Source organism: Lycium barbarum, chromosome 8 (assembly GCF_019175385.1).
Source record: "Lycium barbarum isolate Lr01 chromosome 8, ASM1917538v2, whole genome shotgun sequence".
NCBI classification, from domain to species: domain Eukaryota; kingdom Viridiplantae; phylum Streptophyta; class Magnoliopsida; order Solanales; family Solanaceae; genus Lycium; species Lycium barbarum.
The window spans coordinates 109,954,782-110,026,870 of NC_083344.1; the positions used below are offsets into that span (position 1 = coordinate 109,954,782).

The 72,089-nt window shown below is 35.6% G+C and overlaps 2 protein-coding genes and 1 pseudogene across 2 annotated transcripts; 2 read left to right on the forward strand and 1 right to left on the reverse strand.

Moving 5' to 3' along the window:
- Window positions 1–2,215, forward strand: part of LOC132606665 (uncharacterized) — a 2,651-nt pseudogene extending 436 nt beyond the window's left edge.
- A 40,024-nt stretch (window positions 2,216–42,239) lies between these two features.
- Window positions 42,240–49,436, reverse strand: LOC132606666 (lysine histidine transporter-like 8). The gene is made up of 5 exons (XM_060320261.1): window positions 49,048–49,436; window positions 44,874–45,007; window positions 43,428–43,867; window positions 43,196–43,327; window positions 42,240–42,883 (listed from the first exon to the last, which is right to left on the reverse strand). The coding sequence occupies exons 1-5, from the start codon at window positions 49,305–49,307 to the stop codon at window positions 42,401–42,403; spliced, it is 1,449 nt and encodes a 482-aa protein (XP_060176244.1). The 5' UTR covers window positions 49,308–49,436; the 3' UTR covers window positions 42,240–42,400.
- On the forward strand, window positions 45,027–49,041 carry LOC132606667 (small ribosomal subunit protein eS24z-like). Its single transcript, XM_060320262.1, has one exon. The coding sequence runs from the start codon at window positions 48,307–48,309 to the stop codon at window positions 48,589–48,591; it is 285 nt and encodes a 94-aa protein (XP_060176245.1). The 5' UTR covers window positions 45,027–48,306; the 3' UTR covers window positions 48,592–49,041.
- Window positions 49,437–72,089: the final 22,653 nt, after the last annotated feature.

The window sequence follows — 72,089 nt, forward strand, 5'->3', positions numbered from 1 at the left end:
ATGTTCGAGTTGAGTTGAATTTGGGCAGACTCAAAATGAGCATACTTAATAAATGGACGGGTTGACGTAGCTTGGGCTAAAATGAATTGGGTTGAAATGCATTAGAATGCAGGTCATAACTCAACCCGCCCTTTTGATTGTTTTATTTGATTTTTTTATAATTTTTTAGTGGGAAAAAGGTCAAAAATACCCCTCTACTTTGAAAAAAGGGCTAAAAATATCCTCCGAACTTATTTTGGGTCAAAAATATCCCTCTCATCCTTAAAGTTTTCAAATCTACCCCTGTCTTGACGGAAATTATCCCCCAAAATAACCCAATTTTTTTTTAAACCCGTTTCATCATTTAAACCTGACACAACTAAATAATAATGCATAAGATCCTCTTATTCCCTCAAACTTCAAACCTACATATTGGGGGTATTTTTGACCCAAAATAAATTCAGAGGATATTTTTAGCCTTTTTCCAAAGTAGAGGGTTATTTTTGACCCTTTTCCCTTTTTTAGTAATAGCTTCGTCACGAAGTTTTAGAAATTTAGAAAACTTTTTAATCTTGTGGTCCTAAATTAAAATATGTATAATGTAGTAAAATGACATTTGAGTTTTGTGGTTATAAACTTGCTACGTAATATGTTTGAATTGTAAACTTTCTAATTATTTTTTTTTGGGACATTCCAAAAACGAAAGTAAGGCATTTAAATTGGGACAGAGGGGGATTTATTCCCTAGTCAAATTTATATAGAATAGATTTTTCTGTTTTGAGTTAAAGTAGGTTACATACTACTATTATAAACAGGGAAGCTGCTAGCTACTTTTTATTTATTTATTTATTTATAACAAAAGAGATATTGTGGAGAATGGTAGAGGCCATTCAAGGATTTACGAGTTTATAAATAAAATATTTTCCTTCAGTTAAATAACTAACTGAGAATTCAATGAACTGTAGAGGAGCTCAACAGAGGAAGCTCGAGCTAACAGTTTGAGAAAATGGAGAATAGAGTAATTGGAGAAGAAGAAGAAGTAGTAAAGGAACAACAAGATATTTTCATACCTGAATTGGAATGAATGTAATACAAGGCTTATAGCAATCGACTAATTTTACAGTTACTATGAATGAATCAGTTATTATTCCTAACTGACTAACAGAATGGCCAAGTGGGACTAACTAATCCTAACTAACTCTTGCTGACGTGGGATCGACTACTAAAAATTCTGGAACTATGTGTATCAGGTAACGGAGGTGGAGCTAAGGCGGAGGAAGGAGGAGGAGCAAGCAGCGTTGGTAAAGAAGCCGGAGGAGGAGAAGCGAAGACAAAGCCGTATGGCGGTAGAGGATGAGCATGAAAAATTGGTGCTTGTGACGAATACGAATCGTGATGATTCAATTGTGGCTAGTACTGTGGAGGCTGCTATTGCTTCATTGGTTGTTTCTGATAATTTGCCTGTTGATAAGCATCCTGAGAAGAGACTCAAGGCATCATTTAAGGTGTTCTTCAATAAATTTGCGGAATTTAGGTCTAATGATTATTGAGGACTCTGCAGAATGCTAACTGAAGTTTATGTTGTGCCGAATCCTGCCCAAAAGAAAAACTATCCTTTTGTTTTGCATATGATGGGCTCGAATGTCGGATATGCCGGAATGGTCATAGAGGATTCATATAATGGGTTCCGATTTGTTTAGGATTGAGGCATATTATTTGTTGATATTGATTGAATGATTGTTTTACTAGAGGCTCAATATAGTAGTTTCCAAGTAGGAGTTCGACTCTTAGTTTTTGGAGATTATCTACTTAAAAGATCAACTTGCTATACTGTTTGCGCTTTGTACTAGCATATGTTAATAACGTAGCACACTTACGTTTTCGTTTGGTGATTGTTGTGGTAATTGTAGGCTTTTGAGGAAGCTGAGCTACGTAGGCTGAAGGAGGAGAAGCCAGGTTTGACACACTCAGTACAAGGACTTGATTTGGAAGCCATGGAAGAAATCTCCAGATAATCCTCTTAACCAGGTGCTTTGTGTTTAATGAAGTCTGACTAAATGGATAAGAGATGTGGTCTTTAATGTTGGAAAGTCTTTCTATTACTTCTATACGTCTAGAATCCTAAATGGTGTTTAAGCTCAATGTCCTTCATATGTCTCGTGAGTACATGAGTTGAGTAATGTTTCTGTAATGAACAACTCTTAATGAATTATGTGATCCCATATTTTGCTTGCTAGATTACACGTTCAGGAGTTCGGTGAATGTTAATATTGGGGAAAGAAATCACGCGCTGTAGGATTTTAGTTAAATGAGCTTTACTGCTTTTTCCGATGCAACATCACTATGCATGCTCGTTTCTCTCATTCCTTTTTTGTTGGTTGTTAATTGTGTTTAGGTTCTCTATACTTTGTATGTGCTTGCCTATCCTTCTTTGTGTTTGTCTTCGTAGGTTGTGGCTGTCTGAAGGCCTATAATATATTCAGGAAGAAGCCCTATTTGTGCCCGTCATAGAAGTGTTTTTATTAGTTGTTGCTTCGATGACTATTTCTTTGTAAAGATGATTTTTGCAAGTAGGAAGGAATTTAACATAATGTTAATTTAACATAATGTTCCGACCTTTCTTACAATTCTGATGTAAAATTTAATGTTTGACGGTGAATGTAAAAGGATCTTGTATCTGGTAAAAGTCATTATATGGAAAAGTCTCTGGTAGGTCATTCTGATCTACAGCTGAAATTTAGACGAGGCATTTTAAGAATACATTTCTAAAGGTAGGTCATTGTAAATTTTTTAATTTTATTTTTGATAATGATCAGTGTAACTTCTTAAATGTGTTTAAAGAAACAAGAAACCTTGAATTTAGGCATTTTACTATCTTTGTGAGAAGGTGGGGACACTGTAAGTTAACTTTCTTCTTTGTCAGGAGTGTTCAAACTTTGTCAGTCTTTATTGATACTCAATTTAGCTTTTCTTCCTTGTTGAAGAGGTTGCGGTGGGGCTTAATAAAGCCATGCTAGGTGAATGTGGTTGGAAGCCTATTAGGTTCTTGTAAGTTGTAACTACTGTTACTGTACAATTTTGGATCATTAATATAGGCTGGGAAAATGGTAAATTTTTGGTCTTCAAGTTTTGCGAGCACTTCTCGATGCAGCTTTGGGTCTGTCCTATATTTTCCTTACTAACTTGCTTGTTTCATTTCTTATTTTTTTCACAAGAGGCTTGTAAGGAAAAAATATCTTTTATAAGTACAGTTCAACTCTTTGATTTAGAGTGATTCCTCTGAATAGATCTACTCAAAGTTTCTAAGAAAGCTTATAGATGTAATAGTTTGTTGCAAAAACTTTTGTGTAATTAAAGGTCGGTTGGAGGCCTAGGTATCTGTAACACCTTTCCTAGAAGGTGGTTATGATCTTAGCTGCTCTACTTGTTAAAAAAAAAAAAAGATCTTACGAGCTCTTTAGGTGTATTGATTTGTTGTTTATTAATGGTAATTTGGCAGTGTTATTGGTTACCAAAAAGAAGAAAAAGGTTATAAAAAATATTCGCAGTGTTACCGGAAAAAAAAAACTCTTTGATTTATCCTCGCCATAGTTGATTCATGTAGATACTCCAAATATGCATATATAACGATTATGTTTCCTCTTTCCAGTTTATCATTGCACAAAAATATACAATGTCCATGTCACTCCAATTTCATAGTTTTTCAAATATGTTTTCTAGGTTAATTGGAGTTATGCTTTACATTATCTTGTCTTGATACATAGTGCTCATTATTTTGTTCCATAGATGACTAGGAGAAAATGCTTATAATTGATTCATGTTTCTAGTTATTCACCTCATGAATGTGCCATTTGAGAAGAATAAGATTTGGCAAGTTTCCAGTGGAAGCGGTTAATCTCTTTCCCTTTAGTTTTTCTCTTAATTGACTAATTGAATTAGTGGAGTTAAAACAAACTTTAGAAGTTCAGGGGGGTAATTCTTCAGACAGTAGTTAGCCTGAAGGGCTCATTGACTCAGAAGTTTGAGGGTTGTGGTGCCCCTAAACCCACTTTTGGTTTTCTAAAATGTTGGGAGATGGAAATGTCTTTATGCTGGTTGATATCTTGCTGGATGTTTGAAAACCTGTAGGGAACTGTGTAGGGGTTTTCAAAGAAGACTCAAACAGAGCACTTTCTTCTTTTAACACGTTGGCTTCTTTTTTCCCTCGTTTGGCTGCCTTTGTCTTTACAAGATGCACTTGTAAGGTTTAGAATTACTTGTAGGGATGCTGCAAGAGCTTTGCTAAAGTATGAATATTTTGTGATCATGGTCAGGGCTGCAAGCAATTTATTTATGATTATGTAAGAAGTGGGAGCTGTGGATCCATTAATTGACTAATGAGTTGGATTTTTCTTAAGTTCAACTTCCTTTTGTTTCAACTTCATGCAGATTGCATCTTCTTTTTGTTAACTATGGTCGCTAACTTGATTGTAATTTTGAGTGCAGATCGCAGACAAACAATAAGATCGTTTCCTGTATAGGTCTGCTAGTGTGTGCTTGAGGAGTATGTTGGTGGCACATCATCTGACCTGGGTTGACGTTAAAGTCTTCTGGCGATAGACATTAGAAATGTGCTTGAGCATGATTTATTTGGTTGAAGTGATGGCACTTCTTTAAATTAGATCACTTAAAAACATCCCTTTGACCCTGTATTCTTGTTAACTGTCTACGCCACAGGACCCATGATTTGCTTCTTCTAAAACAAAAGTAAATATTTTATGCAACAAGTTTGCTACCCTTTTGAGGTGCCAAAGGGATGAAGGAGAAAAAGTGGTCAAATAAAAGTGTGCGTGTTAAGACTTGAGAAGTTGAGATAAATGCCAGTTTAGTCTCCGCAATCGTTTGGTCTGATCGCTGTGTCTTCCCATCCCATCTCTTAATCTCTATCCATTTCATATTGGCATGACGTTCTGTGACACAGTTAACTTGACTGGAGGAAATTCAGCAAGTTATACCGTATACTGGCTGTGTACATTGCCGTATATGACCTCGTAGTTGCGAGATACCTTGACGGTGACAGAGGAGCTTTAAGGTACTTTTGTAATGTATGGCGGCTGGAATAATATTTACAGTACATAATAAGCTAATATAATTGCCACTTTGTAATGAGGTCGAAAATGAAATATAGAAGCAGGGATGTGCAGCCTATGTAGAGCACCTTCAAAATCCTGTGGTCTCATCATTGCAAGGAGGGAACACATCAAACACAAGCAAGAATAAGCCTAAGTTTTTGATACGCGACTGAGAAAATGAAGTGTCTCCTAACATTGCTGTTGCGAAACACAACTATTTAGTGTTTACGTGCTCTTTGTGTTTGTATGGTGCTTAACTGCTTATGTTAAACTTGGACATGAGAATACAAATGTTTAAAATTGAATTCGCAACAAAAATGATACCGATTCAGTAAGTTAACTATTTTATCTCTATTAGAATATGGCTTTTGTATTTCCTACGACAATTGTTCACTGAGGCCTAAAGAAGTTAGCCTCCAATACATTAACCACGAGATTCCATACTGCACCAGCAACTTGTACAACACTGATAAATGTGCCCAAACAGCCAAGAAACGTGCTAAGACACCACATGAAGCTGCTTGAACGGGGTTTCTTGATAGCAATCCACATGAGGCAAGGCTAAAGTGACAGTGACGGAGTCGGGAATTTGGCGAAGGATGTTCAAATTTTCTTCTCAATTGTGTTAAGTGTGTGCAAAACTAAATATACATTCATAATAGCTAACATGTAATCTCTGTAGACCACATAGTTTTCCGGCGAAGGGTGTGCACCGGACCACCATTCGACTAGGGTGGCTCCGCCCATGGGGTAATCCAGAGCCAATGGCAGTGCTATGCCACCCACAAAGGCAGCCAAACTTCCCAAGAACGGGAATGCCACCGATATAAAATATGTCCATCCGCCAAAGAAGAGCTTGATACATGATTGGAGTCACCTTGGGCACGCCTTGTGCTGCCTGCTTACATATGTTCTTTCCCAAGTGGCGTAGAGTTGGAACCTGCATAAGCAATGGATCACCACCAATCCACCATCATGTATATTGTGCCTATTAACCACTTTGGCGTGCTCTCTTGGTAGTACTTGCCAATTGCAGCTATAATTCCATTCGCAGGCATCTGCAAACCATTATAATACTTTTTATCATCAGAAAAATATTACTACTCCCCTTCAACAAAATTCTGATTGATTGGATAACCATACTTAGTATTAATGTAAAAAATATAAAAAAGAAAAACATTAAAATGGTTTACCAGATTTCCATAGGCCCAATACCGCCCAATAGCTAGGGAAAATCAACACATGGCGATCAAAGAGTATGATGATATGACTCCTCTCCACATACTAGTGTGTGTGGGTTGTTTTGGATGTGCACGTAAAGTTCCCTGCATGAATTTCAATGAATAAAGTTTCAGACACATGGACATGCATTTGAGCGTCGCAATAATAAAGCGAAAGACTTAATAAAACCTCTATTTTCAAAACAACATTTTGACCTCTGAAAGCAATGGCAATGATAGCAAGACCATTGTAGCACGAAATCGAGTCATGGTTGAAGTTGTATTATCAAATAACCTTTTTTTTTTCCTCATCTTTTTTCTAACTAATGTTGTGTGATTTTGGAAAATGCAACATATTTTTGGGCATCATGAATAACACATTATGTATGGACCTCATACTCCATTGTTTGTGAATGACATATAGTTGAAAACAAAATAAATAAAGAAACAAAAAATGGGAACTTAAAACATATAGTCCAACACAATACATTGCATCCATGTTACCATGTTTTTCAATTTACACACATAATCAATATTTTTCCTCAACATGCACGCGACCAAGAATGGTGAAGCGAATCAATTCTGAATTCGCTCCTTGTGATACCGCTCAACATATTTAATATACAAATACTAAAATTATACGTGTACCTTTAATTTGGACTCTTTCTAGATAAAATACGTTATACATCGAAGACCTTATATCCTTATCTCAATATATGGAACAAACGTACCAGGCTAGCGTTAGTTACAAGACTTGATTATCAACGATTGTTAAATTAATTAAGAGCACTAAAACTACAGTTTATCATATTAAAAACGCATTTTTGCTTTTTCTTATTTTCATAGTCTAGCATGGTTTAATTATTACATCTACACAGTGACATAAGGCTAAGCGACGCATTCAATATGACATAAGAGAACAGAAAACGTTCGAATCTAAATTAACTATGGACAATAAATTGACATTGACAAATATTATAGAAAGTTAATCTATAAAGTTGATAAATATATATAGTGCTATTCGTTTCCTTTTTTACTTGTCTCTTTTATTTTTGCATGCCCCCTAAGAAAATATTAATTAAAATGATAATTTAATTTAATTATTCTTATTTATTCTTGATCACAATTTATTATTATTTCTTACTTTTACTATCAATCTCTTTCCACAGTAATTAGAATAAAGATAAAATTGACACAAAAAATCATCCTCATTTTTTTTAAAGCAAAAAATCTTTTGAAATACGGTTAAACCTTTTTATAACGAAATTGTTATAGAGAACATGTTATGTTATAACATAACATGAAAGATCGATCCCACAGAAAATATGACTTTATAGTGTAACTAGTGAATTTATCCGCACTTCGTGAGGTCATAAAAGACTCATCATTAGAATTATAATTAAACTTTTTAACACTCAAAATTTAAAAGTAATCACGAAGTATATTTTGTGAAATTTAAAATCTTCTTTATTTTTTCTTTCATAAGGTAAACTATGCACAAAAGTTTATAAATTCTTTCATAAGGTAAACTATGAACATAAGTTTATAAATTCAATTATTTTTGCGAAACTTAAATATTCAAAATTAAATTAACAGAAAATATAAATAAAAGCATCGTCAACATTTTTAGTAAGAATAAAAATGACACAAACGGTAGCACAATAAACAAAAAGGCCCAAAAGATCTTAAAATATCTTTCGTGTTAACAACATAAAATTTTGAATTATCAATTGTTATCATTTGGCTTATGTTGTATTTAACTGATCCAAAAATAACACATGAATAACTAATCAATTACGAAATATATGTCACATTAATTAAAATGCAATTTACTTCTAATATATAATATTCGTTCAGAAAATATCCATTATCCTCTCAAGATACCTCATTGAAGTTTTTTGTGAAAGCCCCATTGAACCAATAATGAACAAATCGAATTCAATTCCATGACTAAAGAGATTTCACGGCAAAATAATACTCAAAGATTTAAAGGAAAAAATCAGCAGTGAAAATGTTCTTGTGAGACTGCACCTTTTCACCCTTCTCTCCCAGGCAATGAAGATATATAAAGCTCCAGAAATTCATTCTAATCCTATCAACATCTTAATTACTCTTTTACTTAATAAAAAAAAATCAAATTTCTGTACGAACTAACAAATTATAGAAAAACTTTCTCTAGCTGCAGTACTCTTTCGTTAAAAGGCTGGTTGATGGCTAACCTGTCGGTTAGTATATCGCCCAAAGCACCTCCAGTGTAACGATCCGTTAAAATCTAACTTCAAAAAAGCATAGATTATAATAAAAAAATGATGGAAAAATAGTTTCTTATCTTTGCGCTGTAATTATCAGAACTTCTCAATCGTTTGAGATTAAACTCCTTTCTTGACATTCACAGAGATTGCGTTGAATTTTGCAGGTTTATGCAATGCATCAGTAAGAAAAAAATTTGCATAGATATAGCTTAACATGTGAAAATATGAAGGAAACTATTTTATTTATAAATTTTATGAATCTCTAAATGCTCTCTACAATCTCCAAAACATCTATCGTTTTCTCTTGTTATGAAAATAGCTAGCAGCATTCTATTTATAATAGTATAAAACTTACTTTAACTCAAAACAGGAAAACCTATTCCTATATTAATTTGATTATAAATCCTAACTAGACATGGATTAAAATATCAAATCTTAACCAACTTTGGTTTCCTACAATTTTGAATTATTATTTTCAACATTTTCCCGTAATTCAAAATTGTATATCTAATTGTTGATCCGCTTGTCACAATCTTCAAATTGCCGAGGCACTTGTTTCCAACCCATCAATTGTTGAAGCACTTTTTCTTCAACCGTCAGATACCATCTACCAATTTGTTGAAGTACTTTCTCTTCAGCCGTCACAATTGTTGGAGCACTTTCTCTCCAACCTTCACAATCATTAGAGCACTTTCTCTCCAACATTCCATTATTGAAGTACTTTCTCTTCAAACTTCAATTTTTGAAGCAGATCTTCAACATTCCAATTTGTTGATGCACTTTCTCACCAACCTTCAATTGTTGAAGCACTTTCTCTTCAGCCTTCACAATCATTGGAACACTTTCTCTCCAACATTCCAATTTGTTGATGCTTCTCACCAACCTGCAATTATTGAAGCACTTTCTCTTCAACCTTCAACCGTTGGGGTACTTTCTCTCCAACAATTCCAATTTGTTGATGTTTCTCACCAACCTGTAATTATTGAAGCACTTTCTCTTCAACCTTCAACCGTTGGGGTACTTTCTCTCTAACATTCCAATTTTGTTGATGCACTTTCTCATCAATTTTCAATTGTTGAAGCACTTTCTCTTCAACCTTCACAATCGTTGGAGCATTTCTCTTCAACATTCCAATTTTGTTGGTGCAATTTCTCATCAATCTTCAATTGTTGAAGCACTTTCTCTTCAACCTTCACAATCGTTGGAGACTTTCTCTGCAACATTTTAATTTTGTTGATGCACTTTCTCATTAACCTGCCAATTTTTTTATTTTTTTGCCTTCTCTTTGACTTTTAGAGAAGATTTTCTTCCTCTTGTGCCATATGTGCTTGCACCTCTTTAAACTTACAATTTTTTTGTCAGTCCTTCTCAGCATGATTATTTTTCATGCATATTGTTGACACCCAATTTTGTCCCGCATCTCCTCCGAAATACCTATTTATACTTCTGGTATTTCGAGAAATTAAAAAAATATGCATTTAAGTTTTACTATAATTATTAGTCTTTTATTAACACCCACGTTTTATTTATTCTTCTGCAGTTTATTATTATCATTATTATTATTATTGTTATTATTATTATTATTATTCTTAAATTATTAATTGTCATTAATTATTATTTCTTGTTATTTCCATTATCATTATCATTATCATTATTATTATTATTAATTACTAATCATTATTATCAGCGTTATTTGTTATCAATTATTAATCATCATTATCATCGTTATTTTTATTATTAATTATTATCATTATTTTATCAATAATTGTTATTTATTATTATTATTATCATAATTATTATTTCTTATTATTATTATCATTATTATTTTATTATTACCCCATTATTGTTATTATTAATAATTTATTATCATTTTTTAATTATCAATGTTTGTTATTTACCATTATTATTATATTTATTATCACCATTATCATCAACATTATCATTATTACCATTATCATTGTTATTTAGCAGTATTACTACCGCTATTTATTTGCTACTATTATTTAGTATTATTGAAACTTGCATTTCTCGACATTTCTACTAACTTCCTCACACACATCGCATTTATTTAGCACATTTAAATGATAGCGTTTGTTATTAAATATTATTGCACGGTCATTTGCAACATCATATAATTTTTTACCCGGGTATTTTTATAATTACATATTTCGTATTAGGTGATATTCTGGCACCCTTAGTACATCGTTAATCAAAATGTGTCTCTTATTCAAATTTAGAAGCCAAACTATTATTTGCACTCAGTCCGTATTTTGACTTACCGGCCCCCAAATCAAAGTCCGATTAATTCCTAATATTTTTGGACTAGACCATATTTTATCTCAATTTTTTAGATCAATCCATGTTTAATTTACTAGTCCATTCTTTTAAATATCCAGTCTAAATTTGACCCGGTCCACAAATGGACCGGGTCCAATTCATTTTTTTCAGCAAATTAAGGGAAACCCTAAAAGGGTTTCCCCTTCATTTCCGCCTCTTTCTTTTCCTCTTCTTTTCTTTTCCCTTTTTCTCTCCTTCATTTCCGCCTCATCGCCTCCATTCCCATCTTCAGCCGCCCCCTTCCATCTCCCTCCTCTTTCTCTTTCTTTTCCCTCTTCTTTGTCATCTTCTCCATCTCTCACCCGCACGCCCCACGTTCCCCCCACTCTTCTGCACATCCACACTCCCTTGTCCCCTCATCTTCGCGCCTCTGTCACCCACTCATCCTTGTCTCATACGCTCCTCTCTCTCTTCTCTTAAACCAAAACAAAACCCTATAAATCTATGTAAATTGATTCTTGAAAGGGGGGATCTTTGGGATTTTGGGGGGATCCGACACTTTTTATATTTTCGTTATTATTCTAAATCTGGGTTTATTCGGATTCTGTTTTGTGAGAGTTTGATTCAGCCACCTTAATCCCTCTTGAAATATTCATATTGCTATCACTACATCGGAAAACACTCATTTGAAGTGTTAAATTATTCATCTTTTATAAATTCGGCTTTCACTTTGGAGTCGAGGTAGATTCGAGATCTCGAGACCCACTTCACTGTACCCACAAAAGGTCAGTAAATCTCTCTTCATTATCTGTTTATTAGTAGCTTAAATACTTTCCTGCCTGTCTCATATGTTGAAGTGTTTTCATTGGTTCGATAGGTAGCTGTTGGTTTGGTTTAATATTTCATTAATATTAATAGATGACTGTGCCAGTTCCTGCTAGGATTCGGCTTGTATAGGTCTATATATGTTTAGCATATAAATTAATTGGTTATCTAAGCCTTAATGTGTGTTGATGTGTGTCTGTTTGAGTATCAGATGTAAAGGGATAATTTGTGGGAATGAATGTGACCATATTTGAACATCTCCTAGTTGACATTGAAACATTGTTTAGTTTCTTACCTTATTAGGAAAAGGGCATTTAGTTACAGAAACTGAAATCATAACAGTTCAAGTATTCTCGAATGATATTATTACTTAACTTTGTTTGAATACTAGTGTATACATGATAATTTAACTGTGCCCCATCTTAAAAGATGTGTTAGCCTACCAGTTAGAGCCTGAGGCCCTAAGATTAAAATGAGAGCCAACAAATGAAAATTTGTGCTGTTTTCTTAATGATCAACTGAATAAAATGAACTAGGAATTGGTAACAGGCTTTGTACACCTGGTATTTAGGTCAAACCTCTGGTAGTTCTAGACAGTGTATACATTAAACATGAGTTTGTAGGTTGAGATTCCCTTCAAGGATGTTCCCTCCCCATTCAATCATCTAAGAATATGAATGAAATGACTGAGTTAAATGTGAAGTTGGAAAGATTAATAATGGAACAATAATGCTGGTAAAAGTCTGCCCTCTTCAATGTATTGTCTTACAAAGATACTATAAAACTTATACATAGGATATACAGGTATGTGCAATGCTGAATATATTTTGGTGTATGTTGCCTTGTATACAGGGTATGTGAAAATTTGTTCATTAAAACTCCACTTATATTCTGTCAGCCTAAAACAGCTTCTCCTATATGGATCTAGATCCATTTTTATTTATATTATTGCATTCTGGTTTTGTTTGCTCTGATGAATCTGTTGAAATTCTGAGGTTTGATGTTTCAAGTATTTAGTGTCGATTTCGTGTTTCAATCGTCTGTTCAAAGCTGTAAGTTTCTGATTCTTGTTGTTGGTAACACATTCAAATGTCTATGCTTAATTTGGGTGGTCTGATGTTTGGACTTATTTATGAAGTTGTTCAGTGCTTTTCTTGGACTAATCCTATAGGTTTGAGAATTAAGATTTAAAAAAGAGCTGCGAAATCTCATATTAAAATGAGATTTGCAAATGATTTATGCACAGTGTGATGTCCTGTAATTCCCCTCTTCATCTCTGTTTCACCGCTTATGTGCAAGCATGAACTATTTTTTTTTCTTTCCAGTTAAAAAATGATCTTCTATGTGTGTTTCCTGTCCATATTAAGATACACATTAGTACTTTTTTTTTGTTCTTTTACTTGTCTAAAGAATACTTATAACTTATGGAAAATGTGTTGTATGTAGCGTGTCGTTAACATTTTTACGAGAAAACTACTTCACCGTTATGTATAATGTAGACTATTCTGCTGAATCTGTATAACAAAAGATATCATGCCCTTTAGGATTCTCAAGCAATGTGTTATTTGAACAAAATGATATCCCCTTTTTTATTCTCTGTCTCATGAATGAACTTGGGATATTTATATGAAAATCTTCTAAATGGTTAGCCTCCAGTATATGCTTGATATTCTGATATCATGTTTTAACCCTAGTTGTGTGCTTGATATTCTGTTCTTTTGGATATTCGACTCGATGGAGAGGACATTGTATTCAAATTATTTGAGAGTTTTCATTGATCAATTGGTTGTGTGCTGTAATGCCACATATATGAATGTGCTTATTTCGTTTATAATTGAATTGTATGCTAATCTTCATCTTTTCCTCTTTCTCGCATGTATCCTCTTCGGGAGCGAAATGGGGTCTTTGTAAAGGACTCTCATCGCCGCAAGCAGTCTCGCGCCGAGACTCAATATCCGTAGCCGCTAGAATCAGGACCACATATAGCCTTCACTGGTTCCTCACACCCGGACAGAAATGAAGAGGGCGAGGATAGAGCATTCTGTCACAATCCCCTTTTGTTGCTTATCATGTGAATGTCATGTTTGCCTGTTCATTATGAACGTTTGTCTGTCATTGGTAGTTCTTTTTTTTTTAATGCTTGGGGTATTTGTCTTCTGTTTGATCGTTTGGGCCAAGACTAGCAAAAAAAAAAAGTCACTTAACCTTATCATAGTGTGGAAACAAACCAATTCCATCTTTAGTTCTAAAGGAGCTGTATTTGAAACAATCGTAGGGTATCTAGAATTTAATTCCCTTTATGTTTTAAAATTAACGTTATTTGTGAGGGACTAGAAAGATTATCATACCCAATGAAGAAAGAAGTTTTATCAACAAGAAGCTAAAACCTCACAAGACATTTTAGTCCTTGCTTTTCACTTTTAAACGCCAATTCCCACTTTTCCTAGTTTGACTACCTATAGGTTAATACATAATTTTTACAATTTACACTCAGCCTAATTAAATTTTAGTCCGGTCGGTTAACCATTGTTAATGGGTCTTAAAGGATGCCTAATACCTTCCCTTTAGACTAATTGAACCCTTACCTAGAATCTTAAGTTTCGCAGATTTTAACAGAGTTAACTTTAGACACAACTTTAATGAACTTTAGGTGTCCTAATTCACCGTAAATAATTAGGTGGCGACTCCTTAAATTAAACAAAACAAAAAAACATAGGAATCTCCAATACGTCATACTCTAAATTTTAACTCTCCGGGGTAAAAATGGGGTGTGACAGCTTGGCGACTCCGCTGGGGAATCACTTAGGTTCTAACCATAACGGATTTATATTTAATTAGGATTTGTGTGCTAACTTTATTTTCTTAAACTATTTTCACGTGTTATAACTGTTTATCTGCTATTAATTGTTTGTTTGATATAAACTGTTTATGTGTTACTGCTTTGATAAACTGTCATTCCGTTCAAATTTCTTTCACTCCTGGAAAACTCACACATATTCACACACTTAAAACGGCTTCGCGGTTCGCGCCCGTTCACTATTAAATTACCTTTTAGTTGGATCGATCTTGTGGATTTAGTCGATCGGCGGTGCAGTCGACGGCCACAGACTTTCCACTCCCAAGTTGTCCGCTTGGGAGAACCTTGTGTCATAGGAAGCCAACTCTTAGTCAGCCTAAGATAGAGCTAAACCAACACCCTTTATTAAGAGCATACATTTCATGACCTAGGAGGTTTAATACCCTTGGTGTATTAAATCCATTAGATGACTTTACCCAAACGTCCAAGCGGGTTCACGACCCCGAGTGATACCAATCATACTTTATATGCATGTTTGAAGGATAACTGTGCCTAAATATTGACTATTCGCTCTAATTAATTAAACTTTAGGAAAGGAGGGAATGAATAACATTTCTATGACAGGTATGCATTTGCATTGGAGTACAACAAATGACGAAGATCAATGACATCACAAAAGCGGGGCTGAGATTTAGACATAGGAAATTGTATTCACTTAATTTAGATTAGGAAACACTTTATGTTGTATTCATTTGACATGTAATAAACGTTACATTACTTTTGTACTTTATTGTTGGGGAAATAGAATTTGTTTAAATAATCAAAGCAACGGGATGACATATTATGGCACATTTTATCCTTTAAACAACGTTAGGCCCACCTCTGGCGCAAAGAGGTCACATGCATATTAGGACGTGCTAGTTGTTTTGATATAATCGTTTACATTTGTTTGATAACTTATTTGACTCTACTTGATAAATTATTCGCTACATGCCTTACTCGACTTTACGTGACCATGACTTTACCTAGATATGTTCATGAGATTAACATCGTTTATACTGTATGTCTATTTTATATTATTCCCGAACAGAGAGTTGATTCGTGTTGACGCTCGATGGCCGACCATCCTTACATCACGAGGTCAAAGACGTCATCGTTACCTGAACGTAGTTGGGCTGTCCAAGGAAATGAAATTACTATGTCTGATCCGGCCGCATCTGTTCCAACTGGTGTAGAAAACCTCGTGATCGCTAGCAATCCGCCTGAAACTTCCGAACATGGAACTGCTATTCAACGGGATGAACATATCGCCCGCCTGACTCAAGAAATTGAGAATCTACGTGGAGAACTAAATCGGGTTAGGGACTTGACCAATTTATCCATCACACTCCAAAATTCACCTTCTGAACCTAGCAATACTGCACCAGAACCACCTCGTTTCCCATCACTCGAATCCCCAGTTCCTGAGCATTTTCCTCCCCAAAACAATGCACCTACTAACAACAACTTACCTCCGATCACCCCCGCAAATCCACCAAATCCATCATCCGCCTATACTCTTCCACAAAATCAACCACCCACCTACGCTACCTATGCTACTCATAATCCACCACCCGTCAACCCCCCAAGTCAATCGCCAGTTCGCACTCCCTATGCTCCTTTACCCACCAACACCAATCCACTACCCACAACCATTCATCTAAACCCACCAAATCAACCACCTATAAACACTACTTATAACACACCACCACCGGTCCAGAACACCCCCATCGCCCAAACTTATCCAACCCAGCATATACACGGGGCACACTTTGCCACCCCTAATGCACAATATGTTCCTCCAGTATACGCCACAGAAACACAAGCCTTTACCAATCCAGTAACGGTCAGGTTCCAACCCGAAGTAGATCAGTACGAAGAAATGGAAAAGGATGCAAAGGCAGGGGCAGATAACATGTTGCTAAAAGAGATCCACAGTCTCAAAGAAGCAATGAGAAACCTTCAAGTTGCTAGGGGAACTAAGAGTGTAGAATATGAAGATCTCTGTGTCCAACCTGACGTCGATTTACCCGTAGGCTACAAACCGCCAAAATTTGATACATTCAATGGAACAGGCGACCCTCATACACACTTAAGGGCTTATTGTGACAAACTGGTTGGAGTGGGTAGAGACCAGAGCATAAGGATGAAGCTCTTCATAAGAAGCTTATCTGGCGAAGCACTTACTTGGTATACACAACAGGATGTCCGTAAATGGCGTGGTTGGAGTGACATGGCGCAAGACTTTATGGACAGGTTCAGTTTTAACACCGATATCACACCAGATAGAGTTTACATGACTAAGTTAACCAGGAAGTCAACTGAGACGTTCCGCGAATATGCGTTACGTTGGAGGTCAGAAGCAGCCAGGGTTCAACCTCCGATGAATGATAGGGAAATGACTGCTACCTTCATTGAATGCCAGGCTGGCATATTTTACGAGAAAATGATAGGTATGATGGGACAAAAATTCACAGAAGTTGTTCGAATGGGAGAAGCACTGGAAGAAGGAATCAAATCGGGGAAAATTCAGGATCTTATTGCTTTACAAGCAATGAACAAAGCTATACAATCTGGTTCTATCAACGGGATTAAAAAGAAGAAGGAAGATGTCGCTGCAGTCATGAACGCTCAAGGACATGAGCCGAGCCAAGCCATTCCATACTTTAACCACCCACAACAAACTTTCCACCCTTACCACTACCCTGAACCCTACCAAGCTCCACTACCTCCTTACCCCGTTTACAACACCCAAGCAAACTACTACCAACCCCGAGCACCTCCGCATCAAAACCCACGCCCGTATCAACCCAACCAAGCTCCAACTTACCAAAATCGACCACATACTATACCTAGAGCTCGTCCAAACCCTGACACCAAAAACACCCGCAATTACACTCAGATCGCTGAACCCTTGGCTCAATTGTTCGAAAGAATGAAAGCAGCAGGCATAATACAACCGATTGAAGGAAAAATTCCCGAGCCTATCCCAAAATGGTTTGATGGTTCCAAAAGCTGCGCATACCACTCTGGAGTTGTTGGGCACGCCACTGAAGATTGCTATGGGCTTAAAAACAAAATCGAAGCCCTGATTAAGGAAAGAGTAATTCAGCTCGCTGAAGCTAAGCCCAATGTGGTCAACAATCCTTTGCCTGCTCACGGAAATACCAAGATTTAGAGGAGTCCAGTGCGGAAAGAGTCAGATCAACAACTTTGTCGCTCTCGTGGGAACAATCCAATACAACTACTCGCAACACCAAGGCACTGACAATATGGGGCGCCGAACCAGGAAAGACTCTGAAGAATTGGACTTGTACTCCGTCCTCGATCCGTCGGGAGCCTTGGTAGCATGAACATGTAGTGAACTTGTTTTCTTTTATTGATGCTTGAACCGTACTCAAAATTTTGTTTGTTTTGCTTCACCTTGTGGAAGCTTGAATTGCAAAACTATGAATGCATTTCTGATTTTTCTTAATCATCTATTTTCTACTTTATTTATCAAAACTGTCAACTCTACGATTGTGACATGAAATGTACGAATAGACAACACACATTCCGAGAGAGTAACAAAGAAACTAGGGGGACAAGACAAGATTCCACTCACAAGAATTGAAATAGCCGATAGGTGATAACATAAGCCTAAAAGCTAGCAATTCAAGAAGAAATCAAAGTACGACATTAGGTTAGACAACCTAGTTTGCAACCTTTTACCATTTATATACGAACTACGCTGACCTGATTCCCATGGGTGATACGTAGGCAGCCCACATAGGGTTCGGTTGCATTTAGAACAAAAGTCCAAAATATCTTATGCATACGAACTACGTTCTGACCTGATTCTCATGGTGAGATACGTAGGCAGCCCACATAGGGTTCGGTTGCGCTATAACAGAAAATTAAAAAAAAAATCCTTACACAAAGACTATCAACATACAGACCCGTCACCCCTAGATAAAATCCAACAAACCCTTTACCCTAGATATAACAGAACTACGCTGACCTGATTCCCATGGCGGGATACGTAGGCAATCCAGATCGGGTTCGGTCCCTTATTAGAAAATTTTAAACCATTCTTATATACCTTACGAACTACGTTCTGACCTGATTCCCTTGGAGGGATACGTAGGCAACCTATATAAGGTTCGGTCACACCACAACATAAGTTTAGCATACCCTTTCTGAACCCAAAACTGGGGCATATTTTGGAAAATATAGACGAAAGAACGGTTGGACATCGACAATATGGAGGCCACCAGACATGAAGTTATTATAGACCAATTACTTTAGAAGTGTCACAATCCGAAGTTGGCAGAATATTTTACAACTTACATATATGTACATTTACATATATATATCTTTCCTTACATATATACGTTTACATATACATATTTCACAACTTATATACGTATAGTTATATTTCCTTATACATATACTTACATACCTACCTTTCAAATGAAATACTTTCTTTCAATTATTTCACCACTGTTCATCGACCGAGGCTTGAACGGAGATCACAAGATCCAAACAAACAAGACAAATGGAGCGCCAACAACGTCAAGCTTCGAGTCAACACGAATCAACTTCCCCCTCCCAAACTAAGAATTTTTCTTTGAGTGCAGGAACCTAAAATCGCGAGATCAAAAGTCAAGTCTATCAATCAAGGCCAAAAGCATCATTTGGCTCATTATGGCCTCCCTCAAAAGCCAAACGGCTTTATTTCTAACTTTATCTTTAATTTTATTTTTATCACAATAACTTTATGACTTTATTAATAAATATACCTATTTTGCAGGTTGTCGAGATTGAAGACGAATTAAATCAAGATTACGTGTCATTAGTTTGGCCTGTCACGATACCGTCAACATCATCAGCCAAACGGCTATGCTATCACTTTACTCCATACTTTGTCAGTTATTTATTATTTACTTTACCTACTTTAACCACTTTACCCTGAACTTTACAGGAATCAACATTAATCTCCGCAGACAACCGGAGGCATCATTTGGCTATTCAGCCTCTTCCGCATTAGCTAAACGGCTACACCATCACTTTACTTTACCAATTACTTTATCATTTACTTTACCGACTTTAACGACTTTATCCTGAACTCTGCAGGGATTATCATTAAGTCTCCGAAGACAACCGGGGGAATCATTCGGCTATACAGCCTCATATGCATAAGCCAGACGGCTACACTCTTACTTTACCCCTACTTTATCCATTACTTCATCATTTACTTTACCAACTTTAACGGCTTTATCCTGAACTTTGCAGGGATTAGCATCAAGTCTCCGAAGACAACCGGGGGCATCATTCGGCTATACAGCCTCACATGCATAAGCCAGACGGCTACACTATGACTTTACCCTCTATTTTATCATTTATTCTACCAACTTTAACAACTTTACCCTGAACTTTACAGGAATTATCATTGAGTCCCCGAAGACAACCGGAGACACAACATCAAGTCCCCGAAGACAACCGGAGACATAGCATCAAGTCCCCGAAGACAACCGGGGGCGTCATTCGGCTATACAGCCTCATATGCATAAGCCAGACGGCTACACTATGACTTTACTCTCTACTTTATCATTCACTTTACCAACTTTAACGACTTTACCCTGAACTTTACAGGAATTATCATTGGAGCCTCCGAAGACAACCGGAGACATCATCCACTTTACAACTTTATCCTGGACTCTACGGGAATCATCATCAAATCTCTGAAGACAACCAGAGACATCGCATGGCCACACGGCCTCATACGCATAAGCCAGACGGCTACACTTTGACTTTACTCTCTACTTTATCATTCACTTTACCAACTTTAACGACTTTACCCTGAACTTTACAGGGATTATCATTGGAGCCTCCGAAGACAACCGGAGACATCATCCACTTTACAACTTTATCCTGGACTTTACGGGAATCATCATCAAATCTCTGAAGACAACCAGAGACATCGCATGGCCACACAGCCTCATACGCATAAGCCAGACGGCTACACTTTGACTTTACTCTCTACTTTATCATTTACTTTACCAACTTTAACAATTTTACCCTGAACTTTACAGGAATTATCATTGAGCCTCCGAAGACAACCGGAGACATCGTTTGGCTATACAACCTCATCAGCATATCATTGAGTCCCGACAACCATCGGAGACATCACCCGGCTACACGGCCTCACTTGCATAAGCCAAACGGCTACACACTTATTTTTCTCCTTACTTCATTCCTTTATTTCATCATCTACCTTACCGCTTTAATGAATTTACCTTAAAATTCGCAGATATCATTTATCATCGAGTCCCGGAAGACAGCCGGAGACCTTATCACTATCATCTTCAAATGCAACTAGAGATATTATCACATCCTCAACATACGCATCACGCATTCATTCAAGTCCATGAAGACAACCAGAGACAACATTGGCCACACGGCTTCATTTTCATTCCCACACTCATATTTATTATCATTTTACACTCTTTATAATTTTACACTCTCAACGTTATTACTAATTTTGACATGAATTTCAGTTTTGGCAGAAAATACAACCTGCAGGGACGCAACACAACGTGGAACTTTATCTTACGCAGTGAACTGGGGAAAATTTGCTGAAGAGGAATACCAAACTCACAAGCAAAGGTCACGGATCTACTCTCGAACTCGATTCCGCCTATGTCCACAAACACGTGATACGTAGGTTAAATTCTCTTTCACATCCTCCGCTAAAACTCTACTCAATCTACTCTTTTCACAATCTCATATTCCTTTCTACACCCCCAGTGTCTCCATAACTCAACACTGGGGCATCTTTGAAGAATTCACATCGTGCCTAGTAGAGTCCTACTTGAAAGTGTGTTGCGCGCCACATTCATAATTAGGAGGCTATAAGCGTATGTTCCATTCTTGAACGTTCGCGTCACTTGTCTACAACCCCCTGCAAGATTGTGAATCCACAAAAACTTTCGAACTACACATGACCTGATTCTCGTGCAACCCGAGATATGTAGGCAACTCGAAACTGAGATTCGGCCATAATTTTCCATAATTCCTTCGGCCCTCATAACATTTCCCATCAATTTTCCTAAATCATACTTTCTTACAAACTCATACTCGTCAGTCCAAACAAAATTGGCTACTACGTCAACTTCTTCGCCCGAAGATTCTTACATCACCTCCGGTCGAAGAGGGGCATCTGTTGACACCCAATTTTGTCCCGCATCTCCTCCGAAATACCTATTTATACTTCTGGTATTTCGAGAAATTAAAAAAATATGCATTTAAGTTTTACTATAATTATTAGTCTTTTATTAACACCCACGTTTTATTTATTCTTCTGCAGTTTATTATTATCATTATTATTATTATTGTTATTATTATTATTATTATTCTTAAATTATTAATTGTCATTAATTATTATTTCTTGTTATTTCCATTATCATTATCATTATCATTATTATTATTAATTACTAATCATTATTATCAGCGTTATTTGTTATCAATTATTAATCATCATTATCATCGTTATTTTTATTATTAATTATTATCATTATTTTATCAATAATTGTTATTTATTATTATTATTATCATAATTATTATTTCTTATTATTATTATCATTATTATTTTATTATTACCCCATTATTGTTATTATTATTAATTTATTATCATTTTTTAATTATCAATGTTTGTTATTTACCATTATTATTATATTTATTATCACCATTATCATCAACATTATCATTATTACCATTATCATTGTTATTTAGCAGTATTACTACCGCTATTTATTTGCTACTATTATTTAGTATTATTGAAACTTGCATTTCTCGACATTTCTACTAACTTCCTCACACACATCGCATTTATTTAGCACATTTAAATGATAGCGTTTGTTATTAAATATTATTGCACGGTCATTTGCAACATCATATAATTTTTTACCCGGGTATTTTTATAATTACATATTTCGTATTAGGTGATATTCTGGCACCCTTAGTACATCGTTAATCAAAATGTGTCTCTTATTCAAATTTAGAAGCCAAACTATTATTTGCACTCAGTCCGTATTTTGACTTACCGGCCCCCAAATCAAAGTCCGATTAATTCCTAATATTTTTGGACTAGACCATATTTTATCTCAATTTTTTAGATCAATCCATGTTTAATTTACTAGTCCATTCTTTTAAATATCCAGTCTAAATTTGACCCGGTCCACAAATGGACCGGGTCCAATTCATTTTTTTCAGCAAATTAAGGGAAACCCTAAAAGGGTTTCCCCTTCATTTCCGCCTCTTTCTTTTCCTCTTCTTTTCTTTTCCCTTTTTCTCTCCTTCATTTCCGCCTCATCGCCTCCATTCCCATCTTCAGCCGCCCCCTTCCATCTCCCTCCTCTTTCTCTTTCTTTTCCCTCTTCTTTGTCATCTTCTCCATCTCTCACCCGCACGCCCCACGTTCCCCCCACTCTTCTGCACATCCACACTCCCTTGTCCCCTCATCTCCGCGCCTCTGTCACCCACTCATCCTTGTCTCATACGCTCCTCTCTCTCTTCTCTTAAACCAAAACAAAACCCTATAAATCTATGTAAATTGATTCTTGAAAGGGGGGATCTTTGGGATTTTGGGGGGATCCGACACTTTTTATATTTTCGTTATTATTCTAAATCTGGGTTTATTCGGATTCTGTTTTGTGAGAGTTTGATTCAGCCACCTTAATCCCTCTTGAAATATTCATATTGCTATCACTACATCGGAAAACACTCATTTGAAGTGTTAAATTATTCATCTTTTATAAATTCGGCTTTCACTTTGGAGTCGAGGTAGATTCGAGATCTCGAGACCCACTTCACTGTACCCACAAAAGGTCAGTAAATCTCTCTTCATTATCTGTTTATTAGTAGCTTAAATACTTTCCTGCCTGTCTCATATGTTGAAGTGTTTTCATTGGTTCGATAGGTAGCTGTTGGTTTGGTTTAATATTTCATTAATATTAATAGATGACTGTGCCAGTTCCTGCTAGGATTCGGCTTGTATAGGTCTATATATGTTTAGCATATAAATTAATTGGTTATCTAAGCCTTAATGTGTGTTGATGTGTGTCTGTTTGAGTATCAGATGTAAAGGGATAATTTGTGGGAATGAATGTGACCATATTTGAACATCTCCTAGTTGACATTGAAACATTGTTTAGTTTCTTACCTTATTAGGAAAAGGGCATTTAGTTACAGAAACTGAAATCATAACAGTTCAAGTATTCTCGAATGATATTATTACTTAACTTTGTTTGAATACTAGTGTATACATGATAATTTAACTGTGCCCCATCTTAAAAGATGTGTTAGCCTACCAGTTAGAGCCTGAGGTCCTAAGATTAAAATGAGAGCCAACAAATGAAAATTTGTGCTGTTTTCTTAATGATCAACTGAATAAAATGAACTAGGAATTGGTAACAGGCTTTGTACACCTGGTATATAGGTCAAACCTCTGGTAGTTCTAGACAGTGTATACATTAAACATGAGTTTGTAGGTTGAGATTCCCTTCAAGGATGTTCCCTCCCCATTCAATCATCTAAGAATATGAATGAAATGACTGAGTTAAATGTGAAGTTGGAAAGATTAATAATGGAACAATAATGCTGGTAAAAGTCTGCCCTCTTCAATGTATTGTCTTACAAAGATACTATAAAACTTATACATAGGATATACAGGTATGTGCAATGCTGAATATATTTTGGTGTATGTTGCCTTGTATACAGGGTATGTGAAAATTTGTTCATTAAAACTCCACTTATATTCTGTCAGCCTAAAACAGCTTCTCCTATATGGATCTAGATCCATTTTTATTTATATTATTGCATTCTGGTTTTGTTTGCTCTGATGAATCTGTTGAAATTCTGAGGTTTGATGTTTCAAGTATTTAGTGTCGATTTCGTGTTTCAATCGTCTGTTCAAAGCTGTAAGTTTCTGATTCTTGTTGTTGGTAACACATTCAAATGTCTATGCTTAATTTGGGTGGTCTGATGTTTGGACTTATTTATGAAGTTGTTCAGTGCTTTTCTTGGACTAATCCTATAGGTTTGAGAATTAAGATTTAAAAAAGAGCTGCGAAATCTCATATTAAAATGAGATTTGCAAATGATTTATGCACAGTGTGATGTCCTGTAATTCCCCTCTTCATCTCTGTTTCACCGCTTATGTGCAAGCATGAACTATTTTTTTTTCTTTCCAGTTAAAAAATGATCTTCTATGTGTGTTTCCTGTCCATATTAAGATACACATTAGTACTTTTTTTTTGTTCTTTTACTTGTCTAAAGAATACTTATAACTTATGGAAAATGTGTTGTATGTAGCGTGTCGTTAACATTTTTACGAGAAAACTACTTCACCGTTATGTATAATGTAGACTATTCTGCTGAATCTGTATAACAAAAGATATCATGCCCTTTAGGATTCTCAAGCAATGTGTTATTTGAACAAAATGATATCCCCTTTTTTATTCTCTGTCTCATGAATGAACTTGGGATATTTATATGAAAATCTTCTAAATGGTTAGCCTCCAGTATATGCTTGATATTCTGATATCATGTTTTAACCCTAGTTGTGTGCTTGATATTCTGTTCTTTTGGATATTCGACTCGATGGAGAGGACATTGTATTCAAATTATTTGAGAGTTTTCATTGATCAATTGGTTGTGTGCTGTAATGCCACATATATGAATGTGCTTATTTCGTTTATAATTGAATTGTATGCTAATCTTCATCTTTTCCTCTTTCTCGCATGTATCCTCTTCGGGAGCGAAATGGGGTCTTTGTAAAGGACTCTCATCGCCGCAAGCAGTCTCGCGCCGAGACTCAATATCCGTAGCCGCTAGAATCAGGACCACATATAGCCTTCACTGGTTCCTCACACCCGGACAGAAATGAAGAGGGCGAGGATAGAGCATTCTGTCACAATCCCCTTTTGTTGCTTATCATGTGAATGTCATGTTTGCCTGTTCATTATGAACGTTTGTCTGTCATTGGTAGTTCTTTTTTTTTTAATGCTTGGGGTATTTGTCTTCTGTTTGATCGTTTGGGCCAAGACTAGCAAAAAAAAAAAGTCACTTAACCTTATCATAGTGTGGAAACAAACCAATTCCATCTTTAGTTCTAAAGGAGCTGTATTTGAAACAATCGTAGGGTATCTAGAATTTAATTCCCTTTATGTTTTAAAATTAACGTTATTTGTGAGGGACTAGAAAGATTATCATACCCAATGAAGAAAGAAGTTTTATCAACAAGAAGCTAAAACCTCACAAGACATTTTAGTCCTTGCTTTTCACTTTTAAACGCCAATTCCCACTTTTCCTAGTTTGACTACCTATAGGTTAATACATAATTTTTACAATTTACACTCAGCCTAATTAAATTTTAGTCCGGTCGGTTAACCATTGTTAATGGGTCTTAAAGGATGCCTAATACCTTCCCTTTAGACTAATTGAACCCTTACCTAGAATCTTAAGTTTCGCAGATTTTAACAGAGTTAACTTTAGACACAACTTTAATGAACTTTAGGTGTCCTAATTCACCGTAAATAATTAGGTGGCGACTCCTTAAATTAAACAAAACAAAAAAACATAGGAATCTCCAATACGTCATACTCTAAATTTTAACTCTCCGGGGTAAAAATGGGGTGTGACAGCTTGGCGACTCCGCTGGGGAATCACTTAGGTTCTAACCATAACGGATTTATATTTAATTAGGATTTGTGTGCTAACTTTATTTTCTTAAACTATTTTCACGTGTTATAACTGTTTATCTGCTATTAATTGTTTGTTTGATATAAACTGTTTATGTGTTACTGCTTTGATAAACTGTCATTCCGTTCAAATTTCTTTCACTCCTGGAAAACTCACACATATTCACACACTTAAAACGGCTTCGCGGTTCGCGCCCGTTCACTATTAAATTACCTTTTAGTTGGATCGATCTTGTGGATTTAGTCGATCGGCGGTGCAGTCGACGGCCACAGACTTTCCACTCCCAAGTTGTCCGCTTGGGAGAACCTTGTGTCATAGGAAGCCAACTCTTAGTCAGCCTAAGATAGAGCTAAACCAACACCCTTTATTAAGAGCATACATTTCATGACCTAGGAGGTTTAATACCCTTGGTGTATTAAATCCATTAGATGACTTTACCCAAACGTCCAAGCGGGTTCACGACCCCGAGTGATACCAATCATACTTTATATGCATGTTTGAAGGATAACTGTGCCTAAATATTGACTATTCGCTCTAATTAATTAAACTTTAGGAAAGGAGGGAATGAATAACATTTCTATGACAGGTATGCATTTGCATTGGAGTACAACAAATGACGAAGATCAATGACATCACAAAAGCGGGGCTGAGATTTAGACATAGGAAATTGTATTCACTTAATTTAGATTAGGAAACACTTTATGTTGTATTCATTTGACATGTAATAAACGTTACATTACTTTTGTACTTTATTGTTGGGGAAATAGAATTTGTTTAAATAATCAAAGCAACGGGATGACATATTATGGCACATTTTATCCTTTAAACAACGTTAGGCCCACCTCTGGCGCAAAGAGGTCACATGCATATTAGGACGTGCTAGTTGTTTTGATATAATCGTTTACATTTGTTTGATAACTTATTTGACTCTACTTGATAAATTATTCGCTACATGCCTTACTCGACTTTACGTGACCATGACTTTACCTAGATATGTTCATGAGATTAACATCGTTTATACTGTATGTCTATTTTATATTATTCCCGAACAGAGAGTTGATTCGTGTTGACGCTCGATGGCCGACCATCCTTACATCACGAGGTCAAAGACGTCATCGTTACCTGAACGTAGTTGGGCTGTCCAAGGAAATGAAATTACTATGTCTGATCCGGCCGCATCTGTTCCAACTGGTGTAGAAAACCTCGTGATCGCTAGCAATCCGCCTGAAACTTCCGAACATGGAACTGCTATTCAACGGGATGAACATATCGCCCGCCTGACTCAAGAAATTGAGAATCTACGTGGAGAACTAAATCGGGTTAGGGACTTGACCAATTTATCCATCACACTCCAAAATTCACCTTCTGAACCTAGCAATACTGCACCAGAACCACCTCGTTTCCCATCACTCGAATCCCCAGTTCCTGAGCATTTTCCTCCCCAAAACAATGCACCTACTAACAACAACTTACCTCCGATCACCCCCGCAAATCCACCAAATCCATCATCCGCCTATACTCTTCCACAAAATCAACCACCCACCTACGCTACCTATGCTACTCATAATCCACCACCCACCCGTCAACCCCCCAAGTCAATCGCCAGTTCGCACTCCCTATGCTCCTTTACCCACCAACACCAATCCACTACCCACAACCATTCATCTAAACCCACCAAATCAACCACCTATAAACACTACTTATAACACACCACCACCGGTCCAGAACACCCCCATCGCCCAAACTTATCCAACCCAGCATATACACGGGGCACACTTTGCCACCCCTAATGCACAATATGTTCCTCCAGTATACGCCACAGAAACACAAGCCTTTACCAATCCAGTAACGGTCAGGTTCCAACCCGAAGTAGATCAGTACGAAGAAATGGAAAAGGATGCAAAGGCAGGGGCAGATAACATGTTGCTAAAAGAGATCCACAGTCTCAAAGAAGCAATGAGAAACCTTCAAGTTGCTAGGGGAACTAAGAGTGTAGAATATGAAGATCTCTGTGTCCAACCTGACGTCGATTTACCCGTAGGCTACAAACCGCCAAAATTTGATACATTCAATGGAACAGGCGACCCTCATACACACTTAAGGGCTTATTGTGACAAACTGGTTGGAGTGGGTAGAGACCAGAGCATAAGGATGAAGCTCTTCATAAGAAGCTTATCTGGCGAAGCACTTACTTGGTATACACAACAGGATGTCCGTAAATGGCGTGGTTGGAGTGACATGGCGCAAGACTTTATGGACAGGTTCAGTTTTAACACCGATATCACACCAGATAGAGTTTACATGACTAAGTTAACCAGGAAGTCAACTGAGACGTTCCGCGAATATGCGTTACGTTGGAGGTCAGAAGCAGCCAGGGTTCAACCTCCGATGAATGATAGGGAAATGACTGCTACCTTCATTGAATGCCAGGCTGGCATATTTTACGAGAAAATGATAGGTATGATGGGACAAAAATTCACAGAAGTTGTTCGAATGGGAGAAGCACTGGAAGAAGGAATCAAATCGGGGAAAATTCAGGATCTTATTGCTTTACAAGCAATGAACAAAGCTATACAATCTGGTTCTATCAACGGGATTAAAAAGAAGAAGGAAGATGTCGCTGCAGTCATGAACGCTCAAGGACATGAGCCGAGCCAAGCCATTCCATACTTTAACCACCCACAACAAACTTTCCACCCTTACCACTACCCTGAACCCTACCAAGCTCCACTACCTCCTTACCCCGTTTACAACACCCAAGCAAACTACTACCAACCCCGAGCACCTCCGCATCAAAACCCACGCCCGTATCAACCCAACCAAGCTCCAACTTACCAAAATCGACCACATACTATACCTAGAGCTCGTCCAAACCCTGACACCAAAAACACCCGCAATTACACTCAGATCGCTGAACCCTTGGCTCAATTGTTCGAAAGAATGAAAGCAGCAGGCATAATACAACCGATTGAAGGAAAAATTCCCGAGCCTATCCCAAAATGGTTTGATGGTTCCAAAAGCTGCGCATACCACTCTGGAGTTGTTGGGCACGCCACTGAAGATTGCTATGGGCTTAAAAACAAAATCGAAGCCCTGATTAAGGAAAGAGTAATTCAGCTCGCTGAAGCTAAGCCCAATGTGGTCAACAATCCTTTGCCTGCTCACGGAAATACCAAGATTTAGAGGAGTCCAGTGCGGAAAGAGTCAGATCAACAACTTTGTCGCTCTCGTGGGAACAATCCAATACAACTACTCGCAACACCAAGGCACTGACAATATGGGGCGCCGAACCAGGAAAGACTCTGAAGAATTGGACTTGTACTCCGTCCTCGATCCGTCGGGAGCCTTGGTAGCATGAACATGTAGTGAACTTGTTTTCTTTTATTGATGCTTGAACCGTACTCAAAATTTTGTTTGTTTTGCTTCACCTTGTGGAAGCTTGAATTGCAAAACTATGAATGCATTTCTGATTTTTCTTAATCATCTATTTTCTACTTTATTTATCAAAACTGTCAACTCTACGATTGTGACATGAAATGTACGAATAGACAACACACATTCCGAGAGAGTAACAAAGAAACTAGGGGGACAAGACAAGATTCCACTCACAAGAATTGAAATAGCCGATAGGTGATAACATAAGCCTAAAAGCTAGCAATTCAAGAAGAAATCAAAGTACGACATTAGGTTAGACAACCTAGTTTGCAACCTTTTACCATTTATATACGAACTACGCTGACCTGATTCCCATGGGTGATACGTAGGCAGCCCACATAGGGTTCGGTTGCATTTAGAACAAAAGTCCAAAATATCTTATGCATACGAACTACGTTCTGACCTGATTCTCATGGTGAGATACGTAGGCAGCCCACATAGGGTTCGGTTGCGCTATAACAGAAAATTAAAAAAAAAATCCTTACACAAAGACTATCAACATACAGACCCGTCACCCCTAGATAAAATCCAACAAACCCTTTACCCTAGATATAACAGAACTACGCTGACCTGATTCCCATGGCGGGATACGTAGGCAATCCAGATCGGGTTCGGTCCCTTATTAGAAAATTTTAAACCATTCTTATATACCTTACGAACTACGTTCTGACCTGATTCCCTTGGAGGGATACGTAGGCAACCTATATAAGGTTCGGTCACACCACAACATAAGTTTAGCATACCCTTTCTGAACCCAAAACTGGGGCATATTTTGGAAAATATAGACGAAAGAACGGTTGGACATCGACAATATGGAGGCCACCAGACATGAAGTTATTATAGACCAATTACTTTAGAAGTGTCACAATCCGAAGTTGGCAGAATATTTTACAACTTACATATATGTACATTTACATATATATATCTTTCCTTACATATATACGTTTACATATACATATTTCACAACTTATATACGTATAGTTATATTTCCTTATACATATACTTACATACCTACCTTTCAAATGAAATACTTTCTTTCAATTATTTCACCACTGTTCATCGACCGAGGCTTGAACGGAGATCACAAGATCCAAACAAACAAGACAAATGGAGCGCCAACAACGTCAAGCTTTGAGTCAACACGAATCAACTTCCCCCTCCCAAACTAAGAATTTTTCTTTGAGTGCAGGAACCTAAAATCGCGAGATCAAAAGTCAAGTCTATCAATCAAGGCCAAAAGCATCATTTGGCTCATTATGGCCTCCCTCAAAAGCCAAACGGCTTTATTTCTAACTTTATCTTTAATTTTATTTTTATCACAATAACTTTATGACTTTATTAATAAATATACCTATTTTGCAGGTTGTCGAGATTGAAGACGAATTAAATCAAGATTACGTGTCATTAGTTTGGCCTGTCACGATACCGTCAACATCATCAGCCAAACGGCTATGCTATCACTTTACTCCATACTTTGTCAGTTATTTATTATTTACTTTACCTACTTTAACCACTTTACCCTGAACTTTACAGGAATCAACATTAATCTCCGCAGACAACCGGAGGCATCATTTGGCTATTCAGCCTCTTCCGCATTAGCTAAACGGCTACACCATCACTTTACTTTACCAATTACTTTATCATTTACTTTACCGACTTTAACGACTTTATCCTGAACTCTGCAGGGATTATCATTAAGTCTCCGAAGACAACCGGGGGAATCATTCGGCTATACAGCCTCATATGCATAAGCCAGACGGCTACACTCTTACTTTACCCCTACTTTATCCATTACTTCATCATTTACTTTACCAACTTTAACGGCTTTATCCTGAACTTTGCAGGGATTAGCATCAAGTCTCCGAAGACAACCGGGGGCATCATTCGGCTATACAACCTCACATGCATAAGCCAGACGGCTACACTATGACTTTACCCTCTATTTTATCATTTATTCTACCAACTTTAACAACTTTACCCTGAACTTTACAGGAATTATCATTGAGTCCCCGAAGACAACCGGAGACACAACATCAAGTCCCCGAAGACAACCGGAGACATAGCATCAAGTCCCCGAAGACAACCGGGGGCGTCATTCGGCTATACAGCCTCATATGCATAAGCCAGACGGCTACACTATGACTTTACTCTCTACTTTATCATTCACTTTACCAACTTTAACGACTTTACCCTGAACTTTACAGGAATTATCATTGGAGCCTCCGAAGACAACCGGAGACATCATCCACTTTACAACTTTATCCTGGACTCTACGGGAATCATCATCAAATCTCTGAAGACAACCAGAGACATCGCATGGCCACACGGCCTCATACGCATAAGCCAGACGGCTACACTTTGACTTTACTCTCTACTTTATCATTCACTTTACCAACTTTAACGACTTTACCCTGAACTTTACAGGGATTATCATTGGAGCCTCCGAAGACAACCGGAGACATCATCCACTTTACAACTTTATCCTGGACTTTACGGGAATCATCATCAAATCTCTGAAGACAACCAGAGACATCGCATGGCCACACAGCCTCATACGCATAAGCCAGACGGCTACACTTTGACTTTACTCTCTACTTTATCATTTACTTTACCAACTTTAACAATTTTACCCTGAACTTTACAGGAATTATCATTGAGCCTCCGAAGACAACCGGAGACATCGTTTGGCTATACAACCTCATCAGCATATCATTGAGTCCCGACAACCATCGGAGACATCACCCGGCTACACGGCCTCACTTGCATAAGCCAAACGGCTACACACTTATTTTTCTCCTTACTTCATTCCTTTATTTCATCATCTACCTTACCGCTTTAATGAATTTACCTTAAAATTCGCAGATATCATTTATCATCGAGTCCCGGAAGACAGCCGGAGACCTTATCACTATCATCTTCAAATGCAACTAGAGATATTATCACATCCTCAACATACGCATCACGCATTCATTCAAGTCCATGAAGACAACCAGAGACAACATTGGCCACACGGCTTCATTTTCATTCCCACACTCATATTTATTATCATTTTACACTCTTTATAATTTTACACTCTCAACGTTATTACTAATTTTGACATGAATTTCAGTTTTGGCAGAAAATACAACCTGCAGGGACGCAACACAACGTGGAACTTTATCTTACGCAGTGAACTGGGGAAAATTTGCTGAAGAGGAATACCAAACTCACAAGCAAAGGTCACGGATCTACTCTCGAACTCGATTCCGCCTATGTCCACAAACACGTGATACGTAGGTTAAATTCTCTTTCACATCCTCCGCTAAAACTCTACTCAATCTACTCTTTTCACAATCTCATATTCCTTTCTACACCCCCAGTGTCTCCATAACTCAACACTGGGGCATCTTTGAAGAATTCACATCGTGCCTAGTAGAGTCCTACTTGAAAGTGTGTTGCGCGCCACATTCATAATTAGGAGGCTATAAGCGTATGTTCCATTCTTGAACGTTCGCGTCACTTGTCTACAACCCCCTGCAAGATTGTGAATCCACAAAAACTTTCGAACTACACATGACCTGATTCTCGTGCAACCCGAGATATGTAGGCAACTCGAAACTGAGATTCGGCCATAATTTTCCATAATTCCTTCGGCCCTCATAACATTTCCCATCAATTTTCCTAAATCATACTTTCTTACAAACTCATACTCGTCAGTCCAAACAAAATTGGCTACTACGTCAACTTCTTCGCCCGAAGATTCTTACATCACCTCCGGTCGAAGAGGGGCATCTGTTGACACCCAATTTTGTCCCGCATCTCCTCCGAAATACCTATTTATACTTCTGGTATTTCGAGAAATTAAAAAAATATGCATTTAAGTTTTACTATAATTATTAGTCTTTTATTAACACCCACGTTTTATTTATTCTTCTGCAGTTTATTATTATCATTATTATTATTATTGTTATTATTATTATTATTATTCTTAAATTATTAATTGTCATTAATTATTATTTCTTGTTATTTCCATTATCATTATCATTATCATTATTATTATTAATTACTAATCATTATTATCAGCGTTATTTGTTATCAATTATTAATCATCATTATCATCGTTATTTTTATTATTAATTATTATCATTATTTTATCAATAATTGTTATTTATTATTATTATTATCATAATTATTATTTCTTATTATTATTATCATTATTATTTTATTATTACCCCATTATTGTTATTATTATTAATTTATTATCATTTTTTAATTATCAATGTTTGTTATTTACCATTATTATTATATTTATTATCACCATTATCATCAACATTATCATTATTACCATTATCATTGTTATTTAGCAGTATTACTACCGCTATTTATTTGCTACTATTATTTAGTATTATTGAAACTTGCATTTCTCGACATTTCTACTAACTTCCTCACACACATCGCATTTATTTAGCACATTTAAATGATAGCGTTTGTTATTAAATATTATTGCACGGTCATTTGCAACATCATATAATTTTTTACCCGGGTATTTTTATAATTACATATTTCGTATTAGGTGATATTCTGGCACCCTTAGTACATCGTTAATCAAAATGTGTCTCTTATTCAAATTTAGAAGCCAAACTATTATTTGCACTCAGTCCGTATTTTGACTTACCGGCCCCCAAATCAAAGTCCGATTAATTCCTAATATTTTTGGACTAGACCATATTTTATCTCAATTTTTTAGATCAATCCATGTTTAATTTACTAGTCCATTCTTTTAAATATCCAGTCTAAATTTGACCCGGTCCACAAATGGACCGGGTCCAATTCATTTTTTTCAGCAAATTAAGGGAAACCCTAAAAGGGTTTCCCCTTCATTTCCGCCTCTTTCTTTTCCTCTTCTTTTCTTTTCCCTTTTTCTCTCCTTCATTTCCGCCTCATCGCCTCCATTCCCATCTTCAGCCGCCCCCTTCCATCTCCCTCCTCTTTCTCTTTCTTTTCCCTCTTCTTTGTCATCTTCTCCATCTCTCACCCGCACGCCCCACGTTCCCCCCACTCTTCTGCACATCCACACTCCCTTGTCCCCTCATCTCCGCGCCTCTGTCACCCACTCATCCTTGTCTCATACGCTCCTCTCTCTCTTCTCTTAAACCAAAACAAAACCCTATAAATCTATGTAAATTGATTCTTGAAAGGGGGGATCTTTGGGATTTTGGGGGGATCCGACACTTTTTATATTTTCGTTATTATTCTAAATCTGGGTTTATTCGGATTCTGTTTTGTGAGAGTTTGATTCAGCCACCTTAATCCCTCTTGAAATATTCATATTGCTATCACTACATCGGAAAACACTCATTTGAAGTGTTAAATTATTCATCTTTTATAAATTCGGCTTTCACTTTGGAGTCGAGGTAGATTCGAGATCTCGAGACCCACTTCACTGTACCCACAAAAGGTCAGTAAATCTCTCTTCATTATCTGTTTATTAGTAGCTTAAATACTTTCCTGCCTGTCTCATATGTTGAAGTGTTTTCATTGGTTCGATAGGTAGCTGTTGGTTTGGTTTAATATTTCATTAATATTAATAGATGACTGTGCCAGTTCCTGCTAGGATTCGGCTTGTATAGGTCTATATATGTTTAGCATATAAATTAATTGGTTATCTAAGCCTTAATGTGTGTTGATGTGTGTCTGTTTGAGTATCAGATGTAAAGGGATAATTTGTGGGAATGAATGTGACCATATTTGAACATCTCCTAGTTGACATTGAAACATTGTTTAGTTTCTTACCTTATTAGGAAAAGGGCATTTAGTTACAGAAACTGAAATCATAACAGTTCAAGTATTCTCGAATGATATTATTACTTAACTTTGTTTGAATACTAGTGTATACATGATAATTTAACTGTGCCCCATCTTAAAAGATGTGTTAGCCTACCAGTTAGAGCCTGAGGTCCTAAGATTAAAATGAGAGCCAACAAATGAAAATTTGTGCTGTTTTCTTAATGATCAACTGAATAAAATGAACTAGGAATTGGTAACAGGCTTTGTACACCTGGTATATAGGTCAAACCTCTGGTAGTTCTAGACAGTGTATACATTAAACATGAGTTTGTAGGTTGAGATTCCCTTCAAGGATGTTCCCTCCCCATTCAATCATCTAAGAATATGAATGAAATGACTGAGTTAAATGTGAAGTTGGAAAGATTAATAATGGAACAATAATGCTGGTAAAAGTCTGCCCTCTTCAATGTATTGTCTTACAAAGATACTATAAAACTTATACATAGGATATACAGGTATGTGCAATGCTGAATATATTTTGGTGTATGTTGCCTTGTATACAGGGTATGTGAAAATTTGTTCATTAAAACTCCACTTATATTCTGTCAGCCTAAAACAGCTTCTCCTATATGGATCTAGATCCATTTTTATTTATATTATTGCATTCTGGTTTTGTTTGCTCTGATGAATCTGTTGAAATTCTGAGGTTTGATGTTTCAAGTATTTAGTGTCGATTTCGTGTTTCAATCGTCTGTTCAAAGCTGTAAGTTTCTGATTCTTGTTGTTGGTAACACATTCAAATGTCTATGCTTAATTTGGGTGGTCTGATGTTTGGACTTATTTATGAAGTTGTTCAGTGCTTTTCTTGGACTAATCCTATAGGTTTGAGAATTAAGATTTAAAAAAGAGCTGCGAAATCTCATATTAAAATGAGATTTGCAAATGATTTATGCACAGTGTGATGTCCTGTAATTCCCCTCTTCATCTCTGTTTCACCGCTTATGTGCAAGCATGAACTATTTTTTTTTCTTTCCAGTTAAAAAATGATCTTCTATGTGTGTTTCCTGTCCATATTAAGATACACATTAGTACTTTTTTTTTGTTCTTTTACTTGTCTAAAGAATACTTATAACTTATGGAAAATGTGTTGTATGTAGCGTGTCGTTAACATTTTTACGAGAAAACTACTTCACCGTTATGTATAATGTAGACTATTCTGCTGAATCTGTATAACAAAAGATATCATGCCCTTTAGGATTCTCAAGCAATGTGTTATTTGAACAAAATGATATCCCCTTTTTTATTCTCTGTCTCATGAATGAACTTGGGATATTTATATGAAAATCTTCTAAATGGTTAGCCTCCAGTATATGCTTGATATTCTGATATCATGTTTTAACCCTAGTTGTGTGCTTGATATTCTGTTCTTTTGGATATTCGACTCGATGGAGAGGACATTGTATTCAAATTATTTGAGAGTTTTCATTGATCAATTGGTTGTGTGCTGTAATGCCACATATATGAATGTGCTTATTTCGTTTATAATTGAATTGTATGCTAATCTTCATCTTTTCCTCTTTCTCGCATGTATCCTCTTCGGGAGCGAAATGGGGTCTTTGTAAAGGACTCTCATCGCCGCAAGCAGTCTCGCGCCGAGACTCAATATCCGTAGCCGCTAGAATCAGGACCACATATAGCCTTCACTGGTTCCTCACACCCGGACAGAAATGAAGAGGGCGAGGATAGAGCATTCTGTCACAATCCCCTTTTGTTGCTTATCATGTGAATGTCATGTTTGCCTGTTCATTATGAACGTTTGTCTGTCATTGGTAGTTCTTTTTTTTTTAATGCTTGGGGTATTTGTCTTCTGTTTGATCGTTTGGGCCAAGACTAGCAAAAAAAAAAGTCACTTAACCTTATCATAGTGTGGAAACAAACCAATTCCATCTTTAGTTCTAAAGGAGCTGTATTTGAAACAATCGTAGGGTATCTAGAATTTAATTCCCTTTATGTTTTAAAATTAACGTTATTTGTGAGGGACTAGAAAGATTATCATACCCAATGAAGAAAGAAGTTTTATCAACAAGAAGCTAAAACCTCACAAGACATTTTAGTCCTTGCTTTTCACTTTTAAACGCCAATTCCCACTTTTCCTAGTTTGACTACCTATAGGTTAATACATAATTTTTACAATTTACACTCAGCCTAATTAAATTTTAGTCCGGTCGGTTAACCATTGTTAATGGGTCTTAAAGGATGCCTAATACCTTCCCTTTAGACTAATTGAACCCTTACCTAGAATCTTAAGTTTCGCAGATTTTAACAGAGTTAACTTTAGACACAACTTTAATGAACTTTAGGTGTCCTAATTCACCGTAAATAATTAGGTGGCGACTCCTTAACAACAAACACAAAAACAGGAATCTCTAATACGTCATACTTCTAAATTTTAACTCTCCGGGGTAAAAATGGGGTGTGACACATATCATTAGCCCGACGTTTGCAAACATCATCATCATTGGCAGGCGGGCGGCATATATGAGTCATAGCCACCCGGCGGTAGCGGAAGCTCTTTGATTTTCTATCAGGACTGTAGAAGCTCTGATACTAATTTGAAGGAAAATATTTTATTTATAAACTTTATGAATCTCTAAATGCTCTCTACAATCTCCAAAATATCTATCGCTGTCTCTTGTTGCTCTTTTGTTATGAAAATAGCTAGCAACATACCTATTTATAATAGTATAAAACCTACTTTAACTCAAAACAGGAAAACCTATTCCTATATTAATTTGACTATAAATTCTAACTAGACATGGATTAAAATATCAAATCCTAACCAATTTTTTTTCTACAATTTTAAATTATTATTTCCAACAAAATATATAAAATTTTCAAGGAGACAATTACAATAGAGTAGGACTAAGATAAGAAAAAAATAGTACTTAGTGAGTGGGAAGGCATAAAGATGATCTCGAGGAATAAGAAAATGCACTTGAAGCAAGGGGTGGGCATAAATACAGAAAATCGAAAAACCGAACCGAACCGAATGAATTCGGTTTTTCGGTTTTCGGTGTTTCGGTTCGGTTCCGGTTTTTTTAAATAGCAAATTCGGTGTTCGGTTTCGGATTTCCGGTTTTACCGAAAATTTAATATATTATTTTTTTATACCAATATAAAATATATATCAATATCACAATTGGAAACTTAGCACCTTGGTCGACATTAGGAATAACAGAGCACACGACAGCAGTTTGTTAGTCATAAAAATGGTGGTACTCCTGATTTCCAATCTGCTGACTTTGTCTTAATATTGCAATTCTCTTTTCTCACATTTGGCCTCTGTCTCCTCTCTATTTTCCATAACGAGACAAGAGAAAGAAGTTTTATGACTGGAAAGTCCTCGTTATGGAAAGAAGTTTGGAATTATTCCAAACTAATCAGCCATTGCGTCAAAAGAATTGAATGCAACAAAATGCATCTGGCAATATAGTCAACAATATAAGAAGCTGGTTGCTGGCTGCAGTTGCGGGCAGCTGCTGCTGCTGCTGGTGGCTGCTGCTGCGGCTGCTGGCTGCTGTTGCTGCGGCTGCTGGCTGCTGCTGTTGATACTTGATCATGAATCATTTAGTAACGGGTGACTATTGCTTAACCAATGCCAACAAACCGAATTAGAAAACCGAAACAGAACCGAACCGAACTTCAAAACACCGCACCGAACCGAACTAATTCGGTGCGGTGTTCGATTTCCACTTTAAAAAAACCGAAACCGAAACACCGAACCGAACTTTGAAAAACCCGAACCGAACAACCGAACGCTCACCTCTACTTGAAGCTTTTGCCTCAGCATTTGCTATATGATGTACCGTCCATCAACGTAAATTTTAATTACTAAGGAAATTAATGGAAGAAATTAAAAGAGGGTTTTTATTTAATTTTAAGCAATATATTTAAGGTGAAAATAAGAGGAAAATGTCAAAAAATTGACAAAAAAGATAAATATCAATGCTAGTCATAGAGAGGTGTTACAACACCTTGTCTATGTTATATATATATAGGATGACTGTTACAAAGGTCTCATCATAATTGTTTTTGATAAATGTAACAAGTGAAATAGAGCTGATAAGAGTAATGAAACTTTCGAATTAGTGATATGTGTGATGTCTTCCACTTCTTTGATTCTTTTTTAAGAAAAGTTGAGAAGTGTCTTGAATCATATTCTATAAAAGTTTTTCCAAGAATAGAACAAAACTTTTAAATAATTCTTGCTTAGCAAAATTCTACCACTTAACCAAGGTCCCATCAATTTGAACTACATGAAATGATTATTGAAGACAAACGGAATAACTATATCGTATCATATCATGACCAATAAAAAAATTGATGCCGCCATGAATATCAAGAGATAATATTTTGAATTATTGAGAGTAAACATTTGTTTATTCAAGACAAAAAAGAAACATTTGTGTATTCAAAGGGGGATGATCATGAATTTATTAATCAAAAGAGAAATCCCCCAAGTAAGCACTGATCCGAATTAATAACTTTCTCACAATTGTCGGAGGAAATTAAGTAGTCAGATGGTAGTTCAATACTGGCACACGTCTAGGACCTAAAATTACGCAAGCGAAATTTAAAGATAGTCATGGGGCACACATGGCCCTAAGATTTAAAAGCTAGTCATAATTGGACGTGGCCAATATGTATTGTGAGTAGCTGTGATAATAATATTTTCTTTTCTTAATTTAATCAAGCCCATGTGAATACCGAACACCGGATTACTTAACAAAAAAAGAAAAAGAAATTGCGTAGTAGTAAATTCTTTCATTATATAATACTGCTTTTAATTTGACTTAGGTCGCTAGCTGATCATAAATGTGAAGATACTCTACCTAAGAGGGCATATCGAGCTGTGACCAAAGGTGAATATACGATTTGTAATATACGGGTGCACTACTAAAAAAAAAAAAGAGAAAAATGTATTAATCGAGAATTATTGGTTCCTATTTCTCTTGGTAAATAATTCAATCTTCAACATGTGCACCATTCAGCCTTCTTGAAGTATAGGTCTTAGCTAGGGGTGTACAAAGTAAACTAACAAGTGCACCGTTCAGCCTTCTTGGAGCATAGCTGCATAGGTCTCAGCTAGGGGTGTACAAAGTAAACTGACAGACCGCACCAAACCGATAAACTGAGTCAAACTGAGAAAAAAACTCAACTAGTGGTTTGGTTTGACTTGGTTTGGTGTTGAAAAAAAAAAAACTCGACTATAATTGGTTTGGTTTGGTTTTAGCTAAAAAAAGTCAAACCGAACCAAACCAACTCGACATTACATGTATTCAATTTTTAAAATATTTTATACATAAAAATATTTATTTGTAATGTAATTTATAAATATTTCTTAAATTTTTTCGTAATTTTTTTTATCTATTATCATATTATTTAAGCTTGAACTTTGGATTTTGAATGTGAATAAGTTTTATATCCTATGAATGTTAGTAAATCATATAAAGTCCAAACCAAAACCAACTCAACACTAATACTAATAAAAAAAAACAATTTACCACTAGGAATGACAATAATGTTGGATATCTATTCGTTAGTTTTGCATAATTGGTTTAGAGAGTGAAAATACATAACTTAAGTTTTTTTTCTTGTCATGTAATTAATACTTATTAACCATACTTATTTTAGCATGACTTAATATTTTTAGATTATGGTAATTTTCTTTATGGCTTATTAATTAGTAATATTTATTTTAACCGATTTACTATCTTTTGTTGAATATTTTAATACAATGTCATCACTCTTCTCACATTTCGTGTTATTTTCTTATGAAACACATTAATTACATAGTTGTATCTTACTAGGACTAAATAAATATTTGAAGTAAAATTTATATGTTTTGTATCAATATTATTGTGGAAAAAATAACTCGAATAACCCAAGAAAACCGAATAACCCGAGAAAACCCGAGGTTGAAAAACCCGAATTTTATTGGTTTGGTTTGGTGTATAAATCTAAAAATCCGACGCAATTGGTTTGGTTTGGTGTATAAATCTAAACATCCGGCGCAATTGGTTTGGTTTGGTGTTTAAAAAATCCAAATCAACCGGTTCATATACACCCCTAGTCTCAGTAGTTAATACTATATCAATTTTAAAAATATGTACGTAAAATATCTAAATTTGCGGAGAGACCACGAGTTCACATGCTTCTGGCCATGACAATATAATTTGTACGTATTTATATTCGCGGTAGAAAATCTAGAAATCCTATAACATACTCCTCAATTTATTTTATTGCAAAAGAGTGAATATATTAATGGTTTTCTTTAAAACAATAATGAGTTGCTCTTTTGATCCCAAGTAGCAGTCTGATAATTCTACATTAGCATACGTTACTAAGGTGCAAAGTTCAAGCTTACCAAAAAAAAAAAAATCCTTTCCTATCATCCACTGCTCACGGTCAATTTTACGACCAAATTTTGAAAATAAGTTTAGCCTTTAAACAGTAAGATAAATATTACAGAGAAACAAATATCCGATAAGTCCTGTAATACCAACTCGGTCCAAAATATTAATTAGTTCCTTCGACACCGTTTTTTACTCGAGTTTAACTATTATACATTGAAAGTGGAACTACTATATAACCTGAAAAATGAAGTAACTTTTTAGAGTTTAAGTAATATATACTGTCAGTATAAGAATTTTTTTACACTATCAAGTTACTTTTATCAATTCCAGCAGGTACTTTGTCTTATTTTTAGAATTACATCAATGTAGGCTTACCTATATTTATCATTTCGATGACCCAATAGTATAAAAAATTACACTGATGAGGTATATAACTTAAACTCTAAGTTTTTTATATACTAGTATGTTAAATCTCACTTATTGTGTCATAATTTTATAACACCGTCAGTGGATATAAGTTAACAATATTAAATCAAATCAACTAAGGACTAAAAAAATTGGCATCTAATTTATTAACCACCAGATTCCACAATGCACCAGCAACTTGCACAACACTGATCAATGTGCCCAAACACCCAAGAAACATGTTGAGGCAATACATTAAGCTGTTTCTTTGAGGTTTCTTGATTGAAATCCACATAAAGCAAGGGTAAACCAGAGACAAAGGCAATGCTATACCACCCACAAAGGCAGCTAAACTTCCCAAGAATGGGAAAGCAACTGCTATGAAATATGTCAATCCACCGAAGAAGAGCTTGATGCATGATCTGAGCCACCTTGGGCACGCCTTGTGCTGCCTGCTTACGTATATTCTTTCCAAGTTGTCGAATACAGGCATGGCGTAGATTTGGAATGCGCATATGCATTGGATCACTACCATCGTGTATATTGTGCCTGTTAACCACTTTGGTGTGCTCGCTTGGTGGTACTTGGCAATTGCAGCCATAATTCCATTTGCAGGCATCTGCCAACATTTATAATATTGTTAGTCCATGAATCAGAGTAGTCCACTATTACGACAACAAGTTAGATATGCTATATGAATCCTTATTAACCATGTCGTTCTATTTAACTCACTAAAGTAGTTCAGTCATTCAAATAAATTACATACGTTGTAACTACACAAAATGCATGTACTCTCAACTCAAGTCATAATATTTTTTTTTGTTGTTTAGAATTGTTTGAAAAGATCATTATTGAAATGATACTGTTTATTCTGAAAATTGTGAGTGTGTGTCACCTATAATGTAAAACAGCTGAAAAAATAGTTAATTACCAAATTTCCATAAGCCCAATATCCTCCAATTGCCAGGGGAAATATACACACTGCGACAAAAGAGTACGATGCTATCACTCCTCTCCACATACTAGTCCTTGTAGGATGTTTTGGATTTGTCGGTAATGTCCCCTACATAAAATTCAATACAGAAACAAAACGAAAAAAAGCTTTAGAAACATGCAGTTTTTTCAAGAATGCAATAATGATAAAGTTAGACATTTAACATTACCTGTATCTCGAGAACAACATTGTGTCCTCTGAAAGCAATAGCAATGATAGCAACACCATTTAGTACAGCACGAAATCGAGCCATTGTGGTTGTTACATTATCAGCTGGGCTGTGAGAGACTCCACTAGGCCTGCCTTTGCCAATGGAGAGTGCCCAAAGCAGAGTGAAATACGCCACACCCAAGACTGAACCAATAAAGGACACCCAAGCTAAGGAGTGCAAATTGGGAAAGAATTGGGCAATTAAAATGGCAAGGCATACAAACAACAAGAACCATTGTGCTCCACTCAAAGATTTGTCTAGACATTTGTGATCATTCCCACACGTGGCATTGTAGAAAAGTTGTAGGGTGCCTCCCCCTACCGTAATAGACATGACACAAGTGCCCCCTGATAGGTACATTATTGGTAATAAAGAAAGACATTTACCCAATTTTTCTCCTGAAAATGAACGGTAAACAATTAAACATTCCATTAGTTGAAGTGTCAGGACAAAAAAAAAAAAAAAAAACAGTGGGGGTCGATTGACAGTGCACTTCAACAAGTGGTAAAGTCAATTTGTAGATATCGACTGAGAATTCACTTATAAAGTGGAAATGTCAATTCGTTTATCTTCCTATTTGTGTCGCCAAGTTTCTACTTACTCATAGGCAATATATAAAGATCTTATGGATTTTTTTTACATTATCTCTGTTTTTGTTTTTAAATCTGACCAGAATATTTTCAGACAACAAAAAGTAATGAAACTAAATCAGAATCACGTGAAAGCCAGTTAAATAACCACTATAGACAATGTTCTACCAGCTAATTGACACAGTTGGTAAAGAACAACTGAATTGGAAAAACAAGAAGTGACAAAGTTACAGAATCTGCTTTTACTTTTTGAATTAAAGAGTTAAATTCGGATTCTTCAGTAAGCAGGAAAAAAAGTTAGCTACTTCGTCCCCGAAATAAATAAATAAATAAAAAAGCAACTTTTTCTCGATCGATAGATATTTTTGTGGAATTTACCGTATTAGATCTAGCCTATAATATAAAGAGAATTGAGATTTTCTCATTTCTCCCAAAATTGACCCATTGAGGTTTTAGTCTATGCCCCCCTATGTTTTCCGCACTTTGTTCTTTGTTTAATAAGAAATTCATCTTTCTATTCGATTTTTTTTTAAACAAAAAAAGAAACATAAAGAGAGGGTGAGTGAATTATATACTTCCTCTGTTCTAGTTTTATGTTAAACTATTCTCTTTAGGTCAGTTTAAAAAAGAAACAACTTTTTATATTTAAAAATAATCTAGCTTTAAATTTTTTATTTTTATCATTAATGACATAATTTTATAACTACACAAATATCATCGACGCATATTACATTTAGGAATACAAGTCGCATTTTTCTTTTACGCATATTTTAAAATTATATATCCAATCGAAGGAGTATTCATTTGAACTAACCGAAAGCTGCAATAGAGAGTTGCAGGTATCTGCTATAACGAGTTCCATTTACTGATTCGTGAAGATGAATTAAGAGCCACATGGTGTAGAGCCGCCATGCAAATATCACCGTAAGAACCACTATCCCCCATGTCCTGCACGAATTTTAAAAATGTAATATTATAATGGTTTAGATGATTGCATAAACCCTATTTATATTATTTACTTACAGTTTTCTTTTATCACATAACATCTATGATCTAGACGTTTATTATATAGAAAAAATAAGACATTTTTTAAAGCAAATAAAGATGATATAAGAAGGCATTAATTAGCAGTAGTATTATATTTTAACATGTAGAATGCCCTCCCCCAGCTGGCACATAATAGCCATTGATTGTGCGTATATTTCTCATTAATTAAAGAAGGGATGATGCAAGGCATATAGTATAATTCATGAGATTATAATAATAATAGAATCAAAGCGCAAACTTTAAGTATGTTTAGTCCTAAGATATTCTTCATGTCGTGAAAGTTTATTCGCGTGTTTACATCAAATCTTTTTTTTTTGAAAAAAAAAAATATAAAAGTGCATTTAGTAGGGTTCAATCCCACAATCTTAAGGGATTAAAAGTAGCACTTAATCAGTGTTCCATTCAGTCTAGTTTGCGTATGTGTTCCTTTAATTAATATTAGATATATTTTAGGAATTATATACATAATATATCGAGTTTAGTCGGATGACCATGTGTTCACGTGACCCTTTTTTTACACCTGGATTCGTCCCTGTTTATATGGTATGTTATTTGTACGTAATGGCTTGCATAATTATTGCCATCTACCTAGGGATCGGCATGGTACGGTATATAACGATTACCATATCAAAATCGAAATTTTTTATATTGTGCTTTTGGTAATATGGTATTTGGTACAGTATTTGCTATGCGTTATTAAAAATTTTGGTATTGATATTCGGTATAAAATTTTGGTATTGATATTCGGTATTTATAAAAAATATACCGAAATACCGAATACCATACTGAAGTATATAGTTATATATACAATTCATGTATATTAATATTAAAATACTAACAACTATATAATCTAGTAAGTACAAAATTAATTGTTTAGATGTTGGAATTTTGACTAAGTAAAACTTGATTGAAATGCTCTTTTTGTCTAATTGATTTACGAAGGTGATTGCTGTGCTTTTTTTTGAATATTTTTACATGTGTAAGGTGTTAGTACAATATTATTTTAAGGTGTTAGCACGATATTGAGGCATTTCTTAAATAGCCAAAATCATAATTTTCTATTAAATGAGTATATATAAGCTGAAATCGAACAAACTATGGTTACCGATTTACTGTACCGTAAAATATCAAAACCGAACTTCAAAATACTGAACTAGTTTGGTACGATAATAATATAATATTTTTAAAAATAAAAAATTAAAATTACTTTTTAAAATTTTCTAATATCGTACCATATCGTATGATGCCCACGTAGGGGTGGGCACGGTATGGTATATACCGAATACCATACCGATACCGAAGTTTTTAATACCGCGGTTTTAGTATTATGATATTTGATATGGTATTTGGTATGAATTTAAATTTTCTTTGGTATTTGGTATGGTATTTGGTATTTATAAAATGGATACCGGAATACTGTATACCATACCGAAGTTTATACTACATATATACAATCCATATATATTATATTTACTACTGCTAAATATATAGACTAGTTTTCGTATAAAAAATTACATCACATCTCATTTAATGCCAATTTGTATCTAATAGAAAATTGTACCATCAAAGCTAACTTTTTATCCAATATTTTCATGCTTTTAGTCTTTCACATATGCTGAGGCCTAGAAGCAGCCTTTAATTTGTCTCTGCTATTTTTCCAATACATTAAGACTTGAAATGGTGGAAATGGCCTATTCTCTCTACTGCTGAATGAAATTTTTGGTGTAAAATTGTTTAGGACCGAAGATTATGCTTAATTTTAGCTAATGTTGTTTAGACTTTGAAACTTTGACTACTCTATCGTGATTCAAATGTCCGTTGTGCAATTGATTAACGAAGAAAATTGTTTGTACTTTCTTTTAAATACGTCTATTTGTGTATGGTGTTAGTTTAATATAATTGAGAAATCTCGAAGTCATAATCCTTTATTACATGAGCATATACGTAAGTAGAAGTCAAATAAACTATGGTTACCGAATTACCGTACCGTGAAATACCGAAACCGAACTTAAAAATACCGAACCGTACCGAATTAATTTGGTATGATAATGATATCGTATTTTTAAAAACCGAATATCAAAGTTACCGAATCGAAGTTTCAAATACCGTACCATACCGTACCATACCCACCCCTGTGCCCACGCCTACTTCTACCCATGTGCTCTCCTTCGACGAAAGCATTAATAACGAGAAGCGAGAAAACAAAAGCAAAATCTAAAGAAAAGTGAAAAACATAAATAAAAAGGACGACGAAAAAATTTACAGAAGAGGACAACTCGATAAATAGAAAGAATTAAAAGTCTAGTCACGCCACTTGATGTCAGAGATGATGTGTAATTGTTTAAGATCATAATTTTTTTTTATTTTTTTTAAATTTTAAGTTGATTTAAATTATGTCACCTAAATTAGAATTGACAGAGTATATATACTCCCTCTGTTTAAATTTATGTGAACTTTTTTCCTTATTAGTTCGTGTAAAAAAAAATAATCACTTTTCATATTTAGAAACACTTTACTTTTATGTAATAATTTATAGTCACACAAAATATCTATGAGTCATTTAGGATTACAAAATTAAAAGTCATTTTTTTTTTAAAACTCTATATCCAATTAAATAGATTCATATAAATTGAAATACTGGAAAATAGAGGAAGTATATATATTAGCGTGCCTTTATTCGAGCAGTGGGACCTTTTGTCTTTGTTTTGGAGAAAAATCTCGTCGAGGAAAAAACAAGTTTCAGTAGACCCTGCACACTTCTACGTAGGTTCCTCCACTGCCTGAATGGCTTCTTCTTTTAACATCACATCAAAAACATGAAAAAAGGGAAGATCCCAGCATACAGAAAAGTTGCAATTTCTTTAAAGTTTAAACAGACGCGCTACTATGTACGGTCAATATATTTAATTATTATGATCTGCATAAACATAATCTTGGATTACTTTTCCTTTAAGCGATGTTAAATCTATTAATTTTTCATCTAATAATAACCATGCATTAGCCCTAATAAAAACTTCCTCCGTTCACATACATTCTCACTTTTAGCATATTAAGAAAAAAAAAATTATTTTTTTCATATCTTACTCTTCGTATCTATTACTTATTCCTTGTATCATTTCTCAAGACTTAAAGACTAAACATCTAATCAGTCTTAAGTAGAGACAAATCAGAGCGAAGTATTTTGCAGAGGCACAGAAAAAATGGCGGACAAGGCAGTGACAATTAGAATAAGGAAGTTCATGCCTAATCATCTTCTTGCAAGGAAACAATTCATTATCGATGTTTTGCATCCTGGAAGGGCTAATGCTTCTAAGTCTGAGTTGAAAGAGAAATTGGCAAGGGTGTATGAGGTGAAAGATCCCAATGCAATCTTTGTATTCAAGTTCAGGAATGGATCAGACACGCAGATGAAGGAGCAGAAAAATAGAGCCAAGGAAGTGCGCGGTGTCAAGAAGACTAAGGCAGGAGATGCCAAGAAGAAATGATCTGCTAGTAACAGTTCCTTTAAGCCAAATGCAGAAAACGTTTTGCTCATTATTTATGTTTTTACTGGACGCTTATGAAGTATTTTTTCAATTTTGGTTGAGTCACGCAACCATTTAGGGAATTAACTTGATTTATCGAAGAAAAAAAAAAAAGACTAAAACATCTGAGTATTGTGATAAAATACCCGTATCAATTATTGTTTCTTAAAAGATGTACAACCAAACTTGACAATTAAAACTTAAAAGTGAACGTAAGGAGTAGTAATAATTTCGGTTATTGAGATGATTTTTTCAACACGTAAACTGAATACCAGATCTGCAAGTACTAAAAATCGCATGGTATCCAATAATAATATAACAACAACTTAACAGAAGATAGTACTAGACTACTAGTAAGTAGTAATAAATGGAAGTTTTTTCAAGAAAGAGGGATATTAAAGAGGTTTAATTACTTACCATCCTAAGGACGTGAAAGCAAATGGGAGAACAAGTGCTGGAGTTCCAATACCAGAACACAGTACATGAAACGTTGCCGTATAAGCATTCCCTTTTCGTGATTCCGTTATGGGCAGCCACGTGTCTACTTCTTCTACAACATTCGTATCATTCTTCTCCTCGTCACCATCAACCGCCATATGCGACTGAGTATCGTCAAATTGATCATTATAATCATCAAGTGGTATCACTTTTAATGAAGAAAAAGATGGCGACGACATCCTGATTTTCTGCTAGATTTAAACAGAACGAAATTAAGCTATGAAAAAATCAGTAAGAGACGATGTGTTTTTGTTTTTGTTTCAGTTTGTGAACTGATATATAATGTGTTGAAGACAATTGAGGCCATTCAAATGAATGGTGTTGTGTATATATAGTCATATAGAGGTGTTGTCACGTTAGTTTTGACGTATTTGATGACGGCAGTATGTGACGTACATTAAGAATGGTAATGACTTCCCTGCTTACCATTTCTATTTTCTTTTGGAAATTAAATTAAAGAAGATGCCTTTGTTTACTGATTCGGAGACCAGATACTATTAGAATAGTCAAACATGTTTTCACGTCTTATTAATCTACTAATCCTATTAGTTTAAAAGAAGAAAAAACAAAGCTAGAAACATTAATCATTTACACTTTTTGGGTCTTGCATCACTAGTTTACTTCTCCCCAGTAAGATACCTACGTAGGAGTAGCTTGTAGTATAACCCCTTACTACTGCTTACAATCATGTTTGTATGAAATGATTAAAAAGAATAAAGAATAATGTTTGAATTATTAAAAATTAAATTGAGAAATGTGTAGATCCTAAAGACAGGAAATTATTTAGCAATGGTAACAATGTTAAAAGGAAATTAAAGGGGTGTATATGTTGCAACATGTGAAAGTTCATGTTGGACTAAAACTTAAAAAATTAAAGTAAGAACACATTCTTGTTATTTAACTTAGTAGTGATTACGAGATAAAAAAAATTATATGAAAGAAATATCTCTAGCTAGCTTTCACTAATTTGGTGTAAATATTAAACACAAATAAGTTTTCCAAAGCCTATATATTATCAAAAACAAAATGTAAAATGAGGTACACTCGAATTCATTACCCGAATTCATTCCCCACCAACTTTTTCGTCTTCTGATACAAAAAACAGATGACCTTAAATTATATTTGATGGCCTTGGAGTGCGGATTGATTAAGGGCCAACAAGAAATATTTTGGAAGATTTACTTCTCCTAGAATTTCATAAATTAGTCAATAATTTGTTCATTTTAAATGAAAGAAAAAGAAATAGCAATACCTAATACTCTCTCTGTTTCTATTTATGTGAATTTTTTATTTTTAGTCCGTGTCAAAATGAATGATTTCTTTTCTAATTTGGAAACAAATTCACTTTATGAAATGATTTACAACCACACAAATATTCAAGACTTATTTTGAACCACAAGTTTTAAAATTTTTCATTCTTTCTTAAATGCCATGCCCAATAAAATGGATTCACATAAATTAAAACAGCAATACTTGAGGAACACTTCTCTTTCCTCATAAGCCAAGCAACTCATCCTCACATGCGTCAGCGACTTATTGACTACCTTTTCCCCTAATAGCCAGTTATGAGAAATTTCAATATGTAATTGTGAATCATTACGCTTTTCTCCCACTTTTTTTTTTTTTTAATTTTCTTTGCAGATACATTTTAAGAACTCTGAATTTAGAGTATTAACTCAAAAAAGAAAACTCTTAATACGAAATTACTTCTCTAATAATTGATGGTGTCTGAATCAGCTTGCACGCACCTTAATTAATTTTACGTGACACTAGCTACTTCCTACCAGGACAGGTACTGTCATAGATACTCTTGTTGGAAAACTTTATACAGTCCATACAGAATCAGAAGCAAATCAATATGCAGCGATATAAATTTAGGAGAATAGTATGGACACTTACCTTTGATACATTGTAAGAATCAATTGAAGGGAGTCATGATTTTCTAAGTCTTGTTACTTTCTTTGTGACACTTCCTTTAATGAGGTAGAGAGGAAAAGAATTAGTAACAGATTTAGGGACAACAACTAATATATAATAGCTAGGCACCTCTTTGGAAGAAACATAACTCTTCAAAGGCAACCTTTCAGAAGAGGCGTGACTCTTCAATTATAAACCCATTAATTATAATTGAAAAGTTCATTAGGTTTCTACGAATATAAAATTCATACCTTATAACATAAGATTTATATATAGCACATAAAAATAATACTTTATTAGATCAGAAAAATGAACGTCTTTAATTGATAGCATATTTATGTACAATTATATTAAATATGTGAGTCCACTAAATAGAGAATTTCTAATAATCTTCCACTTAGATGTAACACCCCGTAAACTTGAACTAGGTGTGAATTTGTAAAAATCTAGTGTTAAGATGATATTTATCTATATGAATCCATTCTTGATTAATTCGGGTGGAAGATGGTCGTTTTGAAGTCAAACCAACTATTGAAGTTCTTAAGGGCTCTTAAATTCGCCTAAGTTTTGGTAGGTCTGTCTTCTGGCCGATTTTCATGAATATTTGTTGCGAATTTAGAAAAACTTCCTTGATGAAAGTTGTAGATCTTTGAAATAGCTTTCCAACGGTTGGTCGTCCTGCCCAAGAAAAGTTGGGTACAAAAGGTTATGCCCGTTTTACTGAAGCCTATCTTCGTTGGAAATTTGGCCTGTGTTACGGTGAGACGCTACGGACCGTAACACGTGTTACGGGCCGTAACATGGAACCGTAACGTCTCGAAAATCACCAGAACTCTCTGGAAATTTCCACTAAAGGACGGTCCGTCCTTCGGGGGCATCCTTTGACCCGTTTTCACCAGAAAGGTATAAATAAGACACTTGTTTTATTTATTCCTCCACTTTCTGAACAACCCTAAGGACGAAAATCATTCCTCCAAGTCTCCAAATCAAAGGTAAGAACATCCTTAACATTACTAATCCATTCTAACATCAAACCCATGATTCTTAACATGATTCTTGTGACCAAAACCTAGGGTTTGCAACATAATTCTTCTCAAAGCTAAGCTACGGTTTGGGTGTTATTCATTAGAAAAGTGAATTGTTAAACTTTGTTAAACGTATTAAGGTATGTCTCTTTTGAACATACTCTTTCTATCGATTTTTACGAACTCTTTGGTTGTGATTTGTATGTCTCTTTTAAAAGTCATTGTTGACTATAGAGGTGATTCGTATGTCTCTTTTAAAATCATTGTTGACTATAAAGGTGATTTGTATGTCTCTCTTTTGAAAACTTATTTTGAATGAATCACTTTTGAAACTATTGTTGGAAGTATAAATTTTATTCAAGATTCTTTAATGAATGAAAGGAAAAGTAATCTTTTCATGTTTCTTGAACTCCAATGCATGTCTAAATGGTGGTTAATGTGTGTGAGGGGACAAACCCACATTAAACCTAGATTGTAACAAACCCTATATATGTATGTGATATTATGAATGTTTTCTTCTATAAGAGATGCTTAATAATGGTGGTTAAGGGTTGGTAATGATATTCTCATTGATGAATTAGGACATGGAATCTTTCGTAAAGAAGTTATACATTTTCAAAACATTCTTTGAAATGATTTATCTTTACGATATGGCATAATAAACCTTAATGGTAAATGGTGATGTAACTACCTTGAGATGAATTGTAATTTGGCTTTTATGCTATGAACTCTGTTGATGTGATTTTGTCTAGCCATTCGGGAGGATGAGTGGTCACCGAGGATTTCATATTCTGGTTTATATATGCCTAGCTACTCGGGAGAAAGGGTAGTCACTATGGATCCTAGTGTGGTAATTGCCTAGCCATTCGGGAGGAAGAGTGGCCACTACCGAGTTCACTACCCGGAGTGTGGTTAATGCCTAGCTATTCAGGAGGAAGGATAGCCACCGAGAATTTCATATTCCGGTGTGGTGCGCTGTGACAAGGGAACCCTACGGTCATCCCTTCGATGTGATTGATTCTTGGGCCTGTATTGGCATGTGTAATATTTTTATTCTCTCATGGAACTGTTGTTGACAATCATGATCAATTTGAAAGGCATAATTGAAAGTTGTAACTTGACAAAAGACTTTATAATCGGTTTTGATAATTCTTATTGAGATACACATGCTGAATACCTGTTTTTATATTGATTAATGGTTTTGTAAACTGTTTAACAAATGATATTAAGAATCACAAAGTGGAATGACTGTTTTTATACTATCTTTTCAGAACTGATTTCTTTATGTATCATTATATTTTATTTTTATAATACTTGTTGTCCCCGAGGCACTCACTGAGTACGAAAGTACTCAGGCATACCATTGTTGTTTTTGATGGTATGTTAGGAAACAGAGAAGAGCAGGTTCTTGATACTCTCGACGCTTAGGAGAACTTGCTGCTGTTGTTGATTTGGTGAGCCCACATCCTTGTTCGTGGGACACTTCCTGTTTCATTTATTATTCTAGATTTCCGGACTGCATCCCGAAGTTATACTATTGTTGTGTCTCTTAGAAGCTCCATAGATAGTTATCAGAATTGTGGGTAGATTGTCAAAGTCTCGTATGACTTAATGGGTGTTTGCCACGTTTATGACTATTACTTATATTAGACTTCCGCTGATCTTATTTCATAATTATGATCCTGATATATGCAGTTATTTATAACTTTGTTTAATTTAATAAGGAAAGATTATTAAAAAGGAACTTGACGTTACATTTATTTTATAAACTGTTGGAGGTGAATGTTGAACCTGGCGGGTTCAAGTGTTATTATTGCATTGTTTAGGTTCTTCCAATGTTGTTCATGACGTCGGATGCCGGTCACGTCTAGGGTGGGTTTTGGGGCGTGACATTAGACCACATATATTTCTGAAAAATTGTACATAACCAAAAAAAAATTATAGCGCGCACAATTTGCTACCTCTAAGCAATTTGGGTCCATTAATCATACTAATAAAGGATCAGAGCGGTTTTCGTAACATATATTCGTCACTAAATCCATCAATGGTCACAATATTAATAAAATCAATGACATAGATCAAGTATGGATGCATAACATGAAAATTGCATGTAAAATTGATCTCAGACATGACTATTTTCAACTGGTCCTACTTTATGACTTAAATAGTCAATAAACCACTTTCTTACACTTATGCAAAATCGCGATAGAAAATCCATATCTTTATTTTCAGAGTTTTCAATAAACACATGAAATTCATAAATTTCATAAAACTTTATTATGTAATGAGAATATTCTTGAACATGTCAAAAGCATAGATAAAACAACAAACTCCCGCTGAAGTGGCTCATCACGAAGTCCAACGACATCCATATAAGCTCATTAAAAAAAAAAACTTTATGTTGCAACCTTTCATGAGCAGATCCACAATCATTGAATTTGTTCTAATATATATGCTCTGTTGACACAAGAAGACTCTGAACTCTTTCCTTCACACAATTAGAAATTTAATGTGTATATGCTTTAGTTTCGACGAACTTCGAATATACATATTCCAAACACATATATACCAAAAAATGGCTCGTCTCAAGATACCTAACACAACATTATTATTTAGTATTTGGACATAAATAATAATTTGTAAGCGGTACTCTTATACATAGTTCATGAACATTGATCACTAAAAAGGCCTAGCAGTATGCCTTTCTTAGGACCGACAAATCGCTAGCATGCATTACAAAATGTATCGCGTATTCTTTACTATCCATAATTTGGCCAAAATAATCCTTCTTTGGGATAATTATTTCGCATAGACAAAACATGCTTAAGGTTCAAAATAAATAAATTTTATATAATAGAGGTTACTTTGGCAACATATTAGACTAATCTATTCCATTCGAAACAAGAAGCACACATGGTATAATTCCATTCCCAGTACAAATAACTATATCTTTTATGTGCAGATAGCAAAAAAGACATCTCCAAAGGCAACTAGAAAAATGCAGATTTATATTCTCTTTAGGCAAGACAACTTTAGAAAATTCGAAAAGCACAACAAAATCTATATAAAGTTCCGCAGAATAATGCTGCCAAATAAATCAAAATTACTTTTGTGCTAAAGACAAATAAACGTGACACTAGTAAATTCCAACATAACCTTTGAGCAGAAGTTTACAAGCCGCACGGAATCTATTAACTATAGAACTGAAAAAATTTAAATACAAAAATCCTTTGAACTTTACCGTACCTTTGGGCAACTGGAAAAGTTAGTTCTTAATATTTAAATATCTCATTCTACCCCAACCAATTTCCCATATTAACCGTACTTTTGGGCGACCGACTAATTTCCTAATGAATTGATTGCAATATTAATACCATACCTTTATAAGGTTGACACATCTTGACTATCAAATTTAAGATGCTTTGCCCACTCTCAAATTTGTAGATATGTGGTATTAATGATATTCTTTAATGGCATACTCCATATGAAATTTTCAAAATCTAATACCTTAGAGATGCGTTAGCAATCCTAAAATCTTAGATTTAAGAAAACTTCATGACCTTAGTTGTCACGCCCCGAATCTGGGCCTGGACGTAACACGGCACCCGGTGCCTGACTGCATGTGACCGAGCGAACCAACTGGCTGGCTGAATCAACATGTGATATAAAAAAACATAACGAAATGTGGAAACAACTAAACACATGCTGATATACTAAAGGTCTGACTGAAATCATAATGCGGAAATACTTAGACAATCTGAAATATCTAAACGTAGCCAACATGGCTTAAACCAAAACAACTGAACAACTGCCAACAAGGCTAACATAATAAATATCTGACTGTCTGAACTGTGTCTATGAAGCCTCTGAGAATACTGAATAATGGAGCTGTCTATAAACTAAAATAATTAGATAGCTGACAACGCCCCGAAGGAATTTGGGGCTCACCAGTAGCTGATACGTGCACTCCTAAATAGCCGAGTCGTCAACCTGTATATCGTTGCCTGCATCGTGAGATGCAGGCCCCCAAGCAATAAAAAGGGACATCAGGACATTTGAATTGTACTGGTATGTAAAGCAACTGAAGCAATAAAATACTGGAACTGAAACTGATAACTGTAACTGTAATAGCAAGGAAGTAGAGATATGAATACTCCCTACTCTGTATCTGAATCGTCTGTATTATCTGTAGGCCTGTGCACGAATCGGTTCGGTTCGGTTTTGACCATCATCGAGTTGAAATTTCGAATTTCGACTTTCTAAAATTCTCAACCAAACTCGATTCATTCTAGGTTCAATTTGATTCGTTTTTTATTATTTCGGTTCGGTTACACAAATCGATTTGTTCGGTTTATTCGAAATTTAAACAAGCAACTATTTCATTTCAGTTTTAGAGTAAACATAACAAAAAATAATGAGATCCTAAACTTACAGCCTTATAACCAAGACATTAACCAAGAAAAACCTATAAACTTGCAAGCATAATAGCATATAAATAGCAAAACAAGAGCTTGACAACTTGTGCAAGCATACAAATCCGCCAACACCACATTACATATACCAAATTAGTCATATTAATCACTAGTGGCATATAAATTCGGTTTGTTCGGATCGGTTCGGTTGATAATTGAAGCAAATCGTATCCGAACCGTTAAACCGTAATATTTTACAATTGCATTTGTAAATCGAAATCGAATTGTATTATCCAAATTAAATTATCCGAATTATTTCGAATCGGTTCGAAAATTCGAATTGAACCGATTTGTGCACAGGCCTAATTATCTGTGTTTGTATATGTGGGGCCTCGGCCCAATAATAAATGCACGCTATGGCCTCGGCCTAGTAGTGCGTCAGTCAATGGCCTCGGCCATGTATACGTATACACAAGATTGTGCTGTGCCCTCGGGCAAAATCACATATGTATAATTATGGTTAATTAATAAGGACTGAGACCATAACAACAATGAACAATGCTGAACTGAAATAGACATGCTGGACTGAATTGAAAACACTGACTGTTTCTGAGCATACTGAATTTCTAGACTGAGACTCATGTGGTAACAATACATAAGTCTATAAAGATTACGTGTTGAGTTCATGATATTCAAATTGATAACCATGAACGAATTCTGTAACTACAACCCTAGAAGATAACAGTTCTATATCATATCATGAAACTAGGGCTAAACTATATTCTGAGTCAAATTACTGACAAGTATGAAGAATGAGGCGTAGGGAGAATCATGAACATTCCCTAACGTAGATAGTTAGCCTCACATACCTTAATTCCAGCCTTTGAGCGTAATACAATGTTCGTCAACCCTTTCAACTTTGATCTATATCAATACAAGTCAAAGGGATTCTATATTAGCAATAATATTCATGCTCTGGTCATCTAAGCATTTTATCAAACACTTAGTGGGCATAAAGCTCCACAATCTCCATTAATGGTGTTTCTTCACCCAATTCCCATTCTATTACTTCTAGGTGATTCTACAATCTCAATTAGGTGTAATTAACATCATTCTCCATCACCCATATCATTATAACAATCTCAAGTCAACAATTCAAAACCCTACTATAGTTCGTGTAATTCTCTTTACTAAACCCATTTACTATTCTTCCAAGAACTTATCAATTCACTATTATGAATGATTAGAGTGTAGAAGCATTACCTTTTTGACGTTCAATCCTCTGGAATACGAGGTCTAGGGTTTCCACGCCCAACAATAATGTTCCACTCACAACTTTATTGATTAGAAGGGTTTACTGAAGTTAGAAAGAAATTAGGGACTTGAATTCAATCTAGAACCATGATAAAAGTTACCTTGGAGGGTTCTTGAGGCTTGGGACTTGTTCCCTCTAACTTTAGGGTGATTTTTCGTGACTAGGGTTGTTAGGGAAATAAACTCCAAGCTTAAATATAACTTAAAACGCGAAATCCCGACTTTTGACCTGAAACCCGACCTGTTACGCGATGGGTCCGTGATACACGTGCATCACGCGATATTCTGCAGCTCAATACTCAGATTTTCACGATTGTCCCGCGATGCGGGGCCGTCGTACGCGCCCTCACGCGCTTCGAGAAGCGACGGGTGTCGGTTCCGCACAGTGTTCAGTAAAATGGACATAACTTCTTGTACACAGCTCTGTTTGCGCTCCACAATATACCGTTGGAAATATATTTCAAAGAGCTACAACTTTCATGTTTTAAGTTTTCTCAAATTACCAACGGATTTTCACGAAATTTGACTGGAAGGCAGACGTATCGAAAACTTAGCCGATTCTATAGAATTTTAAGTGCCTTACTATTAGCCATATTGAGACGATCATATCTCCTTACTCCGATCTCTGATTGGCCTGGTCCTTATATCGTTAGAAAGGTATTTCTACATACTACAACTTTCATTAAGGGTACTTTCCCAAATTCCCAACTAATCAAGGATTTATGGCTGCCCGAAGTATGCCTATCAACAGTTTTCGCAAAACGTTCAAACCTTCAGTTTTTCCACTAGCATTTTAACGATACGGGGTGTTACATTAGTCCTTTAATTCAATATCATTCCAAATGAAATTCATCACAATCTAATACCTTATTGTTTTGGAATCTGTTGGGAAATACCTAAACCTTAGATTTAATGAAAAATTTCTTGACATTGACAAATCAATTTTTAATGTCATATTACATATGAAATCTTCCAAATTTAGTACTTTATGGTCTTAGAGTGCTTTGGCTACTCCGGAACCTCATTAAATACGGAAAAATGGACATTAAATTATCCTTTAATATATTTTGATTTGCCCTTCATCCATTATATCACTTTAAAATTGCATAAACTTAAAATAAATATGCAGAACTGGATATGCACAAATGAGGAGCAAACTTGATCCTAAGTAATTAAAATTGTCTTTATTGGTCAAAAGAGATATAATAAGCCGAACATCAATCTAATTAACTTGTACCCAAGAGAAATTGAAATTACGGCATGTTATTGTGAAAGGGGGAATAATCTATCCTTGATGCATGGCAGCAAATTCAAATAAATAAGGCATACTTTAATGAGCCAAATTCAATGATAAATGAAAATTAATTTGATCAACAAAGTTAAATAATCAAATTTGGCCAAATGGCTCATGCTGGCCCACGCCTCAACAAAAGAAACCGGATGATTTCTTTCTTTGTAACTCTTTTTCCCATCCAAACCAAAATATTTAATAGGCACAAATTATCTTGTACTAGTAATAGAATTATAAATCGTGTGCATTATGGGAGAGAAAAAAAGTTTGCTTCAAAAAATCATTCATAAATAATTTGTTTATTCATTTTGGTAAAGGCAAGTAACTCTAACAGAGAAACGTGTTGATATATATATATATATATATATATTATCGACTTTCCATTAACGCCATTTTTAACGTTTCAATTTAAAACTTAAAACATGAAGGAACAACAAAATACAATTCCAAAGTTCTGAAAAGTTCCATAAACTTGATCCATTGTATCAATACTTTTCTGGAAAAAAAAAATGGAAATACAGGTAATTAAAGGGAAACGGCAAAACATAATTGAACAACTAAGAGATCAAAACATTCTCAACATGTAACGACTTGCTAGGTCATTGTTGACACCCAATTTTGTCCCGCCTCTCCTCCGAAATACCTATTTGTGCTTCTAATATTTTTGAGAAAAATAAAATAAATATATATTATGTTACTATAATTATTAGCCTCTTATTAATACCGCCATTGCATTATTCTATCAATTATTATTATTACTATTACCGCATTTATTATAATTCACAATTTTATCATTTTCGGCATTTTATCAGCTTACGCACACGCATCGCATTTACCTTTGCATAATTAAATAATAGTATTTATTTCACTGTGGATTTTCAAAAATATTGTTGTACTGCTATTATAACACCATATGACTTTATTACCCGAGTCCTAATAATCACACATTTTGTATTAAACAATATTTTGTCACCCTCGGTATATCATTAATTAAAATGGGTCTTTTATTCAAATTTAAAGCCAAACTATTTCTTGCACTCGGTCCGCATTTTGACTTACCGGACTCCAAATTAAAGCCCGATTGACTCTTGGTAATTTTAGGACTAGTCCGTATCCCTTGTCTCAATTTTTTAGAATAATCCATGTTTAATTTACTAGTCCGTTCTTTTAATACCCAGTCTAAAATTTGACCCGGTCCACAAATGGACCGGGTCCAATTCATTTTTCAGCTGAATAAGGAAACCCTTTTAGGGTTTCCCCATCACTTTCCTCCATACGCACCGCCGCTCCTTTCATTCTCTCCTCGTCTCCGCCTCCCCTCCCCTCTTTCCTCTCATCTCCGCCGCGGCTCTCCCTTCCCCTCCTCCCTTTTTCTCTCCGTCAACGTCTTCATCCCTTCCCTCATTCCCCCATATCTTCTTGTCCCCTCTGTCTCTCCCGTTTCCTCTGACACCCCACTCCCCTTTGTCGCCTCGCCTCCCCACGCCCATACCACCATGCCACTGCCACCCCACTTCACCCTGTCATACCCATACCTCTGACACCCCGTGCGTCTGTCACTCCACTTCCCTTTGTCCCCGCTCCTCTCAAACTCAAAACCCTAATCCATCCTATAAATAATCCTATCTTGAGCCGTTTAGAAGGAAGCTGGAACCCCGTAAATCCCCAAGAACCAATGTCTTTAAATCGCTAGATTTTCTTTCAAAATACAGGTATTTAATTGTTCCAGTTCTCCCCCTTTAAAACATCAGCTTTCAATTTGCTCGATATCGTCACAAAATAGTAGATCTTGTTCTGTTTTTGTTGGAGGTGTTCGTTTGAATCCGAGCATACGCAGCTTCAAATTTGAAATGTTTCGAGTGTAGGTCGAAGATTCGTACCCATTTCGCTGCACCCGAAGAAGGTGATTTCTTCCCCTTTTGATTTTTGTAATTTTTGCATTATTTAAGTGACAATTATATGTTCAGTCGGGTAATCAGCATGTTTTAAGTTCCAGCTAAATATGTGGTTCAGTCGTATACCAGTTTGGTATTATGCGTTATAATGAGGATATTAGTCTCAAATTCCTGTGATATGACCTGAGTATACTGAATTTGGTTTAACATCATATTAGAGGCTATTGTATATTGTTTTTGGTTAAAAATGTTAAACTAGTTGTTTGATAATCTGATGATCATGTTTTGGACTTGGATCTTGAAACTGTTAATAGAAAATTTAATAAATATGCCTAACTTCCTTATGATTTGCCTGCTGGAGTTCAAATCACTTGAATCCTGTTAGTAATATGTAACATGAAGTCGAAAGAGGGTCAAATGTGCTGTCAAGATCCATTTTGCTTTAGATAACCCATTGATAATTTACTTAGGTTTTCATATGCCAGCTCCCTGTGAGTTGAAAAATCTAAATCCATGCCATTACTTTGTATGCTTAAGTCTGGTATAGTCAGTAAATTCATGGTCTTTTGTCCAAATGATATGATTTAAGTCCTCAAGTCACTATCTAGTTGCTGCAGTCAAATATTACCTAAAAAGTTGTTTCTAAGTCTAAGTTATGTATGGTTGAGTTTCTCTATGTTTAAAGTAAACCTATTTAAACCTTTGAATGCCTTTTGAACCTTAAGTGTAGTCCTGTTTCATGGCTAGAGTTCACAGATCTAAAATTTTCGATAAGTAATATTGAGGTTCAGAGATTGGTGTATAAATGATGTGCTCTCAAGCATTTATTCTTGCCATTGCATGATCGTAAATATGAGTGGTTTTTGCTTTAAAATGATGTTGAACTTATTTGAATCTTTCTACCTAATAAATTATCCACTTAGAAAATAACGACCAGTCTCATATCTGTTCAGTTTCTTTGCTGATTTTTTATGTTAAGTTCAAAGCTTATATGGTGGTTTGCTTGAGTTAGAATGGGTTAAGGTGTTGAGACTGCTTATCAGATAATGAAAAAGAAAAGCTGTGGGTTTATGCATTGTTCGCATATCTTTATTTTGCTTACAGTTTGCATACGTCTTTCTTTGTCTATCATGGAGGTTTAATTTGTTTAAGGATTTGTTGTGTCTTCTTCTTTCTTGACAAATGTGCTATTGTACTTGCTTAAAAAGAGCTCAGTAGAAAATTCCGTCAGTTTTGATAGTTATAGGATTAAAATGACAGGAGACATGCATTCCCCAAGCTGCAATTAATGTTTCATTGTTGTAGTTACACCAACATTAGGATTGGGATTTGACAAGACTTGTTTGCATAGCTCTACCCTGTTTTAATATATCTCAGTTATAGACCTTCTGTGCATGGGCAGTTCTCTAAACTTTTTTCTTCTAATTCTGACTCTGTTTTACATGAGAATATTATTTAAAAATATGCATCTGCATAGGATGATAATGTATTTGATTATGGACTGCCTATCCCTCCTGTATGGTGCTCGTTTACTCTTCAAAAGTTTAGCCAGCTATTTGATTCGGACTTTTATATTAGGAAGAAAAACCAGATATACTTGACTGGATATTGGAAAAAGGGGAAGGAATAGGAAGTTAGTTACTGCCATTCTCCGTCCTCAAATAAGAAGCTAAAGAGTGACCCTTACATCATTTCTTCAATTAAATGTCAAGTCACTGCAGTCAAACTATAGTTTCCGAATGCATTTTAGTTGAGTTTTGGTCTAACAGCTGAAGCTGAACCATGTTTTGAGATTCAGTATCCTCAACTTATAAGCTATGTTTGTGTGCTATTTGTTTGATTCTGCCATTAGGTTAGCAGCTTGTTAAGAAGTAGGGATAAGACCTCTCTTTATATTATGTTGCGAACTGTCAGCTTGTGGATTTTGTGCCTGGGTCTTCCCTATCTGATCCATCTTTCATTTTTCATTTTTTGATCATTGAGAATATTTCCTGGTTGCCAAGTTAAGTTGAGTTCGGCTTGCCAAGTTGAATTTCTTTTTTTTTCTTTCAAAATCTGCTACGTCAGATTAAGTAGTTAAGCGTGTTTTGGTTCAAAAATTGTGGCGTATGTTCACTTGATCTATTTCATTAGGGAATTGGTCGTGACAATTCAAACTTGTTCCTTCTTTTAAATTTATATTGTGTATGCTTAGTCTTGTCTATAAATCATATACTAATCCTTTTCTTTTTATTTTTATGCATGACCATCGCATACGAGTCCAAGGGACTCCTCGTCTTCCGCATTCGATGTTGGGCTAAAATCCCAACAAAATCCTCCTCTCAAGTCATCCCATCTGCAACAAAAAAATTAAAAAGGAATTCTGGACCGAGGCCCATAACAGTGGCAGCAGACAGCATCAGCCCAAAATGGGCTAATCTCATTACATCTTTCTACACCTCTATTTTATTTTGTGCATTTAATTTGTATTGTATGACTAACTCTTTATTTTGTTTTATTTTCTTAATTTAGATGAACCTAATGAATGTAGGTTTAGTTTTAATAATGGGTAGTTAGTTTAAATAAAATCAATAATTAATCCCATAAGTTTTCAGTTTCTTCTTTCCACATAGAAATTATTTATAGAATCTATAATATTTGCTTCTAAAATAATTGATGGCATAAATTCATATTTTTGAGTTAAAGGAATCATATTTTATTATCTTAATTTCCAAAACAACACTAATATGCAAATATAAGTTCAAGCATATTTTATAAATAAACCCTTCAAGTTCGGAGCTAATCATGTATATTTTCAGCTATACCTAGTTAATAAGAGGAAGAAAACTTATCTATTTTTTTTACTATTCAAAAATAAGTCTAGATTTTCTACATCACTATATTTATACAATATAATTCTGTTCTGAAGATTAAATTGGTTAAATCTTATTTAAAAAGTTTCTATCTATATACAAATCACTATATTTTGCAAGCCTCATTTGTATAATAAAATTATAAGTTTAAACTCAACAACATTTATAAATTTTATTTTAAGTGGATTACCATGCACTTATAAATTTCATTATATTTTCTTTTAAAACCTCAAATAATATTTACAACTCTATTTTTCTTAAGAGTTAAGCATTATATTTGATCCAATTAATTAACCTAAGTTTGGTCGGATAACCGTAAGTTAACGGATTCTAAAGGATGCCTAACCCCTTCCCTTTAGAATAATATAGAGCCCTTACCTAGAATCACACCGGTTAAGCAGACTATTAACTGAGGTTTAGTTTTAACTTTGCCTTAGTTAACCTCTAGGTGTCCTAATTCACCGTTAAATTAATTAGGTGGCGACTCCTTAAAACAAAATAAACGGGAATCACCAATACGTCATACTCCTTAAATCCAACCCGGTTAAAATGGGGTGTGACAGTCATTATGGGGGGCGACTTAGAAAACTAGACCTCTGTTGGGAATTTCGAGGCTACGGGTGAATTCGTAGCATGTTTTTATGTATCTGTGCATGTTTTATTTGCGTCTGTAGGGCCTTGAATTGGTATTGGGATTTTTGGGTGAAAACTGGTGCAAAAACCAGAGCTACTGGTCAAAATGGACCGCTGCAGCAAGTGATGGGCTGCTGTAGCGGGTCCGCAGTAACGAGGCGAGGGTCGCCATCGTGAGGAAGCGGGACATTAATAGGCCTGCCATAGCGAGAGCTTTCCCGCTAAAGCTGTCACACCCTAATTTCCCTAGGGTGTGATGGGCACCCGACCCCATATCCGGAGCCGAGCGAACCCACAGATTCTTATTACACACATAATTTCTTCGGACTCTGAAAATCAAATAAAAGTAAAATACATATTAAGCTTTCGAAGTCTTTCTTTTATCGTTCTTGAATCGAACTAAATTTGTAATCTTATAGAATACATAGTATAATACATAAAGACACATCGGCTGATGGAGCCGCTTACAAAACTGACAGCCAATACCCACAACTTTGTCTGTAAAGTCTCTAACTTCGAACAAACAATCACAGTACGTACACTCTGACTCGGCAACACTCCAGAAGCAAATGGAGTTGCCAATCCAGCTAAAGTATCTTCTAACAATGTCCTGTGCTCGTCTGGGTGTACCTGCGTGGCATGAAACGCAGCCCCCGAAAAAGAGGGGGTCAGTACGAAATATGTACTGAGTATGTAAAGCATGGAATACAGCAAACAGAATTATAATCGAAAGAAACGATACCAAAGTAAGTACACTTTCGGAATACCAAAATACTTACTCTTCAGAATGCAAATCGTATATATATATATTGATGCCATATGTCAGAAGAGGTACAGAAAGTAAGTAGGTCATCCAGAGTATCAAAATGTGTATTTTCCAAACACAGACCGCACGTGCCAACAGCGTATGTCATCATATACGTTTATACATAACTGATTCATACATAACATAGTAGTGCCGAGGAGCGTACGGCCCGATTCACATATATAACATATTAGCACCGAGGAAAGTTTGGCCCGATCCACATATATACCATATTAGTGTCGAGGAACGTTCAGCCCGATCCACAAATGTAATTGCTGCGGAACGTGCAGCCCGATCCATATACACATATTATTTTGTTGTGGCACGTGCAGAAGGTTAGGACAGACATTAAGCACGATATGCAGAATAATAAAACACTTACTAGGAACACGAATCATGCATGCCAAGAACGGTATCCGGCCCCTTACGGGACCCGGGGAAACGTGGCGCCACCCTGCCTTTGGCGCCACACACATCATACTCCAGAAGGTTTGCTTCGTAAGCTCCGTCACACATCATAATATCATATCATAAGATTAGAACATGCATATACACATATATGGTTCGGCGAACCATGAACACATCATAACACCGTAACACATCATACTCCGGAATACATATATGGCACCCGACCCTCAAGCAAGGGATCCGGCGTACCATGCGCACGATATATACCGGCCCGGGACTCGGCGAAAGATATCACAACACATGCACGAACAGAGTAGTGAGACAGCATATGCACACAAACAATTAGCTTTCAAGACTCGATGGACAAATATATTTACCGACACCTGAAGGCCCAGAACTAGTTTCGGTTCAATCGGAACTAGTAAACGAAAGTTATGAGCTTTTGAAGTACAGAATCTTCTAAAAGCGTTTCAGGAGTTATTATTTATTATTTTGGAAATCAAAGCAACAACCGTGTCAGGTATCTTTTCAGGTATCGTTATGGACCAAATTAAATATAACTCTTGGAACCATATGTATGCAAAAACTACGGACATTTTTACCACAGAACTATTATGAGCGTTTCAAAGAAAACCCAATATCTTTTACAAAAATTAGGGACATTAAAATTTACAAAACTCTTTGAACGTTTCAGAAGCTTTTCTTGGAGAATCAAAACGATAGTCATATCAGGTGTTTTTCGAATCTCATTATGGATCAAACCAGATAGGTCTTTTGGAACCATACATAAGTATCAAACATAGCAGACTATTTCCAAAAGTCGAGCACATGGATTCTTACAGAATTCTTTTAAGAACATATCAAAAGTGCACACGAATCATAAACAAGCTCGAAACCATAGAATAGAGTCACACCAATGTACATATCAAGATCATACCTTATTTAGCTCTAAGACATGCCAAAGAAAGAAGGGGTAAGCCTTACATACCTGTCCCACGACCAACTAGCTACACTTATTTGTCCGAACTTGCTAATCTACATTCAAGAAAATTGACATAATCATTAGACTAGTCGACATACACTTGTCTTAGTCTCTCAAATGAATTTATTTATATTCTACCGAAATTTCGGCAGCATTTCCCCTGTCAATACACTATCCCCGGCTAAATTATCTCGGCTAAATTATCAACAACAAACTCGAGAATGGAACTCGGCCACATTATCAACAACAATACCAACAATTATATTCAATCCAACCGCATATGATCAAACCAATATGATTACTCACATATTCAAATATTAATTCAAGACTATTCGAACGATATTCACGAATACTTCAAGCAACTCACACAATATTTTAAACGGCCTAACCAACTTACAACATAACCCGAAATCTTCCGACTTCAATAAGGACAACAACTCCACATTTTCCTTATTCTAGATTCATAAACCATATCAAAATTCGCATGTTACAATACCACAACGATTACAACTTCATCTCAAGCAATTAAATACTCCACTTCCATAATTACATAAAAACCATATTAAAATCACATAATTTCCTACAACAACTTACAACTAAATTTTTATGCCAACTTGAACCATTATTCTTCCATTACATCACAAGGCTACAATCAACACAATTAACATACTAAATAAAATTTGTTCACCTTCCTCCACCAACCATACCACACGGCCACACACACACTCACACACATCCACACGGCTACAACCTATCATCCGTATTTTCACAAATTCCATCCATTTTCACATACTACAACATACACAAACATCCTTAACATATAAAAGAAGATGAATTCTTACCTTTTTCTACTTGAATAGAATTGTGAACTTGCAACAAATAGAGATCTTCTTGCTCCAACAATTATACCATGTTAAAGAGGACCTTTGAATTGGTAGAAATGCTAGAAGAGAATATTTTTTTGGATCAAAATTAGAGGCTTCAATTTTTTTTTTCTTTTTCACCATGGCCGAATGGCCTCTTTCTTTGCCCTTCTCCATGTTTCTTGAATATTCCAAGTAATGAAATGAAAAGATGACTACTTGGTCATATTTTATTCACATGGACAATTTATTTATTTGGGCCAAAGCCCACCCCATAGGGCACGGCCACAAGGGCCTCTTTTTTTTTTTCAAGCCCAATTGTTTCATGTCCAATTTTTGTAATTCATGAACTATTTTTCAAATTTTCAATTTTGCCCTTAGCCTTCCTCGATATTTCCGCATCAATATTTTTCATGAACAACATATATATTAACTAAAATCAAAATATTCCTTACCTCTCACAAGTCACAATTATTTCAATTTATCCGAATGTGCAAAGTTACGGGATATAACATCAGCGAGACCACTGCAGCAAGGATTTGACCACTACAGTGGTCAACGCGAGGCAGAATCACCATTTATCATTCTTATTCCTGTTACGCCTCTCGTTTTTGTCGTAGTAGAACCTATGGTTTCCTAGTCAGGGATGCCTTTGGAATAGAGATCCGAGCCTGAGTTGGACGTATAAAGTGTCCTACCCCGTGTACAAAGGTGCCAGCAGGCATTCCTGGCAGTTTACAGAGTTAGAAGTCGAGCGAATCGAATCGACACATCTGAGCTGAACCTGAGAAAATCTGCAGACACCAGTCATCGTCGACGGGTTGTTGACATGGTCGACAGACCATCGTTGTGCGACGTCGACATGGTTCCGCAACTGGAAATCTGCAGGCGCAGGTCGACGGGCCGTCGACACGACGACGGGTCGTCAACCCGCTCGTCGAACCGGACCGCTATAGCTTTTTGGCTTTCAAGTGTAAATATGTGGTCCACGACCTTATTTCTTATTTTCCTCCATTCCAAATCAGAAAAATCCTAATATTTTCTCTCCCAATATTTTCCATCATTATTAGTGGAGATTTGGTAAGATCCGAGCCCATGACCCCGTGTTTGTCAAGAAAAAGGTTGTTTCTAGGGTTTCTTCAAGTTGTGAAGCTTAGGGGGTTGGAGTTGAAGTTGATCTTTGGAATCTTAGACCCCTCAAGGTATGTAAATGATTTCTACCCTTATATTTTAGTTTATTATCAAGGGTTTTAGTGATTTTAAGTAAAGAGAAGGTATTTGTGGAAGTGGTAAGTTGATGAAGGGCAAGGTAGTGACTTGAGGCTATTTGAAGAGGTGATTGGAGATAAATTTGAGTATATATTTATATATAAGTGTTGTTATTATTGTTGTGGTTGATGTTGGATTGAATGGGAATTTGAAGGGTTGTTGAGCTTACAAAGGAAATGTTGTCCATAATTCGTTAAGCTCTATATGTATTTAAAGATGGTTAGTAAGCGAGACAAATAGTCTAATTAAGGCCTATGTTATCTTAATTGTAGACTTGCAAGTTCGAGAGGTAGAAGTTGGACGATTGGATATACTTCAAGGTATGTTAAGGCTATCCTTTCTTTCTTTCTTTTGGCATGATCCTATGATATGAGTCAACAAGCGAGTAAGTGAGCTTCCATATTACTCTCCTCTTAGAAGCATTAGAAGAACTTCAGTCTTTGATGTTTATGTACCTAGTTTATGAGTATTCCTTCTGTTCATGGGTCCAGTCTTATGTAGCCAGTTCTATATATACAGTTTGCTCATGCATTACATCTGTTACATATATTTATGTACATTGACCCTTGGCCAGAATGCGTTATATACACGAATATTAAATATATGTGGAGTACGAGAAAAGAGATAGGCGTTATACACGCATTACCACTAGGATGATGATATGAGGACCGGGCTGCACGTACCGCAGCAATGTATATGATGATGGCTGCAGAGAGGCCAATATGATATGAGAAAAGAGACAGGTGTTATATATGCACATATATCAGGCGTTATACACGCATATATATATATATATATATATGTTGTTCTTATGCCTTACATACTCAGTACATTATCCGTACTGACTCCCCGCTGCTCGGAGGGCTGCGTTCATGCCCGCAGGTACAGGTAGACAGACAAGTGGTCCAGCTCAGTAGGACCTCTAGATCTAGCAGTGGTCAGTGCGCTTTGATCTGGAGCTGCAATCAGTTTTGGTATGCCACCCTTTTGAGATGTATATGCATATGGGTATGATGGGGCCCTGTCACGTCCTTTCTACAACTTTTATTCCAGTAGAGGTCTGCAGACAGTTGTATGTATTATTCAGATGATATAGCTTTGTCGGCTTCTATTCTTTTGTGTACAGTATATGTAGCAACATAGCTGGCTTGCACTGTTCTTTCAGCATGTTATGTATATACAGATTGTTCTGTTTTCAAGATATCGCCTATTTATGAGATCTGTTTAAGTCATATATGGGCCCTTGATGTTCAGTATGGTTCAGATATGTGTTTAGGGGTGTTTGGTCGCTAGAGGTCAGACACTCATCACGACTCATCGGTTTGGGTCGTGACAATTCCGAACCCATTCCCCACATAACACCCAAAATAGTTTTCAAGAATTGCTGTGGCAAAATTCTTAGGCTAGGGCTAGAGTACTCTTGAAAGGTAAGTCTCCACCCTTGACTTTGTTAATTCCATCATCACGTTAGACTCCAGAATTAGTGAAAGGTCCGTTAATGGTGAATGAAAGGGCTAAAACCTAGAACTTAAGAAACACTTGATTAATGAATGGGTTGTTGATTTTATTGTTGTTTAATCATCTAGGAGTATATATTTTCACTTACTAGGATGAGAACATGTCTATTAATGGTGAAACTTGTTGAATGAGACCTAGGGTTTCATAAAAATTATAACGTTGGCATAGACACTGCTTGTAAAAGGGTCGAATTGATTAGAAAACCCATAAACAGGAATAGTATGATGGGTTGGGGTTAATTTTATAATGAATTCGCGCTTAGTGGTAGTTCATCCAATTGAAAAGGGTAGAATATAGTTGGGTTCGTTTCCCCAATTGTTGTATTTTTTTAGTAGATGATTTGAATATTCATATAGCATTATATTTCTAGACTTTGCACGTGCGGAGGCTTTGCGAAAGAGAAATGTTATTACGGAGTGACTGCTTTATTCCAATTTGGCTTTGAGGTAAGTTACGGTCTACTTGAGTTAGACTTTGATTAGTTGATTGTATGTGTTACGAAAGTGATAGGAGAAGCATGATTAGGGCTTCAGACATAAAGTGTAGTTGGTAATTCTTACAGTTTGATATTGATTGATTAATTATGTGATGAACTGATATGAAATAATAAAGAAGGAGTTCATAAATACTCTTCTTGTTGACTTGGAGAAATCTTCTATTCATGCTATTGATGAACTGATTCTTGAGTCTTGATATGACTTGTGACGTGGTGACTCGTGTTCCCTGATATTGATTTGTTGATTGTTCACGTTCCTTATTGATTGTGGAACAGAAATACATTGTGATGAGAAAGATATTATAAATATAAAAAGGCACATTTAACGGGGGGTGAGGATGCGATCTAATTATGGGCTCGTGATCCGAGGTCAGTTCCGGAGCGAGTGGTACATGAACACCATGAGTCTCCTGAAGGTCATGGCTACTGGGTCAAACACTACCATTTAGCATGTGTGTACGGATATGTGACAGAATTGAGATAATTTGTGATTTACGATCGTGTTGGTGATTACATGGGTTGAGTTACTCTTATTGATTCCTACTTGTGTGGATTTACCTTATCCCTGTGTTGGCTGATATTTTCGGTGTTGGATGATTTCTGTTGATCGTTTCTTGAGGTTATGTGTTATTGTTCCTATCTGTTTATTTTATTGATTTTGTGATTGTATGTATGATACTAATCTTAGTCAGCCTATGATATCTACTGCTACATAGTGTTTGTACTGATACTACCTTGCTACATTCTTTTGAGTGCAGATTGTGATCTAGAGATATCTACGAGACCTCATATTTAGGGTGAGGTTAGTTTCCGCCAAATTCGAGGGTGAGCCCTTATCCATGCCAAACCGCTTGAAGATCTGTCCTATTTTAGATGTCTATTTCATTTCAGACATTTATGTTATTTTTAGACAATTATTCATTCTTTAGACAGTTATGTTTTAAAGTCCTTGTACGATGACTTTTGAATTTTGGGGTTTTAATAGTTAGACTTCCACAAATTTTATTTATTTATGGCATGACTAAACATTTGGAGATTTTTATATCTATTTTATCCTTGAATAACTATCTAAAGAATGAATAACTGTCTAAAATCATGAACGACTCTAAAACATAACTGTCTAAAGAATGAATAACTGTCTAAATTGAAATTTAGAACCAAATTGAAATTGAAATATAACTGTCTAAATTGAAATTGAAATAACTCAAAATATAAATTATCACGTCTAATGATCTAACAAGACCGTGATCTGATACCTGTTGCTCCCAAACACACACACAA

Bases quoted from the DNA above. Each gene is read 5' to 3' on its own strand.
- LOC132606667 (XM_060320262.1), top strand. From the start codon at position 48,307: ATGGCGGACAAGGCAGTGACAATTAGAATAAGGAAGTTCATGCCTAAT.
- LOC132606666 (XM_060320261.1), bottom strand. From the start codon at position 49,307: ATGTCGTCGCCATCTTTTTCTTCATTAAAAGTGATACCACTTGATGAT. The intron at 43,328-43,427 runs GTAATGTTAAAT...AATTTTATGTAG, and splicing joins ATGTTGTTCTCGAGATACAG to GGGACATTACCGACAAATCC. The intron at 42,884-43,195 runs GTAATTAACTAT...AAATGTTGGCAG, and splicing joins ATTGGGCTTATGGAAATTTG to ATGCCTGCAAATGGAATTAT.